General features: G+C 44.7%; 2 protein-coding genes across 2 annotated transcripts in view; both read left to right on the top strand.

The window, feature by feature from the left end:
• Window positions 1–14,128: 14,128 nt before the first annotated feature.
• COPG1 (COPI coat complex subunit gamma 1) lies at window positions 14,129–53,193 on the top strand. The gene is made up of 24 exons (XM_056524828.1): window positions 14,129–14,274; window positions 24,677–24,729; window positions 25,824–25,904; window positions 27,744–27,815; window positions 28,746–28,825; window positions 28,935–29,010; window positions 29,104–29,196; window positions 31,618–31,704; window positions 31,785–31,942; window positions 32,022–32,155; window positions 32,343–32,410; window positions 32,533–32,721; window positions 33,466–33,561; window positions 40,032–40,275; window positions 40,370–40,445; window positions 40,690–40,793; window positions 40,888–41,013; window positions 42,008–42,076; window positions 42,336–42,478; window positions 42,561–42,732; window positions 43,931–44,028; window positions 44,768–44,906; window positions 46,516–46,614; window positions 51,393–53,193. The coding sequence occupies exons 1-24, from the start codon at window positions 14,238–14,240 to the stop codon at window positions 51,521–51,523; spliced, it is 2,625 nt and encodes an 874-aa protein (XP_056380803.1). The 5' UTR covers window positions 14,129–14,237; the 3' UTR covers window positions 51,524–53,193.
• Window positions 53,194–61,556: 8,363 nt separating this feature from the next.
• The window catches only part of HMCES (5-hydroxymethylcytosine binding, ES cell specific), a 20,274-nt gene continuing 9,741 nt past the window's right edge, over window positions 61,557–72,089 (top strand). The window contains exons 1-5 of the mRNA XM_056524829.1: window positions 61,557–61,671; window positions 65,603–65,804; window positions 67,564–67,707; window positions 67,791–67,910; window positions 69,585–69,745. Coding sequence (XP_056380804.1) covers window positions 65,616–65,804; window positions 67,564–67,707; window positions 67,791–67,910; window positions 69,585–69,745 — 614 coding nt within the window. The 5' untranslated portion in view covers window positions 61,557–61,671; window positions 65,603–65,615. The remainder of the gene's footprint in view (window positions 61,672–65,602; window positions 65,805–67,563; window positions 67,708–67,790; window positions 67,911–69,584; window positions 69,746–72,089) is intronic.

Raw genomic sequence — 72,089 nt, forward strand, 5'->3', positions numbered from 1 at the left:
AATCCTCCCCAGCCCCGTGCAGTGCGTCCTCTCCTCTCTCCCCCACCTGCTCTGTGTTTTCCCCCGTGCAAACTTGCAGCCTCTCCATGGTAGATTAAGTCCTGTGGAGACAGAGCAAGGGGAGGGGATGGAGCTGTGTGCAGGGGATGGAGCTGTGTACCGAGCTGCGTTCGTCCTCACTCTCCCCCTGCTTCTTGTGTAATGTAGAGCAGGGGGTGTGAAGTTCAGGTGAGGAGGCCGAGCATGCAGGCGGCGGGAAGGGTGGTTGTATATGTATGTAATGTATGATGGGGGGGTGTATCAGAGGTGGGTGTATGTATGATGTGTGCATATGTATGGTGTGAGTGTATGTGTCTGATGTCTGTGTATATATGATGTGTGTATGATGTCTGTGTATATATGATGTGTGTATGATGTCTGTGTATATATGATGTGTGTATGATGTCTGTGTATATATGATGTGTGTATGATGTCTGTGTATATATGATGTTTGTATGATGTCTGTGTATATATGATGTGTGTATGGTGTCTGTGTATATTTGATGTGTGTATGATGTCTTTGTATATATGATGTGTGTATGATGTCTGTGTATATATGATGTGTGTATGATGTGGGGGGGGCAGCGGTGGGTGTATATATGATGTGTGCATATGTATGGTTTGAGTGTATGTGTGATGTGTGTATGATGTCTGTCTGTGCGTGATGTGCGTATGTGTATATAATGTATGATGGGGGGGCAGGGGCAGGTGTATGTATGTATGATGTGTCTGTATGTATGATGTATGTAATGTATAATATAGGGGGCAGTGGCCGGTGTATGTATATGTGTATGTATGATATGTGTCTGCATGTATGTTTTGTACAGGGGTGGACTGACAAGTGCTGCTGCCAGTTGTGCTAATTTTTTTAATTTATTTTTAGTGGCTTCTGGCCTCCCGCACTAAATTGCACCACTAGAATCCCGCCCCTTCATACTCGCCCGACGACCAAGAGCCCCACGGATGCACGCAAACACGCCCAAACCAAAACTACAACTTCCAGTATGTTGCTACATAACCTAAACTGTAGAACTATAAAGTGTAACATGCTGGGAGATGTAATTTTGGTTCGGGTCAGCTGCAGAGCCATAGGCTGCATCAGGGAATGCTGGGTGTTGTAGTTACTAACTGCAATTCCCTGTATTCCTTGACACAGCCTATGGCTCTGCAGCTGACACAAAGCAAAACTACAACTCCCAGCATGTTACACAATAACCTTAACTGTCCTACTATACAGTGCAACATGCTGCAACACCCACACAACCATAGGCTGTATCAGGGCATGCTGGGTGTTGTAGTTATCTAGTAACTAAATGCAACTTCCAGCATTTTCTGAAACATAAATTAGAGTAAATAAAATGCACCATATAAACTGGAGAAGCAGAACCCCCCCCCCCCCCCCCAGTAACACAGCGCTGTTCAATGTTTTTCAATCAAAAGACTCCATATATAAGTCCCTATGATGACTGAAAAATAGTGATTGAAATATTTTTAAAAGTGCGTATATATGTGAATAAGCCCCTTTCCTAATTAAAGTTCTGATAATAAATGGTTCCGATAAAAACTACAGATCACGGCACACGGATCAGATGGGGGGAGGGCTTGCCTCGGGTGTAAAAGGAGCTAGCTACAGCTCTCCCGCCGCTAATAGCCTGGCATGCTGTGATCACCGTGGCCGCTATTAAACCATTAGATCACCGCTGTCTAAGTTGACAGCAGTGTCTAAAGGGATCTTATTATCCATCCCTGGTGGTCTAGTGGGGTGGATCGTACTATTTTGGTTGAAATTATTTCATCTACCAGGACAAGTGGATTTTCTTGAGGGACAAGTAGATTGTGTTCCGCTTTAGTCCCTTGGACAAGTAGTTTTTTTTAAATTTCCACACCCCTGGTACATCCTGTTACAATATATTCTGACCACAAGAACTTGCTTTACCTTCAGACAGCCAATCGTCTCAATCCCCGGCAGGCCCGTTGGTCTCTGTTCTTCTCTAGATTTGACTTTTACATCCACTTCCGTCCTGCAAAGAAGAATCTTCAAGCTGGCGCTCTTTCCAGGTCTTATGATGTGCAAGACCGAGACTCTTCTCTTCGCTCAGACCCTAAGCGTCTCATCTCCTCCGCAGCACCAGCTAATCTTCAGCACCTGCCTCCTTGAAAGACATACGTGTCACCCCGTTTAAGACTCTGAGTCTTGAAATGGGGCCATTCCTCTCTTCTGACTGGTCATTCTGGAACTCGTAAGTCCTTATAGCTAATTTCCAGACATTATTGGTGGCCTAGTATAAGACAGGATGTCGTTGATTTTGTCCTTTCCTGTTCGGTCTGTGCCCAGGATAAGACCCCTCGTTCTAAACCTGCAGGTCTTCTACAGCCTTTTCCTGTTCCAGAGCTTCCATGGACCGATATTGCCATGGACTTCATTACTGACCTTCTGTCTTCCGGAGGCAATACTGGACCAATATTGCCATGGACTTCATTACTGACCTTCTGCCTTCCGGAGGCAATACTGTCATTTGGGTTGCAGTGGACGATTTTCTAAAATGGCTCATCTTGTGCCGCTGCCTGGACTTCCATCTGCACCGCAGCTTGCTAAACTGTTCCTTTGCCACATCTTCCGTTTGCATGGTTTACCCTCACATATTGTATCCGACCGAGTCCAGTTTGTCTTTAAGTTTTGGCGGGCCCTCTGCTCACGTCTCCAAGTCAAGCTGGACTTTTCCTCAGCCTACCACCCTCAATCCAATGGACAGGTTGAGAGGGTAAATCAGGTCTTAGGAGACTATCTTCGCCATTTCATTTTTGCTCGGCAAGACGACTGGGTCGATTTACTTCCTTGGGCAGAGTTCTCATACAATCATAAGAATTCTGAATATACTGGCACTTCGCTTTTCTTCATAGTTTATGGACTTCATCCTCGTCCTCCTCTTCCTTTCTCTTCTTCTTCCAGAGTTCCTGCGGTTGATGAGCAAGTACGGAACTTTTCCACCATCTGGCAGAAGACACGTTCTTCTCTTTTGCATGCTACGTGTCGAATGAAGTCTCAAGCGGACAAGAAAAGACGTTCCCCTCCCGAGTTCTCTGACAAAGTCTGGTTGTCTGCCAAGTATATCCGCTTCAGAGTACCCAGTTACAAACTGGGCCCTCGCTATCTTGGTCCCTATAAAATCAAGAAACGTTTAAATCCTGTGGCCTATTCTCTCCATCTGCTGTCCTCTCCCCAGATCCCGAATTCCTTCCATGTCTCCCTTCTGAAACCTATCATCCGCAACAGCTTCTCTAAAAAAGACATTTTACCCCCACCATCTCTGGTACCTCTGATGTTTATGTTGTTAAACTGATTTTGGACTCCAAGTTTATCAGAGAAAAACGCTTTTATCTTGTGGATTGGGAAGGATTCGGTACGGAGGAGAGATCTTGGAATCTTGAAGAAAATATCCTGGATTCTGACCTACTTAGTAAATTTCTGAACTGCAAAAGGAGGGGGAGACCAAAGGGGGGGGGGGTACTGTTACTCCTTGCGTTCCGGCCACTTCCCCTGGCCGTGAGCACACTGTCCCCCTCTCCCCTGCTGCCGCGGGGCTGGGATTCGCATCACGAGACAAGCCTGTATGCGAATCCCAGACCGTCACTTACCTTGCTCCTCTGCTGCTTCTTCCTCTGCCTCTCGGCTCCGGCGCGCATCCCCGTCTCCTAGGGCCCGGCACATGCTGGAGATCTGATATTTAAAGGGCCAGTACGCCCATAATTATGTGTAACACCTGACACTATTCTATAAGTCCCTGCACCTCCCACTCTTTTCTGCCTGATCTTCAGTGCCATTTGCCTTAGATTAAGTGTTCCATACAGTCTGTTTGCCTTGCCCGTGTTCTGAACCTTCTGCTATGTTATTTGACTCTGCACCTTTGCCGCCTGGCTTGACCTTCTGCTAAGTCCGACTACGCCTCTGCCTCATCCTACTGTACTTCGCCTCGCCCATCTACCTGTGTGGTCGAGTCGTATCGGGGGTAGCGACCTGGGTGTCGCCTGCTGCAGCAAATCCATCCTGCCTTGCGGCGGGCTATGGTGAAGATCAGCGGCACCTTAGACTCCGCTCCCCGATACGGCCCATGTCATCAGCCACACAGGTCAGTGGATTCACATCCAGCACAGTTACACATCTACAGAGGGACATAAGATGGAAGTGGGGTTGTGTTGTGGCCAACACCTCTACTCCACCTCTTCACCATGTGGGTCAAATACCTTTCTGCCAAGCCGGCCTTTCCAGGTCCACACTGAGCCTGCTGAATGCCGGGCTCTCCAATCCTTCTTGGTGCCAAACTGAGGGGAGGGCCAGCATCTTTTGGCGGGCTGCGCCAGGGCCGGCTAAAGATCCTGACCCCCCCCCCCCCCCCCCCCCCCCCGCAAAAAAAATTTAATTAAATTAAATTAAAAAAAACAATAAAATTGCACTGCATATTCAAGAGCTCTACAGCAATGCAACTCACATTAATCTGCAGCATTAGATAAGCAGCAGTTCCCCTACATTAGCTAGGCAACACATTAGATTGGCAGCATACTTCCCCCACATTAGATAGGCAGCATAGGCAGCATAGTTCCCCCACATTAGATAGGCAGCATAGTTCCCCACATTAGGTAGGCAGCATCGTTTCCCCACATTAGGTAGCATAGTTGCCCCACATTAGGTTGCGCAGTTTCCCCACAGTAGGTAGCATAATTTTCCAACATTAGGTAGCATAGTTTCCCCACATTAGGTAGCATAGTTTCCCCACATTAGGTAGCATAGTTTTCCCACATTAGGTAGCATAGTTTCCCCACATTAGTTAGCGCAGTTTCCCCGCATTAGGTAGCATAGTTTCCTCACATTAGGAAGCATAGTTGTGACGCCAAGCGCTCCGGGTCCCCGCTCCTCCCCGGAGCGCTCACAGCGTTCTACTATTCGCAGCGCCCCGGTCAGACCTGCCGACCGGGTGCGCTGCGATAATGTTCCCAGCCGGGATGCGATTCGCGATGCGGGACGCGCCCGCTCGCGATGCGCATCCCGACCCGCTTACCAGACTCGTTCCCCATTGTCACGATTCGGCTGGCAGGAGGTGGATCCTCTGTGCCAGAGAGGGATTGGCGTGGACCGTGCTAGTGGACCGGTTCTAAGCTGCTACTGGTTTTCACCAGAGCCCGCCGCAAAGCGGGATGGTCTTGCAGCGGCGGTAGCAACCAGGTCGTATCCACTAGCAACAGCTCAACCTCTCTGACTGCTGAAGATAGGCGCGGTACAAGGGAGTAGACAAGAGCAAGGTCGGACGTAGCAGAAGGTCGGGGCAGGCAGCAAGGATCGTAGTCAATATGGCAATAGCAGGAGGTCAAGTACACAGTATGGACAACCACAGTAAACGCTTTCTCAAGGCACTAAGGCAACAAGATCCGGCAAGGGAGTGCAGGGGCAGTGATCAGATATAGCCAGGGAGCAGGTGGAAGCCAATTAAGCTAATTGGGCCAGGCACCAATCATTGGTGCACTGGCCCTTTAAGTCTCAGAGAGCTGGCGCGCGCGCGCCCTAGAGAGCGGAGCCGCGCGCGCCAGCACATGACAGCAGGGGACCGGGACGGGTAAGTGACTTGGGATGCGATTCGCGAGCGGGCGCGTCCCGCTGTGCGAATCGCATCCCCGACGGCCATGTCAGAGCAGCGCTCCCGGTCAGCGGGACTGACCGGGGCGCTGCAGGGAGAGAGACGCCGTGAGCGCTCCGGGGAGGAGCGGGGACCCGGAGCGCTCGGCGCAACAGTACCCCCCCCTTAGGTCTCCCCCTTTCTTTGTGCGGTAACTGCTTCCCATGGGATGAGGACACCGGGAATGATTGAAGGGTTTCCTCAAAGGCAGGCCGTACAACAGGAGTGGGAATGGGGAGGGAGGGCAGAGGGTGAAGCTTGGCACGGGGCAGGATGACACCAGGACGGGGGCCATGAGGAGGCACTGAGGCTTGCCTGACGGGACTGGGAGGGAGGGAGAGGCATTTCTTGTGGCAAGCAGGGCCCCAATTCTTGATCTCCCCGGTGGTCCAGTCAAGGGTGGGAGAATGAAGCCGGAGCCATGGCAGACCGAGGAGGACCTCAGAGGTACAGTTGGGAAGGACGAAGAACTCAATCACTTCGTGATGGGGTCCAATACACATCAGGAGGGGTTCTGTTCGGTAACGCACGGTGCAATCCAATCTGACTCCGTTGACCGCGGAAATGTAGAGCGTCTTGACGAGACGGGTCACCGGGATAAGGAATTTATTCACCAAAGAATCCAGAATAAAATTCCCAGAGGCACCAGAGTCCAAGCAGGCCACGGCTGAGAGGGAGGAGTTGGCTGAAGGAGAAATCCGCACGGGCACCGTGAGACGTGGAGAAGCAGACTTTGAACCAAGAGACGCCACACCCACGAGAGCTGGGTGCGTGCGTGCGTTTCCCAGACGTGGAGGACGAATAGGGCAATCCACCAAGAAATGTTCGGTACTGGCACAGTACAGACAAAGATTTTCTTCCCTACGGCGATTCCTCTCTTCCTGGGTCAGGCGAGACCGATCCACTTGCATGGCCTCCTCGGCGGGAGGCCCAGGCGTAGATTGCAACGGAGACTGTGGGAGAGGTGCCCAGAGATCTAAGTCTTTTTCCTGGCGGAGCTCTTGATGTCTCTCAGAAAAACGCATGTCAATGCGGGTGGCCAAATGGATAAGTTCTTGCAGGTTGGCAGGAATCTCTCGTGCGGCCAGCACATCCTTGATGCGACTGGATAGGCCTTTTTTAAAGGTCGCGCAGAGAGCCTCGTTATTCCATGATAATTCGGAAGCAAGAGTACGAAATTGGATGGCGTACTCGCCCACTGAAGAATTACCCTGGGCCAGGTTCAGCAGGGCAGTCTCGGCAGAAGAAGCTCGGGCTGGCTTCTCGAAGACACTACGGACCTCAGCGAAGAAGGACTGGACTGTGGCTGTGGCAGGATCATTGCGGTCCCAGAGCGGTGTGGCCCAAGACAAGGCCTTTCCTGAAAGAAGGCTCACTACGAACGCCACCTTAGACCGTTCTGTAGGAAACAAGTCCGACAACATCTCCATATGCAGGGAACATTGAGACAAAAATCCACGGCAGAGTCTAGAGTCCCCATCAAATTTGTCCGGCAGGGACAAGCGGAGGCTAGGAGCGGCCACTCGCTGCGGAGGAGGTGCAGGAGCTGGCGGAGGAGATGGTAGCTGCTGTTGCAGATGCTGTAGCTGCGACTGAAGTTGCTGTACCATGGTGGACACTTCCGACAGCTGGTGACTTAGATGGGCGATCTGTCGGGATTGCTGGGCGACCACCGTGGTGAGGTCAGAGACAGCTGGCAGGGGAACCTCAGCGGGATCCATGGCCGGATCTACTGTCACGATTCGGCTGGCAGGAGGTGGATCCTCTGTGCCAGAGAGGGATTGGCGTGGACCGTGCTAGTGGACCGGTTCTAAGCTGCTACTGGTTTTCACCAGAGCCCGCCGCAAAGCGGGATGGTCTTGCAGCGGCGGTAGCAACCAGGTCGTATCCACTAGCAACGGCTCAACCTCTCTGACTGCTGAAGATAGGCGCGGTACAAGGGAGTAGACAAGAGCAAGGTCGGACGTAGCAGAAGGTCGGGGCAGGCAGCAAGGATCGTAGTCAATATGGCAATAGCAGGAGGTCAAGTACACAGTATGGACAACCACAGTAAACGCTTTCTCAAGGCACTAAGGCAACAAGATCCGGCAAGGGAGTGCAGGGGCAGTGATCAGATATAGCCAGGGAGCAGGTGGAAGCCAATTAAGCTAATTGGGCCAGGCACCAATCATTGGTGCACTGGCCCTTTAAGTCTCAGAGAGCTGGCGCGTGCGCACCCTAGAGAGCGGAGCCGCGCGCGCCAGCACATGACAGCAGGGGACCGGGACGGGTAAGTGACTTGGGATGCGATTCGCGAGCGGGCGCGTCCCGCTGTGCGAATCGCATCCCCGACGGCCATGTCAGAGCAGCGCTCCCGGTCAGCGGGACTGACCGGGGCGCTGCAGGGAGAGAGACGCCGTGAGCGCTCCGGGGAGGAGCGGGGACCCGGAGCGCTCGGCGTAACACCCATCTGTGCTGTCCCGGCGCGCGCGGCCCCGCTCCCTAGGGCGCGCGCGCGCCGGGTCTTTGCGATTTAAAGGGCCGGTGCGCCACTGATTGGCGCATGGGTTTTAATCAGTACCTTCACCTGTGCACTTCCCTATTTATACCTCACTTCCCCTGCACTCCCTTGCCGGATCTTGTTGCCATTGTGCCAGTGAAAGCGTTTCCTTGTGTGTTCCTAGCCTGTGTTCCAGACCTCCTGCCGTTGCCCCTGACTACGATCCTTGCTGCCTGCCCTGACCTTCTGCTACGTTTGACCTTGCTCTTGTCTACTCCCTTGTACCGCGCTTATCTCAGCAGTCAGAGAGGTTGAGCCGTTGCCGGTGGATACGACCTGGTTGCTACCACCGCTGCAAGACCATCCCGCTTTGCGGCGGGCTCTGGTGAAAACCAGTAGCAACTTAGAACCGGTCCACCGACACGGTCCACGCCAATCCCTCTCTGGCACAGAGGATCCACCTCCAGCCTGCCGAATCGTGACAATAGTTTTCCCACATTAGGTTGCAGTTTCCCCACATTAGGTAGCAGTTTCCCTACATTAGGAAACAGTTTCCCCACATTAGGTAGCAATAGTCCCCCGGCCCCAACACGGACACACAGAGACACACACATAGACAGACACACACACAGACAGAAAGACACACAAACATAGAGACACACTCACCTGGCTTATGTCCGGCAGTGGCCTGAAGAGTGACACCACTGAAATCTTCCTGTGCCTCGTCAGACCCGGGCCGGCTCGCTGTTTAAAAGTGGCCGCTGCGCTATTGCTCAATGGCTGCTTTAAAACAGTGAGCAGCAGTGGCGCAGCAGCAGGGCCGGCCTAGGTAGCCCAAGAGAAAAATAAAAATAAAATAATCAGCCTCGTGAGAGACCTGGGGCTATTGGCATTACATCCGGGGCTATAGCCCCGTTAGCCCTCCCCTGGCGACGCCCCTGCTTTTGGTGCATCCATTCAGGTCTCTGTGACTTATTTGTCTTTACTTTAGACAGCTGACATACAGTATAAACTTTTTCTTCTGTAAAGACGTCTCAAATGCTTTGTTAGTCTTCCTCCTTAATTGAGATCCTTTTCCTTCATCTTCTTCTGTTAAAAATTGACAAAAATATTAATTGAGGCAGTCATCTAGTCCTTTATCCTCTTCTACAAACCTTCCTTCCTTTGTCTTTTAACTAATTATTCATTGTTTTTATTTGCTTTTTTCATTTATTTACCTAAGAAATGTCTTATCCTCATTTTCCACTGACTGACTTATTTTCTCTTTTGCTTATGCTTTAGAATAACTGGAGTAAGATGAGGATTCTAAATCAAAGTTGGGTTATGTTCAGGATCTCTGGTGGCTATGGCAGATTGCTTCTTTCATTTTTAAGAAGCCCTTTCAAAAATGAAAGAAGCAATCTGATTGGTTGCCATGGGCAACTAGTCAACATTTCCTTTGCACAGGTTTTGATGAAACTCCCTTAGGTCTTTAGGTAAAGTGTCTAAGGAAGCACTTATAAGTGATTGGTTTTAGTGGACCCAACATACTATATATTGTAGTTGACCTGCCAGAATTTTGGTCAAGATATAGCAATCTTGATTTAAAAATTGAGCAAAATAATGATGTTAAGGTTGAAATCAAATCAGTCCTAGAATTATAAAAGTCAGTAAAGTGGAATAAAAAGAGACCGCTATTTTTGCTGTCAGATATTAAGAAAAAATCTATGCTAATTACATCAAAGGTATTCATGTGACTCAGCTTGCACTATGTCAGCTGTGAAAGGGTAAACTTCCAGATTCAGATAAGCATTAGTCTTAGGTGACACAGAGAGACATTGTTCAAAGTACAGACTCCTGTATGCGAGAGAACTAAGACACCACCGGGAATGTCCTAAGCTGCAGCTCCAGGGGGCATTGAATTCTGGAAGCCATGTTTATGTTAGACTACCCCTACGGTAGGTCCATACCCTCCTGATCAGTGAAAATGTGTTTTCTTTAATGTCGATAATTAAAGGTGATAGAGAATCACGTCTAAGGTAACTCATGGAGACGGACTGTAGTAGACGAGAGCATTAAAGGGGATATTACACAATGCTATTTTGTATATTCTGAGAATGACCCCCACACTCTGAATTGGCCAGGTTCCTACTGCACATGTCTATCAATAATAATAATAGCATAGACTGATGGTTTTCATTGACGCTGTTAACTTTCATCAATACTACCAGAGACAGAAAAATGTTTATGTCTGATAAATTTTTTGTCCTATGGAAAAATGTCTCAAATAATTGTTTTGTTTCCAAATGCTGATGATTTCCAATCTGCATTTGGCTGTCAGTTCATATTGGGAGTTTTTCGCAAAACAAAGCTACAGAATGTAGATCACTTCGCTGTAAAATCGTATCATTGTTAAAAAAAAACAGCAGTGGTCCCGTCACTTCTATCGGATCAGTACTGAAAAGCATTATTAGTCTGGCAGAGCAGTCTGTGGGTAAGCGCAGGAGCCCGGTCAGGAGTCCACTATTCTCTAGGAGTGTTGACACAAATGAAGCAATCGGAAATGTGCCATATTTTTAAAGAAGGGACAACTAAAGGCACCAGATTGTGGCACTGAGGCTAGGCTCAGCAATGACATAAATTTATATTCTAGACCAGTGACCTCCAACCGATGATGCCCAACTGTTGTAAAACTACAACTCCCAACATGTCCAGATGTCCCAGCATGTCTAGGCATGCTGGTAGTTGTAGTTGAGAGCCAAAAGTTGGGAAACACTGCCCTACATCATCTAGATCAGTGGTCTCCAAACCGTGGCCCCGCGTCATAGCAGGTCGGGCCCGGCCTCTAACAACGGCTGGGACCCGTGGCTAATAGCGCGCGCCATTGATCGCCGCGTCTAAAGTGAAAGTGAAATCATGCCGGTTAGCTCAGGGAGCTGTTCGGGATCGCCGCGGTGAAATTGCGGCATCCTGAACATTTTAAAAGTCAGCTGGAGGATCCCTACCTGCCACCTCGCTGTCCGATCGCCGAACGACTGCTCAGTGCCTGAGATCCAGGCATGAGCAGTCAAGCGTCAGAATCATTGATCAGTGGTTTCTTATAGCTCCCTATGGGAGCTATAACACTGCAAAAAATAAAAAATAAAAAAAAGTGAATAAAGATCATTTAACACCTCCCCTATTGAAAGTTTGAATCACCCCCCTTTTCCCATAAAAAAAATGTAAAAAAAAATAAACATATGTGGTATCGCCGCGTGCGGAAATGTCCGAACTATAAAAAAATATAATTAATTAAATCGCACGGTCAATGGCGTACGCGCAAAAAAATTCCACATTCCAAAAAAGCCTATTTTCGGTCACTTTTTACATCATAAAAAAATTAACAAAAAAGCGATCAAAAAGTCCGATCCATACAAAAATGGTACCGATTAAAACTTCAGAATACGGCGCACAAAATGAGTCCTCATACTGGCCCGTCCGCGGAAAAATAAAAAAGTTTTAGGGGTTAGAAGATGAGAATTTTTAACATAAAAATTTTCCTACATGTAGTTATGATTTTTTCCGAAGTACGACAATATCCAACCTATATAAGTAGGGTATCAATTTAACCGTATAGACCTACAGAATAAAGAGAAGGTGTAATTTTTTCCAAAAAATGCACTGCGTGGAAACAGAAGCCCCCAAAATTTACAAAGTGAAATTTTTTCTTCAATTTTGTCGCACAATGAAGTTTTTTTTCTGTTTTTCCGTGGATTTTTGGGTAAAATGACTAATGTCACTGCAAAGAAGAATTGGTGGAGCAAAAAATAAGCCATCATATGGAACTATATGTGCAAAATTGTAAGTGTTATGATTTTTAGAAGGTGATGAGGAAAAAATGAAAATGCAAAAACGGGAAAACCCTGCGTCCTTAACCCCTTAAGGACCGGGGTTTTTTCCGTTTTTGCATTTTCGTTTTTTGCTCCTTGCCTTTAAAAAATCATAACTCTTTCAATTTTGCACCTAAAAATCCATATAATGGCTTATTTTTTGCGCCACCAATTCTACTTTGTAATGACGTCAGTCATTTTGCCCAAAAATCTACGGTGAAACAGAAAAAAAAATCATTTTGCGACAAAATTGAAAAAAAAAAAACGCTGTTTTGTAACTTTTGGGGACTTCCGTTTCTACGTAGTACATTTTTCGGTAAAAATGACACCTTATCTTTATTCTGTAGGTCCATACGAGTAAAATGATACCCTACTTATATAGGTTTGATTTTGTCGGACTTCTGGAAAAAATCATAACTACATGCAGGAAAATTTATACGTTTAAAATTGTCATCTTCTGACCCCTATAACTTTTTTATTTTTCCGTGTATGGGGCAGTATGAGGACTCATTGTTTGCGCTGTGATCTGATGCTTTTAACTGTACCATTTTTGTATTGATAGGACTTATTGATATTCATTTTTAAATGATATAAAAAGTGACCAAAAACGCACTATTTTGGACTTTGGAATTTTTTTGCGCACACGCCATTGACCGAGCGGTTTAATTAATGATATATTTTTATAATTCGGACATTTCCGCACGCGGTGATACCATATATGTTTATTTTTATTTACACTGTGTTTTTTTTTTATTGGAAAAGGGGGGTGATTCAAACTTTTAATAGGGGAGGAGTTAAATGATCTTTATTCACTTTTTTTTTGCAGTGTTATAGGTCCCATAGGGACCTATAACACTGCACACACTGATCTTCATCATTGATCACTGGTTTCTCATAAGAAACCAGTGATCAACGATTCTGCCGCATGACCGCTCATGCCTGGATCTAAGGCACTGAGCAGTCATTCGGCGATCGGACAGCGAGGAGGCAGGTAGGGGCCCTCCCGCTGTCCTGTCAGCTGTTCGGGATGCCGCGATTAGCCGCGGCTATCCCGAACAGCCCGACTGAGCTAGCCGGCAACTTTCACTTTCACTTTTAGCCGCGATCGGCGCTGCACGCTATTAGAGGCGGGTCCCGGATTCACTATGACGCCGGGCACGCCGTGATATGACGCGGTGTTACTGTGTAACCCCGCGTTATATCAGGAGAGCAGGACCAAGGACGTACCGGAACGTCCATGGTCCTTAAGGGGTTAAAGGGGTACTCCGGTGAAAACCTTTTTTCTTTTAAATCAACTGGTGCCAGAAAGTTAAACATATTTGTAAATTACTTCTATTAAAAAATCTTAATCCTTCCAGTACTTATTAGCTGCTGAATGCTACAGAGGAAATTCCTTTCTTTTTGGAACACTGATGACATCACGAGCACAGTGCTCTCTACTGACATCTCTGTCCATTTTAGCAACCGTGCATAGCAGATGTATGCTAAGGGCAGCATGGTGGCTCAGTGGTAAGCACTGCTGCCTTGGATTCAAATCCCACTAAGGACAACAATAAATAACTAAAGACTTATTATGATTATAATAACGTCAGCAGAGAGAACTGTGCTCGTGATGTCATCAGAGAGCATTCCAAAAATAAAAGAATTTCCTTTGTAGTATTCAGCAGCTAATAAGTACAGGAAGGATTAAGATTTTTTAATAGAAGTAATGTAAAAATCTGTTTAACTTTCCGGAGCCAGTTGATTGAAAAGAAAAAGGTTTTCACCGGAATACCCCTTTAAGGGGTTAAAAATCTGTTAAGACTAAAGGGGGACTCTCCTCTGTTCAGGATAGAACTAAAATAACAGAATGTGTATATTGGTGTCATAATAATTGCAACTGATTCCTTCTCTATCACAAGTAATTTTCTATTGATCCCAGTATACTAAACCGAAACTACATCAGCAAAAAGGTGCATATATCATGAACTTCCCCTGCAATTCTATGCCAAGCAGAGGCTCACATAACGCATGCGTGACACCACTCGCTTGAAGGCCAGTGTCGTAAAGCGCTGCAAGGGCGCATGCGTGAGCTTCGCTGGCCCGAGAAACCCTGACGTTCTGCCTCGTTCGCACCACGCATGCGCGGACTGTGTTGTCAGGGGTGACGTGTCCCGGTGACAGCCTGGCAGGAAGTGGCGGAGCTGGTATCAGGGAGTCGCAGAGATGCTGAAGAAGTTCGATAAGAAGGACGAAGAGTCCGGTGAGAGTGCGGGAGGTGGGGAGGGGGGATGACGGGGACTGAGGCCGAGGCCTGGCGGCAGGTGTGCGGGTCAGTCATGAATGCTTTAGCGGTAGGTGTGTGGAGCCAGGCCTTGTACAGTATATGAATGCAGCAGGCTCCTCATAGGCCAGTGTTTCCCAACCAGGGTGCCTCCAGCTGTTGCAGAACTACAACTCCCAGCATGGCTGGACAGCCGAAGGCTGTCCAGCCATGCTGGGAGTTGTAGTTCTGCAACAGCTGGAGGCACCCTGGTTGGGAAACACTGTAATTTACTATAGCTCCTGTTAGGGCTTACTGGGCTTCCTTCTGACATAGCGAGCAAAAAGTGCTGTGTGGTAGCTCTTCTAGTACATGCTGGGATTTGTAGTGTTTCTCACATTTGAGTTTATGGCAGCCCAGAAACACTACAAAAAAAAAAAAAAAAAACTCAGATAAATCAATAACCTGTGAGACCTACTTACCTGTCAGGTAATCCATAGTTTTGTCATGTGATTTCCCTCCATTCTGGTGTGTACACTGGTGGTGTCATGTGACTAGAGGGGGCATTTGTTATAGTCACATTGTGTTCGGGATATCCATGAAGACATCTCCTGTGCCTTAAAGGAGTAGTCCAGTCCTGATAAACTTATTCCTCCTATCCTGAGGATAGGTGATACGTTTCAGATCACGTGGGGTCTGACCGCTGGAGCCCCCTGTGATCTCCTGTACTGGGCCACAGCTCGCGGGCCAGAGAGTGCGTGTCAAACATGAAATGAAGCGGCGGCCGACACCCCCCCCCCCTCAATACAGTGCTATGTCAGAGCCGGAGATTGCCGAAGGCAGCGCTCCAGCTCTGCCATAGAGTTGTATTGAGGGGGGGGGGCATGTCAGCCGCCGCTTTATGCGGTGGTCGACATGCCCCATTCCCACGGGCTGCCGGGGCATCGTACAGGAGATTGCGCGGTTTCCCAGTGATCAGACCCCCCTGCGATCTGAAACTTAAGATAGGGGATAAGTTTTTCAAGACTGGCGATCTCCTCCTTTAATAGGCCATGACAGATAAAGGGGTTTTCAATGTTCTGTCATCTAACAATCATCAGACTGCTGGCATCACATCATCTGAACATGACCTGAGTCAGGGGGCATCTCATCATCTTCATCACATGTCCAGTGGGGGTCACACCCACTCTGTCATCCTCTGTTCTCATTACAAGTCAGCACATGATAGTACCTGCCCCAGCATATGATGAACGTCCGGGTTCCCAGTGGTTCCTGTTGATCTATTGTGGGGATCCTTTGGGTTTACAAAGGAGTCTATTGTTTTGTTGCTGCATACATCACTCTTTTTTTTTTCTATCATTAACGACATAATATGGGGCCCACCATGCAGATATGAGTTTTACTGGAATATATTGTGCAAGCAACTGTACTGCTAGGTCATTTTTAGGGTATGTTCACACAGTGTATTTTTCCCAAGTGTATTTGGCAGAATTGCAGGGGTAGCTTTGGATTTTTGCTACATACTTTGACAGATTACATATTTTAAGGGAGCCTGTCATCAAGATTGAGGGCATTAATCCAAGCACAGTGTGTAAAAGGCATCATAGGAAGGCCATGTTCACGTGTTGGATTCCGCATTGGAATTCAAGGGACAGAATGTTTCCGGCACAGAAATTCCATTTTCCGTGTCCGCATAAAGAATGAACACGTTCATTATTTGTGCGGGAATCCACACGGTATGCATAGCCGTCTATAAGAAGGCACATTCCTCTAGGGTCCAAGCGGACCTTACGTATAGCTTGGAAGAAAGAAGAGACAGAGAGGATATGAGAGACTTTTAAATACATAAAGGGAATCAACACGGTAAAGGAGGAGAGCATATTTAAAAGAAGAAAAACTACCACAAGAGGACATCGTTTTATATTAGAGGGGCAAAGGTTTCAAAGTAATATCAGGAAGAGAGTAGTGGATGCATGTAATAGCCTACCTGCAGAAGTGGTCGCTGCAAATACAGTGAAGGAGTTTAACCTCTTAAGGACGTAGGGCGTACATGTACGCCCTACGCCCGGTCCCGGTGTTTAAAACGGGGTCAAGCCGTGACCCCGCATCACAGCGGGTCGGTCCCGGCTGCTAATCATAGCCGGGACCCTGGGCTAACAGCGCGCAGCATCGATCGTTGTGCCGCGCGCTGTTAACCCTTCAGACGCCGCGATCAAAATTGATCGCCGCGTCTGAAAACGAAAGTAAACGCTTCCCGGCAGCTCAGTCGGGCTGATCGGGACATCGCGATAAAATCGCGATGTTCCAATCAGCTGGGACGCAGGCGGAGGTCTCCTTACCTGTCTCCGCGGCGTTCGATCGGGGATTGATTGCTCCAAGCCTGAGCTACAGGCTTGAGCAATCAAGCCCCTATCTGACTGATCCGTGCAAAGCTATGGCTTTGCAGGGATCAGCATACGAGATCAGTGTGTGCAGTGTTATAGGTCCCTATGGGAGCTATAACACTGCAAAAATAAAGTGAAAAAAAAAAGTTAACAAAGGTCATTTAACCCCTTCCCTAATAAAAGTTTGAATCACCCCCCTTTTCCCATAAAAAAAAAAACTGTGTAAATAAAAATAAACAAATGTGGTATCGCCGCATGCCGAAATGTCCGAACTATAAAAATATATCATTAATTAAACTGCACGGTCAATGGCGTACGAGCAAAAAAATTCCAAAGTCCGAAATTGTGTATTTCGGTCCCTTTTTATATCATGAAAAAATGAATAAAAAGTGATCAAAAAGTCCGATCAATACAAAAATGGTACCGATAAAAACTTCAGAACAGGGCGCAAAAATGAGCCCATAGCGGCCCCTACGCGGAAAAATTAAAAGTTATAGGGGTTAGAAGATGAGAATTTTTAACATATAAATTTTCCTGCACATAGTTATGATTTTGTTCCGAAGTACGGCAATATCCAACCTATATAAGTAGGGTATCATTTTAACCGTATAGACCTACAGAATAAAGATAAGGTGCTATTTTTACCGAAAAATTGACTGTGTAGAGATGGAAGCCCCCAAAAGTTACAAAATGAATTTTTTTCTTCAATTTTGTCGCACAATGAATTTTTTTTCCGTTTCGCCATGGATTTTTGGGTAAAATGACTAATGTCGCTGCAAAGTAGAATTGGTGGCGCAAAAAATAAGCCATCATATGGATTTTTAGGTACAAAATTGAAAGCGTTATGATTTTTAGAAGGTGATGAGGAAACAATGAAAATGCAAAAACGGAAAAACCCTGCGTCCTTAGGGTGCATTCACACGGGCGGATCTGCTGTCAAAAGCCCCTAAAGTGCTGCCCTCTTTGTGCCTGCTAATAGCGGCAATCCGCCGCTACCAGCAGACACACTGGGAAGTGCGAGTCGCAGTGTATCCGCACATCGCGGCCGCTCCCCCGGCTCCCTGAGCTACACAGAGAGCGGCAGCGATGTGTGCGAGTATACTGCAGGGTAACTCGCACATCGCAGTGTGTCTTCTGGTAGCGGCAGATTGCCGCTATTAGCAAGCACAAAAAGGGCAGCACTTTAGGGGCCTTTGTCAGCGGATCCGCTGACAAATACACCCGTGTGAATGCGCCCTTAAGGGGTTAAACATGCATGGGATAGGCATAAGGCTATACTTCATATAAGACAGACATATGCATAAGGCTACCCTTCATATAAGATAGAGATAGGTAGAAAGCTATTCTTCATATAAGATAGAGATAGGTATAAGGCTACCCTTCATATAAGATAGAGATAGGTATAAGGCTATCCTTCATATAAGATAGAGATAGGTATAAGGCGATTCTTCATATAAGATAGAGATAGGTATAAAGCTATCCTTCATATAAGATAGAGATAGGCATAAGGCTATCCTCCATATAAGATAGAGATAGGTATAAAGCTATCATTCATATAAGATAGAGATAGGTATAAGGCTATCCTTCATATAAGATAGAGATAGGTATAAGGCTATCCTTCATATAAGATAGAGGTAGGTATAAGGCTACCCTTCATATAAGATAGAGGTAGGTATAAGGCTACCCTTCATATAAGATAGAGGTAGGTATAAGGCTTTCCTTCATATAAGATAGAGGTAGGTATAAGGCTTTCCTTCATATAAGATAGAGGTAGGTATAAGGCTATCCTTCATATAAGATAGAGATAGGTATAAGGCTACCCTTCATATAAGATAGAGGTAGGTATAAGGCTACCCTTCATATAAGATAGAGATAGGTATAAGGCGATTCTTCATATAAGATAGAGATAGGTATAAAGCTATCCTTCATATAAGATAGAGATAGGCATAAGGCTATCCTCCATATAAATAGAGATAGGTATAAAGCTATCATTCATATAAGATAGAGATAGGTGTAAGGCTATCCTTCATATAAGATAGAGGTAGGTATAAGGCTACCCTTCATATAAGATAGAGGTAGGTATAAGGCTACCCTTCATATAAGATAGAGGTAGGTATAAGGCTTTCCTTCATATAAGATAGAGATAGGTATAAGGCTATCCTTCATATAAGATAGAGGTAGGTATAAGGCTACCCTTCATATAAGATAGAGGTAGGCATAAGGCTATCCTTCATATAAGATAGAGGTAGGTATAAGGCTACCCTTCATATAAGATAGAGGTAGGCATAAGGCTACCCTTCATATAAGATAGAGGTAGGTATAAGGCTACCCTTCATATAAGATAGAGGTAGGTATAAGGCTACCCTTCATATAAGATAGAGGTAGGTATAAGGCTTTCCTTCATATAAGATAGAGGTAGGTAGAAGGCGATTCTTCATATAAGATAGAGATAGGTAGAAAGCTATCCTTCATATAAGATAGAGATAGGTATAAGGCTATCCTTCATATAAGATAGAGATAGGTATAAGGCTACCCTTCATATAAGATAGAGATAGGCATAATGCTATCCTTCATATAAGATAGAGATAGGCATAAGGCTATCCTTCATATAAGATAGGACCAGGGACTATTGATAGGATTCAGATTATTGGGCAGACTAGATGGGCCAAATGGTTCTTTTCTGCCGACACATTCTATGTTTCTATGTTAGAGCTCGCAGTTTGTAGAATGTCCACACGGAGATTCTTTGTGCAGACATTCCGTCATGTGAACATAGCCTAAGAGTTCCTACCATGTCCTTGTGCCGTCAACTGAGTGCAAAAAAAATACTTTGCATCCAGCGCACGGGGTCTGCTAATAAATCCCAAATAGTCATCGGGGCAGAGCAGCAACTAGTCTGACGCCTATTCTGTAATCGCGCTCTGCAAGCAAATCGGCATGTCGTAGAAGCCTCTTTGCCTGCAGTTTGCGATTTCTTGGCTAGGCACCGTTAATATTTTCTGTTTGATCCCTCCCCGATTACTATTTAGGATTCATTAGTATACTCTGTACGCCAGTATTTTTAACCCCTTAATGACCAAGCCCATTTTCACCTCAAGGACCAGGCCAATTTTTTTTTTTTGCATTTTCGTTTTTTCCTCCTCGCCTTCTAAAATCCATAACTCCTTTATATTTCCCTCTACAGACCCATATAAGGGCTTGTTTTTTGCGTGACCAATTGTACTTTGTTATGAAACCTCTCATTTTACCATAAAATGTACAGTGAACCCCCCAAAAAAATTTTAGGGAGGAAATTTAAATGAAAACTAAAATTTTGCACATTTTGAAGGGTTTTGTTTTCACACTGTACACTTTACGGTAAAAATGATAGGTGTTCTTTATTCTGTGGGTCAATACAATTAAAATGATACCCATGGCTAGATACTTTTATATTTTTGTACCGCTTAAAAAAATCTAAAACTTTTTGTACAAAATCAGTAATCTAAAATCGCCCTATTTTGACCACCTATAACTTTTTCATTTTTCCGTATATAGGGCGGTATGAGGGCTCATTTTTTTGCACCGTCATCTGTACTTTTTTTTAGATACCACATTTGCATATATAAAACTTTTAGATCATTTTTTTATTAATTTTTTTAAATAAAATGTGACAAAAAAGCAGCATTTTTGGACTTTTTACGTTTACGTCATTCACCGTACGGGATCATTAACATTATATTTTGATAGTTCGGACATTTACACACGCGGCGATACCACGCTTTTTGGGGGTAAAATGGGGAAAAACTGACTATTTTTATTGGGGGAGGGGATTTTTCACTTTTTTTACTTTTTATTTTTAAATTTTTCAACTTTTTTTTTTTTTTTACACTTTTTATGTCCCCATAGGGGACTATCTATAGCAATCGTTTGATTGCTAATACTGTGCAGTGCTATGTATAGGACACAGCACTGCTCAGTATTATCGGTGATCTTCTGCTCTGGTCTGCTCGATCGCAGACCAGAGCAGAAGACCCCGCCGGGAGACGGCCGAAGCTAGGTAAGGGGACCTCCGGCTGTCATGCTGGATGACCGGATCCCTGCGGCAGCGCTGCCATGTCGGCCATTACGGGCGTGTCCCCGTAACCTGCCGTGTATGACGCGGGCACCCTTCCGATGCTCGCGGTCATACACAGGACGTAAATGTACGTCCTGGTGCGGGAAGTCCCGCCTAACCAGGACGTACATTTACGTCCGTGGTCGTTAAGGGGTTAAAGGGGTATTCCAGGCCAAAACTTGTGTGTGTGTATATATATATATATATATATATATATATATATATATATATATATATAATATATCAATATCAACTGGCTCCTGAAAGTTAAACAGATTTGTAAATTACTTCTATTAAAAAATCTTAATCCTTCCAATAGTTATTAGCTTCTGCAGTTGAGTTGTTGTTTTCTGTCTAAGTGCTCTCTGATGACTCACGTCCCGGGAGCTGTGCAGTTACTATGGGTATATTCTCCCATCATGCACAGCTCCCAGGACGTGACATCATCATTGAGCAGTTAGACAGAAAACTTCAGAAGCTAATAACTATTGGAAGGATTAAGATTTTTTTTATAGAAGTAATTTACAAATCTGTTTAACTTTCCGGAGCCAGTTGAGATATATATAAAGGTTTTGCCTGGAATACCCCTTTAATGGCACTTAGACCACTCATTTCACCAAACACAGACATGGTAGGAAACCTCACTATGACGCCTCTCACACACTGGGGGATATTTATCAAAGTTGTCTATGTCCTGCATCAATATAGACCAAACTACAGAGGGTTAGGCTGGTCTATTGTGCGCCTAATTTATCAAAAGGCGCACGGCTCTTGATAAATTCTGCGCATGGACTTCAGGATCTATGCTTTAGACCTTATTTAAACCTGCTCCAGCATGGTCTGACATTTCGGCGTACTTTCAGCCGATGCGACTTGTCACTGAAAAGTCGCTTTTGATAAATTCCGCACCAATGCATTTTCTGTCTAAAATAGACTAGAATGCATCATGTTCTAAAAATCCTCTGAAGCAAAAGTTGCAAAAAAGTTGCACATATTTAGACTGTGACTTTCTGTGTGACAAATTTTTATGGGAAAAACAAGTCTAAATCCTTTGATAAATCTCCCCCCGCTGTGTTTGGTGTTATGTCCTGATGACAGGTTCCCTTTTATTGCACTCATGGGTGCCAGTTAGTCCCAATATGAGTCCTAGTCTAGAATGTTGGAAACTTATTGAAAACGAAAAACAAAAATATTGCGTTGACATGAGTATTCAGACCCTTTACTTAGTTGAAGCACTGCTTACAGCCTTCAGTCTTCTTGATGATGACGCCACACGGTTTACATGCCTGGATTTGGGGGATTTTCTGCCATTCTTCTCTGCAGCTCTGCTCAAGCTCTGTCAGTGGAAGCCATTTTCAGGTTTCTCCAGAGATGTTCTGTTATAGTTATAGTCAGGGCTCTAGCTTGGCCACTGAAGAACATTGAGATGTCCCTAAGCCGCTCCTGTGTTGTCTTGGCTGTATGCATTTTCATGTTGTAATGTATATCTTCAGCCATATTTGAGATCCGAAATACTCTGGGTCGGGTTTTCATTGAAGGAAATCTGTCCTCATTGTCACCTGCACTAACTTGTTGGTACAGGCTGGTAGTGCGGGTGACACTGATGATAATGGTAGGTACATCACCGCTGCTGCTCTTTCAAGCTTGCTCACAATCCGCAGCAGTGATGTTAGCGTACTCCTGGAGTTCCACACGTGCAAATGATGCCACAACTGATGACAAAAGTGCATCAATTGACTTCACTTGTTTTGATTTGGCTAGATGCGTTATCCTGTTTGGCGTCCATGGTCTGTGTTACACCGTCCGACATCCAAATTGAGACATTGAATGTGAACTGTCCCACTCAAATATCGCTGTACTTTGCTCCATTCAGCTTTCCCTCAACTCTGAGCAGTCTCCCTGTCCCAGTCGCTGAAAAACACCACCATATGATGCTGCCACCACCATGCTTTACTGTTGTGATGGTATTGGACAGGTGATGAGCAGTGCCTGGTTTCCTCCAGACATGATGCCTAAATTGAAGCCAAAAAGTTCAGTCTTTGTTTCCTCAGACCAGAGAATCTTGTTTTTCACAGTCTGAGTTTTCTGTAGGTGCTTATTTTCTTTTTTTTGCAAACTCCAGGTGGGGTTTAATGTCTCTTTTACTAAGGAGAAGATTCTTTCTGGCCACTCTGCCATAAGGCTCATATTGGTGAAGTGCTGCAGGGATGGTTGATCTTCTGGAGGTTTCTCCCATCTGCACACTGGATCTTTGGAGCTCAGCCAGAGTAACCATTAGGTTCTTGGTTACCTCTCTTACCAAGGCCCTTCTCACCTGATTTCTTAGTTTTGTGTGTCGACCAGCTGTAGGAAGAGTCCTGGTTGTTCCAAACTTCTTTTAATTAAGAATTACGGAGGCCATGCTGCTCTTGGGAACATTCAGTGCAGCAAAATGTTTTTTTTACCCCTCTTCAGATCTGTGCCTCCACACAATTCTGACTCTGAGCTCTACATGCAGTTCTTTCCTCCTCATGGCTTGTTTTTTGCTGTAACATGCATTATCAGCTGTAAGACCTTATATATGCAGGTTGTGTCTTTCCATATCCTGTCTAATCAACTAAATTTACCACAGGTGACTCCAATCAAGGTGTAGAAACATATTAAAAATATTCAAGTGCAGGGCTTGACAAACCCCGGGCATCAGATCGCCATGGCAACTATTCTCTTACCTCCGCCTTCATTCCTGCGCTGATCCCCTATTCTGCCTGGTGTCAAAGCTCTGGTGTTATAGGAGCAGCGGACGTTAGGTGGCTGGCGCAGCTAATCTGCTCCTTTGGCAAGGGCTGCGGATTTTCTGTGGCAGTAGTGTGACACCAGAGCGGCAAAGAAATCTGTAGCGCTGACCGAAGACATCTGATGCTGAACACCTGAGGCAATACTGGGATAGATTAAAATGTTAAGTTAAAGGAAAAACAAAAGGAGAGAGTACACATAGAAGAGGGGACAGTAATAACTGACACATGGGGGAGATGAGGGGACATTAAAGGAGTAGTCCAGTAGTGAACAAGTGGTGAACAACTTATCCCCTATCCTAAGGATAGGGGATAAGTTGCAGATCGCGGGGGGTCCGACCGCTGGGGCCCCCCCCCCCCCCCCCCCCCGCGATCTCCTGTACGGGGCCCCGACAGCCCGCGCGAAGGGGGCGTGTCGACCCTGCACGAAGCGGCGGCCGACACGCCCCCTCAATACAACTCTATGGCAGAGCCGGAGTGCTGCCTTCGTCAATCTCCGGCTCTGCCATAGAGATGTATTGAGGGGGTGTATCGGCCGCCGCTTCGTGCAGGGGTCGACACCCGCTATCTGGCCGGAGAGTCCGGGCCCTGTACAGAGAGATCGCAGGGGGCTCCAGCGGTCGGACTCCCTGCGATCTCAAACTTATCCCCTATCCGTAGTATAGGGGATAAGTTTTTCACCACTGGACTACCCCTTTAATAACTGATCATATAATGTCACATAACATTACTCTGCATAGTGACATCACATTACGTGATATGTCCTGGCTCTTAACTCGTTTTGCTGTCTCCTAGACTCTTAACAAATTTGTCAAGCTCTGATCAAGAGAAATGGGAGACTCTAGAGCTAAATTTCGTATGTTATAGAAAATGCTCTGAATACTTATGTCCATGAATAAATGTATTTTTTTCTTTCTAATAAATTTGCAAATATTTCTAAAATTTTGCTTTTCACTTTGTTTTGTTTTTTTAACTACCCTACTCAGATCAGTTGAACCCCAGGCATTTTAAGTGTGTGATGTCACTGGAACGTTTTACTTGTTTAAAGACCTAACCTTTTTTATGCACATTCCTCCTTCCTGAACTATACACAGTGTTTTTTGTAGTGTTTTTCCAGTCCAACTGAATGATAACTTTTGTTCCTGTATTTTAAGGTGGGGGCTCCAATCCTTTCCAGCACTTGGAGAAAAGTGCAGTTCTTCAGGAGGTGAGTTTTATATCTTCTTTCACACTAATGACACCAAAAATATTCATAGGAAAATGTATTCACTTTTTGAGTTTGGGAGGAAAGTCTGCCAACCTGATCGATCAACCAGACATTAAGTGATTTCCCAATGTACTTTTCAGTCACTTTTTTCAAGATCTCTGCTTCCTCACAGTGAATACAACTTTTCCACTGCTTCAGTGTCTTCCACTGGAATTGCTGCAGTGATATCCCATATTTCAAGCTCATGATGCAGCAGCCAAGCACTGGCCTCAGTGGTAATGTACTGTAAATGCAGGAGGAAATGGTGAGGCTAGTGAATAGCTGCAGTGTCACATGCACAATGCATGCAGCATTACATGACAGGGTACACACTGAAGGGAGGACACTGTATTTATTTTTATGGAAGTCTCAGCCAGTTTATATTAACAGTCAGTAATCCCTTTTAGGGTATGGTCACACGTAACGGATCCGCAGCGTATTTTACGCTGCGGATCTGCCGTGACCCAACCCATTTTGTGTCTCCAGCTGTTGTCACCCCCTGTTCCTCCACCTCGCTCTGCCCCTGGCCTGCTCACAGCAGCAATCCGGCGAGTGCACTCTGACATTGCGGAGCAGCCGCGAAGTCTGAGTGCAGTGTACTCAGACATCACGGCTGCTCCGAGTGGAGCGAGGTGGGGGAGCGGGGGTGGCAACAGCTGGAGGCACAAAATGGGTCAGGTCACCGGCGGATCTGCAGTATAGAATACGCTGCGGATCTGTTAAGTGTGACCCTACCCTTATTCTTCAGTGTTAATGCTGAAATTGTTAGGCTCCTTTAACACCACATTTTGGGACAACTCCTTTAAGGGTAGGGTGACGTAACGGATCCTCAGCATATTTTACGCTGCGGATCTGCCGGTGACCCGACCCATAATGTGTCTCCAGTTTATTAAAAGATTGCAAACCTTTTTATTATTTAATGAATGCATTTTTTTTTACATAAAGATGAAATCCCCCTGCAAGAGAGATCCTCCTTGGCTTTTATTACTTCGTGGAATGGATCTTTCAGGCATGTTCACATATACACTCATTGCTTATAACATCTTTATTTCTAGGCTCGTTTGTTTAATGAGACTCCAATCAACCCCCGAAAATGTGCTCACATACTGACCAAGATCCTGTATCTTATAAACCAGGTATGCTGTTCATATTACATTGGATGCTAAAGGAGGATTTCACTACCAGTGTAAGCAGTGACACATGTTCAATACGTGATTCTTTTGTTAAGTAATAAATGATTTATACACAGTGGGTGAATTTAATAAAAATTTTTAAAAGGTCAGGTAATAAAAATGGGGGAGTAAATTTAGGTAGAACACTCCTTTTTACTTTTCCTTGACTTTATATTAAAAAATATATATTTTTCATCCTTAAAGGAGTACTTCAGGATAAGAAAACGTATCCCCTATCCTAAGGATAGGGGATGAGTTTCAGATCCCCCCCCCCCCGTGATCTCCTGTACGGGGCTCTCGGCTCTTTGCCGAAATAGCTCATTTCGACCACCACATGATGCGGCGTCCGACACGCCCCCTAAATAAATTTCTATGGCAGAGGCGGAGGCTGCTGATTGCAGCGCTCCGGCTCTCCCATAGAGATGTATTGAGGGGGCGTGTCGGCTGCCGCGTCATGCGGTGGTCGAACACAGCCCCTGGCCGCTGACTGTCGGGGCCCCGTACGGGAGATCGAGGGGGACCCCAGCGGTCGGACCCCCTGCGATCTGAAACTTATCCCCTATCCTTAGGATAGGGGATAAGTTTTCTTATGCCGGAGTACTCCTTTAATAAAGGAGTTGTCTGACTTGGCGACCAGATAGGATTTCATTAAAATAAAATAAAAAGGTATATATTTACCAAGTTAATCATCGCAGTATCATCCCTGCCAGCTTTGTGTACATAGCTCTAAGTTAACAAAGTCTGTCGGTAAAGCTCGGGGCAGCAGTGCACTGAACATGACTGACATTACATGGCAGGGAGTGGAGAGGTCAATGTGGGGAATGTGACGGGAGGGGGGTGATATGGGGGGAGAATGTGGCAGGGGGAGGGGGGAATGTGATATGGGGGAGAATGCGGCAGGGGGGAGAATGTGGGGAACGTGACGGGTGGGGGGTGATATGGGGGGAGAATGTGGCAGGGGAGGGGGGAATGTGTCAGGGGGGAGAATGTGGCAGGGGGAAGGGGGAATATGATGGGGGAGAATGTGGGGAATGTGATGGGAGGGGGATGAGAGGTGATATGGGGGAGAATATGGCAGGGGAGGGGGGGGAATGTGACGGGGGGGGGAATGTGATGGGAGGGGGATGAGATGTGACATGGGGGGAGAATGTGGCAGGGGGGAATGTGACATGGGGGGGTGAGATGTTATATGGGGGAGAATGTGGGAGGGGGGAATGTGACGGGGGGGTGTTGTGGCCGGGGGAGGAGGGAATGTTACCGGGGGAGGGGGGAATGGGGTATGGGGGGGAGAATGTGGCAGGGGGAGGGGGGAATGTGACATGGGGGATGTGGCAGGGGGAGGGGGAATGTGGCAGGGGGAGGGGGAATGTGACAAGGGGGGGGATGTGATATGGGGGGAGAATATGATGGGAGAAGATAGAAATTAAATGGTGAAATGGGCGGTGGGCATAAAATGGGTGCATAGTTGTAAAATGGAGGCGATTAGACGTGAGATGGTGGGATTTCCCCATTTATTTATTATATCACATCGCATATCGAAATCGCAATATTTAGGCCCATAATCGCACATTTTCCACATATTGTGCAGCCCTATTGCCTGGTGTTGAAACCCCATCTATCCGATATTTAAGGCTTTCCTCAGAATAGGCTACCAAACGCAAAGTCCTGGGAAACTCATTTAATAGTGTATTGGCATACCGCAAACAAAATCCCTTATCAAGCACCTGAAAAGATGCATTGAAGCAGCTGTCTCTGTCATCTTCTATACCCTGTAGATAAGTTTTTGTTCCTCTTTCTTTCCAGGGGGAGCACATGGGAGCCACAGAAGCAACAGAAGCTTTCTTTGCCATGACCAAATTGTTCCAGTCAAATGATGTGAGTGATTCCTATAGTCTACATACCTGTTTACATTGAATGCAATGCAAATCTTTTTTTCTGTAGCTGAAATTGGTTGTTTCTATCTCAAACTTATAAGATGATAAAAATAACACTGATCATTTTGTCAGTTACCACTAGGAGATTGAATACACAAACACTCACTGTTTCAGTGGATTCAGCTAAAGACATTTCTTGATGCCCAACTGACACCGTCTCAAGACTTGTTACAAGTTGCGCATTTGTGTTACGTACATTTCACAATGCATTCTCAGTGCATGTTTACTATATGCACTGGGAAAGGTTCTATTTTGGATACCGTTTAGGTGGAATTGCTGGATAAAAAAAACTCTGACTTTGATGATCCACTGTTCTGGGTCTAGTTAAAAATATAAATATTGCATACTATTTTTTTTCACATGCGACTGTATGACAAATTCTATTAAGTGCCATCTGTCATAGGTATATATCTTTAAGTCCCCTGATGCATGCCTTTCATAGACACAGTGTGAGATGAATGTAAGTAAAACATGATCAGCTTCTGGATGTAAACAAGAATATTTGTTTTATTTACTGACAGCAAGCAGATTTTTAGCAAAGGCAGGATTAAAACACAAACAGCAGCCAATCAAATTGCTTATAAATTTTTTAAAAGGTCTTTGAAAATGAAAAAAACTATCTGATTGGTTGCTATGTGCAACTGCACCACTCTTCCTCTACACAGGGTTTGATAAATTGCATGGTTTTCATTATACATGGCAGTCACCACTGAGCTTTATACAAAAGGTCTGCAACCTGGGCAACACCCTGTATCTGGTGGCTCCCATGGTCCTCTGATTTCTCAATAACCCCATAGGACTGACTGTTATAGTATCAATACATATAAACAACTCTTCTGTTTTTAAATGTGATAATGTGTTTCTCTTCCAGCCAACACTGCGCAGGATGTGTTACCTCACTATAAAGGAGATGGCGAGTATCTCTGAGGATGTGATCATTGTCACCAGTAGGTGAGTTCTGGCCTCTATGCTGATGTTTAGTTTAGACCTTTAGTTATAAATACACATGCATTTAAGTTTTATCTATGATGCAGATTATTGGTTCATGTTTTGTTTGCAGTTTAACCAAAGACATGACCGGGAAAGATGACAGCTACAGAGGCCCAGCAGTAAGAGCACTGTGTAAAATCACAGATGTAAGTCCTTTTCCTGCCTTTCAACATATCTTTCTTTTAACAGAACATTAAAAAAACCAGTACCTCAGTATAATGCTGTCTCTTATTATTTAGAGCACCATGCTGCAGGCCATTGAACGCTACATGAAACAGGCAATTGTAGATAAAGTGCCAAGTGTATCCAGCTCTGCTCTTGTTTCTTCTCTGGTAAGTTATGTAACCCTACTAGATATACTGGTGTAGAGCAGAAAATGCAGCCATGTGCCTGATATTTGTGAAGTATATGTTTTGTTTCTTGTCTGCACATCTCATCTTAAAGTGTACCTGTCGTTAGCAAAAACTTTTTATACAATGTAGATAATATCGTTATTTGTATGTTTGTAATATAGATTGGTTAAAAAAAAGTGTATATTTTTGGGTGAAAAAAATGTTGCCCATGCAGCTATTGCCTGTGTGTCTCTGTAAGAAGACCAAGTGTGGGTATTTTACCTTCTGAAAGTTCATTAACATGTTGCAGTTTTCATATACCTCCATAAGTGAAAGATATTTATACTACCATCAACCACATCTTAGTTCATCATGGATTACTTTTCACATTTACACAGGGTTGTCATGACATATTCTGTGGGAATATTGTTTAAATGTCCACTTAATCTTTTTTTCTTTTTCATTTGTTTTTTAAGCTGTCCAGGACCAAGGGTGTACCTGTACGCCCTGGTCCAGTTTACGTGATTTTGACTGTTCTCACGAGCGGAGAACTGGTTAACGGGTTGCTGTGGGCAGCCAGGACCTGCGGCTAATGCCGGGCACCGCCGATGCCCGGCCTTAGCCCTTTAGACGCCGCGATCAAAGTTGATTGCAGTGTCTGAAGTGCGGGGTTAACGGTGACTGTAAGCCTAGTGGAGCTGATCGGGACATTCGCGGTGAAATCGCGGGTCCCGATCAGCTGACTGGATGACGGTAGGGTCCTCACCTGCCTCCTCCTCGTCTGTTTGACGATCTGCTGCTGCAAGCCTGCTCAGCAATCTAGAGCAGCAGAGCGCCGAGAACACTGATCAATGCTATGCTATGGCATAGCATTAATCAGTGTAAGCAATCAGAAGATTGCTTGTTGTAGCCCCTTGTGGGGGCTAAAAAAAGTGTAAAAAAATTTAAATAAAAAAAAGTTAAAAGTTCATTAACCCCTTCCCTATTAAAAGTTTAAATCGCCCCCCCCCCCTTTCCCATTTGTTAAATAAAATAATGTGATAAAACTAATCATATATGTGGTACTGCTGCGTGCGTAAATGTCCAAACTATGGCGTACTCGTAAAAGAAAAAAATACCAAATTCCAAATTTGTGCATTTTTGTCACTTCATATACCATAAAAAACTAATTTAAAGCTATCAAAAAGTCCGATCAAAACAAAAAGGGTAGTGATAAAAACTACAGACCGCGGCGCAAAAAAATGAGCCCTCCTATAGCTCTGTATGCAGAAAAATAAAAAAGTTATAGTGGTCAGAAAATGACAATTTTAAACACTCATTTTGGTGCATGTAGTTATAATTTTTTTTTAAAGTAGAAAAATAAAACAAAACCTACATAAATTGGGTATCCTGGAGACCGTATAGACCTACAGAATAAATATATGGTGTCATTTTTACGAAAAATTGCACTTTGTAAAAACGGACGCCGCCAACATTTACAAAATGGTGTTTTTTTTTTCATTTCACCCCACAAATATAATTTTTTTTAGTTTTGCAGTAGATTTTGTTATTAAATGATTGGTGTCATTACAAAGTATAATTGGTGGCTCAAAAAACAAGTCCTTATATGGGTCTGTAGGTGCAAAATTTAAAGTGTTTAGATTTTTAGAAGGGGAGGAGGAAAACGAAAGTGCAAAAATGAAAATAGCCTTGGTCCTTAAGGTCAGAATAGGCTTAGTCTTTAAGGGGTTAAATGCAAAATTTAGCAACTTTCTAAATGTGTTTTTAAAACTTTCCTACCATTTTGCAGCTGTAGAACCTGTGAACATTGGATAGCACATTGCTTTTGGCTCTGTTAGCGCTCTCCCTCGCTGCTTCCCCCCCCCCCCCCCCCCCGCCAAACCCCTCCCTTCTCTGTGTTAAACATGTCATAAGATTGTACATGTCAGATCAAGAGTGTGGACTGAAGAGGGAGCATCCAGGAAGGGAAGCTCTCACAGGGTCTAGATATGAAATAAATCGCACACACAAGGCACCTTACAGGAGAGGGGAAATTCATGCAGAGAGAAAGCTGAATACCCACAGCAGGCACTGCCATGAGTAGGGGCAGTCACACACTACTCAGCATCAATGTCTGCACAAGGCAGAAGAGCTACCTGTACAAGAGAAAAGAGCAAGGTGCTGCGCCGTTACATGAGAGCTATGGAAGACAACAACATTCGGACACGCAGCCCTCATATCCAGCATGTCTTACTGAGTGAAAAGCTCACACAGAAGAAAAGTCTGAAGCTAGGAGCAGAATGCAAACTAAATATCAGTCTGAAATAAGTGCATTTTTGTTAATATAGCCACTAATCAATCTATATAGCTTTATATCTAGATGTATAAAAATCACATTTTCACATGTCTATAGTTTTTACTTATATGTTTATACTCACTCAGCACTTGCTGAAGACCAGTTTTGATGTAGTGAAGCGCTGGGTCAATGAAGCACAGGAAGCTGCCTCCAGTGATAACATCATGGTGCAGGTGAGCTTGGTATGAATGCATCTTAGATCCCAGGATGTTTGACATTTGAAAGAACAATCTCCTATCCTGCTGCTTTTCAGTATCACGCTCTTGGATTGCTGTATCACGTTCGTAAGAATGATCGTCTCTCTGTCAACAAAATGCTAAGTAAATTTATGCGCCATGGCCTGAAGTCTCCATTCGCCTATTGTATGATGATTCGGGTGGCCAGCAAACTCCTTGAGGAGGAAGATGGAAAGTAAGAGGCTCCATAATTCAGTATTTTGGTGATCCCTGGGTATTAAAAGGATGGATAGTAACTTTATATTTTTTTCCAGCCGGGACAGTCCCCTGTTTGATTTCATTGAGAGCTGCCTGAGAAATAAGCATGAAATGGTTGTTTATGAAGCTGCTTCAGCCATTGTTAACCTTCCTTCCTGCACTGCCAAAGAACTGGCACCCGCAGTGTCTGGTAAGTAAGATTAGTGTACATAGAGTTATAGTATAGGCTGCTTAGAATGCTGTATACTGAGGAGAATGTGAATATTTTCCTTATCTTACTTTGGGTGCTATTTGGTTTTTCTTTTTGTCTTGTACTATGCCCAGTCAGAGATACTAACTTCATTAATTACATTTTTTCCTATTTTTTTTTTTTTCAGTGTTACAGCTGTTCTGTAGTTCTCCAAAAGCCGCCCTGCGCTATGCTGCTGTTAGGACACTTAACAAGGTACCACATTCTTGTTATCTGGTGTTAGTCAGTCCTCTTGAGCACCTACAGTAATAACGGCTTCAGTGCATCTTAATATAGACCTGTAATCACTATATATAGATATATTTGGATTGTTGCAGGTGGCCATGAAACATCCATCAGCTGTAACTGCCTGCAACTTGGACTTAGAGAATCTGGTGACAGACTCCAATCGAAGTATTGCCACTTTGGCAATCACTACATTGCTGAAGACTGGCAGCGAGAGCAGCATTGACCGACTCATGAAACAGATCTCATCATTCATGTCTGAAATCTCAGATGAGTTCAAGGTGCAAATCATATTTTCAATGAATACTGATGCATTAACCTTGACTTATAGGGTGTTGGTTTGCTGCAGCTTTGCTCAGGTTTTGTGGGGCAGCTTTAAAGCCAAATTGTGGATAATAAATGAGAAAATATATAGAACTGGTGCTACATCTACTATTATTTACTATTATTAAGAGCAGAAGAAGCATCTGTTCTGTTTTTTTGTAGTTCCTTATGATCAATAATACATGGTTTTGGCTTCAAAGCTGCACCATAAAACTGCACTGTGTGAGATCAGATAACAAGAGTATTTAGAGATGTGATAAAAATGTGTGGGAATTATTTTCTTTTGTATTCATGGACAACAGCAATTAGATCTATGAAATATATTTCTCTAAAAGGAACTGCACAACAGAGTTTAGTCTAGTAATGCAGTTCTGTGCTAGCTCAGCCCTGTTCACATGAGCATCTATAGTGCTGTGTTGGGTACTGCCCAGGGGCCAAAGAAGTGGCTGCTCCAGCAAGCTCGGTGTCCCCTTCTTTCTGCTGTTTAGTTGGCAACGGCAAATCCTGTCAAGCAATGATGGCCTATCCAAAGATTAGCAGACCATACTAGACCATGAAGGAAAGAATTCCGTTTATAGTTGAGTAATGTTTTTTATAGCTATATATTTACTTTAATTCTTGCAATCCTTCAGGACTGATTTGAGTGTACAGCGCTAATTATTATTATTATTATTATTATATATTTGTGTATTGTTTTCTAGGTGGTGGTTGTACAAGCGATTAACGCTCTGTGTCATAAGTATCCTCGGAAGCATGCAGTCATGATGAACTTCCTATTCACAATGCTCAGGGAAGAGGTAAGATCATGTTGTGTTGCTGCTCAAAGTTCTGCTTCTACATAGCTCCTTACTGTAAAGTAAACTGAGGGTAATTCATTGGACAATATTTCTTTAGCAATATACAGTGGTCCCTGTAATATACGATGGTAATCCGTTCCAAATGGACCATCGTTTGTTGAAACCATCGTATGTTGAGGGATCCGTGCAATGTAAAGTATAGGACAGTGGTCTACAACCTGCGGACCTCCAGATGTTGCAAAACTAAAACACCCAGTTGTAGTTTTGCAACATCTGGAGGTCCGCAGGTTGAAGACCACTGGTATAGGAAGTTATACTCACGTGTGCCCGCCACTCCGGACCATCACCGCTGCCCTGGATGTCTCCTTCCATCGCTGTCGCCGCTTCCCCGGGGTGTCCCCGATGCTCTGACAAGGCCTCTGCTTCCCCGGGATCCACGCTCTCCGTCGCCACCATCACGTCGCTACGCACACCGCTCCTATTGGATAAGGGGACGGCGTGCGCAGCGACGTGATGACGACGATGGAGAGCGACGACGATGCAGGGGAGCCCCGAGGACAGGTAAGTGATCGTCAGCGGACCACACGGAGCACCGTAAACTGCTATCCGGTGGCAGCTGAAAGCAGTCTGCGCTGCCGGATAGCCGTTTATGCGATGGCCCCGACATACAAAAGCATCGTATGTTGATGCTGCCTTCAACATGCGATGGCCTCTGAGAGGCCATCGTATGTTGAAATGATCGTATGTCGGGGCCATCGTAGGTCGGGGGGGGGGGGGGGGGGTCACTGTATAGTAATTTTAAAGGGGTACTCCACTGGAAAACACTTTTCTCTATCGGCTCCATTGGGGGACACAGACCATGGGTGTATGCTGCTGTCTCTAGGAGGTATGACACTATGGCAACAAAAAAAGTCTTTCCCCATTTCCCCCTCAGTTTTTGGCCCACCTTTCAGGGTCTAAGGGGCTGGCCTGTGCTAGGGGCTTTATTTTTATTTCTGGGGCGAGCAGTGGCATATTTGGGATGAATGGCTCAGTTTATTCTTATGCACTTGTGTGTGTGTTTTACTATGCGGCTGACAGCTGCGGTGCTTATACTGTTCGGGCGCATGAAGCGCCGACTTACTTTTGCATTCGGCAGCAGACTGCTGCCGGCGAATATGTGTCTCGCCCGCTTCCCCACGGGCACATATGCGGATGACATGTGCGCTAGGGGCAAGGAGCGGGCGCCATTACTATTTTTCTTCATTGGCATTTCGGCGGCTGGGGCGCTATAGCTCTGCCCACAGGGCCGCCGGAGCTTACTGGAGGCGCAAATCGTCCTCCAATCAGCGCCGTGCGCGTGATTTTAGGTCGCAGGGGCCAATCAGACAGTGCCCCTGCTCCAGGCACGCCCCTCTCTGGCTATTGGCTGGGCTGTTTCTCCCTCTCTATCTACATAGAGCGGAGTTCTCCTCACAGCAGCTGCCACAGGGGACACAGACTCAGGTGAGAGAGTTCTTTTTTCATTATGTCAGTACCCAGAACTGTTCCTCCCTCTAAACAGACAACTGGAGTGTTAGTTTCCTATTTTGTCTGTAAGAGCTGTAATTCCAAAATGCCTGGTTCTGCTGAACCCACTTGCTCTGCCTGCTCTACTGCTACCCCAGACCCCCTGGTACCCCCGGATGCTCTTTCAGTTCCGGTGGATTCGGCCGCCCCTCCAGCCTGGGTTTCTTCCCTATCCCAGTATATGGCTTACTTGACTCAAGTCTCCCGTTCAGTGGAGGTTCCCGGGAATGAAGACGGTTCAAGTGCGTTACCCATTCGTCAAGGACCTTGTCTCTAAGGTGGTTTCCCCTCCCTCGGTGGATCCACCAATTTCCCGCCTCTCTAAGGCTACTACACTGCCGCTAGGATTCGACGGACAAGAAGGTGGAGTCCTTAGCGAAGTTTGCCTCTGAAGCAGCAGGCTCTTCTCTGCTTCCCACCTTCGCCTTGGCATGGGTGTCCAAGGCCCTATCGGTGTGGTGCTCAAAACTCCGTCAGGGTATCCTGGCGGGATCCCCCCCAGAGGATCTGTCTGCTTTGGTCCTCCAATGCTCTAAAGCTGGGGACTTTCTGTGCACAGCTTCCATGCAGTCAGCCCATTGTGCTGCCTTTGCTGTGGGTTACCTAGCGGCCCTCCACCGTTCCATGTGGCTTAAGGCTTGGGATGCGGATGCCGCCTCCAAAAGGTCTCTCACGAGCTTCCTTTTACTGGTGCCCTCCTTTTTGGCAAGCGCCTTGACGAGATTATCTATGAGGCGACGGGGGGTAAGAGTTCCTTGTTGCCTCCAAAATAAGGCTCGCTCTACTTCCCAGAGGAAGTCCTCTTCCTTACAGTCCTTTCAGACTTTTGGCCCCAATAAGGGGTCTGGGCAGGCGCCTTAGCAGGACAAGAAGGCTCCCTCGTTCCGGGCGTGCCCGTCGTGGAAGTCGGACACCAACCGTTCCGGCCGTTTTGCGGCAAAATTGGGCAACCGCAAACCCACTTCCGCATGAAGTGAAGCCCCCACCCGCAGATTTTTCTCAGGTGGGAGGTCATCTCTTACTTTTTCGAGACATCTGGACCACACACATTCAGGACTCTTGTGTCAGGGACGTGGTGTCCAACGGATACCGAATCGAATTTGCCTCCCTCCCGAGGGATCGTTTTTTTCAGTCCCGGGCCCCCCGGCAACCTTCTCTGGCGAAGCAGTTTTGGGAGGCTCTTTAGTCCCTGCTTCTCCAGGGAGTTATTGTCCCCGTTCCTCCAGGGTAACGTTTTCGGGGTTTCTATTCCAATCTTTTTGTGGTCCCCAAGAAGGGCGGTTCTGTGCGGCCAATCCTGGACCTCAAGCGTCTCAACCGTCATCTCATCCGCCACTTCCGAATGGAATCTCTCCGTTTGGTAGTGGCATCCATGGAACAAGGGGAGTTTCTTTCTTCGGTGGATATCAAAGATGCCTACCTCCATGTTCCAATATTTCCCGGCCATCAACGGTACCTCTGCTTTGCGGTTCCGGAGGGGCATTTTCAATTCGTAGCCCTCCCCTTTGGTCTGGCCACTGCTCCTCGGGTCTTTACCAAGATCCTTGCGCCAGTGATAGCCCTGTTGCGGTCGAGAGGAGTCTCAGTGATCCCTTACCTGGACAACCTTCTCATCAAGGCTCCCGCCAGAGTCCAGACTCTGGACAATGTGGATCTCACTCTCCAGACCCTGGATCGCTTCGGGTGGATGGTCAACCGGGAAAAGTCTGTCCTCTCTCCCACCCAGTCTCTGATCTTCTTGAGACTTCAATTCAACACGGCCTCTGCCCGGATTTGCCTTCCACCGGACAAACGTCTGACTCTCCTGTCAGGAGTCCGCTTCCTTCGGGCCCAGGTCCCAGTTTCCATCCGCATTTGCATGGAAGTCTTGGGTCGGATGGTAGCGGCCATGGAGGCCGTACCCTTTGCCCAGTTTCATTACTGCCCCCTTCAACTGGCGATTCTCTCTCGATGGGACAGCTCTCCTCTGTCTCTCGATCGCAAGATTGCTCTCCTTCGTCGGATCCGTCAGTCTCTGCTCTGGTGGCTTCGCTCCCCCCTTCTTCAGGGGCAATCATTTCTTCCTCTCCACTGGCAGGTAGTTACAACGGATGCCTGTCTGTCGGGCCACAGACAGACTGGCATCCGTTGTAACTACCTGCCAGTGGAGAGGAAGAAATTATCACCCCTGAAGAAGGGGGGGAGCGAAGCCACCAGAGCAGAGACTGACGGATCCGACGAAGGGTGTGTTCAGGGACTGGACGGTTCAAGGCCTGTGGTCTCCCCGGGAAGCCCTTCTTCCGATAAACATCTTGGAACTGAGGGCGATTCTTCTTTGTCTTCTTCATTGTGAGTCCCTGCTTCAGACCCACCCTGTCTGCGTCCAGTTGGACAGCGCCACGGCCGTAGCGTACATAAATCGGCAAGGCGGCACTCGCAGCTCGGCAGCCATGGCCGAGGTGACAAAGATTCTCATCTTGGCGGAAAACAAGGTTCCGGACATTTTGGCGATTCACATTCCGGGTGTGCTCAACTGGGAAGTGGACTTCTTCAGCCAGTCCTCAGCCGACCCCGGCGAATGGTCCCTACATCCAGAGGTCTCCGCGCAGATCTGCGACCTCTGGGGCATTCCAGACGTGGACCTCTTCGTGTCTCTGCACAATCAGAAGGTCCTTCCATTTGTGTCAAAGTCCCGGGACCCCCTGGCTCTAGCCGTGGACGCCCTAGTGATTCCTTGGGCGGGGTTTGCCCTGCCCTATCTGTTTCCTCCCCTTCCGCTTCTTCCCAGGGTTCTGAGGAAGCTCAAAGCGGAGGACAATCCCGCCATACTGGTAGCTCCAGATTGGCCCCGAAGGTCGTGGTACGCCGACCTGGTCAGGCTCCTGGACGACGCTCCGCTGCGCCTTCCACTTCGTCCGGACCTGTTGTCTCAGGGTCCTATTTGCCACCCCAATTTACAGTCGCTGCATTTGACGGCGTGGCGGTTGAGACCGCGGTTTTGAGACCCTGCGGTTTCTCTTCCCAAGTCATTTGCACCATCATCGGGGCTCGTAAGCCCTCCTCAGCGAAAATTTACCACCGTACCTGGCGGTCTTTTTTTTGTTGGTGTGAAGCTCAGGTCTTGTCTCCTGTTACTTTTTCTGTCCCCCGTCTTCTCTCCTTCTTGCAGTCGGGATTGGAACTGGGGTTGTCTCTCAGTTCCCTTAAGGGTCAGGTTTCGGCCCTTTCTATTCTTTTCCAGCATCCTCTGGCTTCTAATTCTCATGTCAGGACCTTCCTTCAAGGAGTGGCGCATGCTGCCCCTCCTTATCAGTCACCTTCTCCTCCTTGGGACTTGAATCTGGTTCTGGGTGTCCTCCAAGGTGAACCCTTTGAACCCCTTAGGGATGTGTCCCTGCGCCTCCTTTCTTGGAAAGTGGCGTTTCTTGTTGCTATCACCTCCATTCGGAGAGTGTCTGAATTGGCAGCTCTCTCCTGCCGTTCTCCATTTCTGGTGATTCACCAGGACAAGGTTGTCTTCCGGCCAGATCCTTCCTTTTTTCCTAAGGTTGTTTCAGCCTTTCATCTCAATGAGGACATTGTCCTTCCGTTCTTTTGTCCTGCTCCTTCTCATCCTAAGGAGCGTTTACTTCACAAGCTGGATGTGGTTCGGGCTGTTAGGTCCTACCTCTCTATCACTTCTTCGTTTCGTCAGTGTGATTCCTTTTTCGTCCTTACGGAAGGTCGTCGTAAAGGACAACCTGCTTCCAAGGCCACCATTTCTCTGTGGATCCGGTTTGCCATTTCGGAAGCCTATCGCTGTAGGGGGAAGATTCCTCCCTTCAGGGTTGTGGCTCATTCTACCCGTTCTGTTGGGGCATCCTGGGCTCTCCAGAACAAAGCCTCGGCCTCGCAGATTTGCAAAGCGGCTACTTGGTCGTCTTTGCACACTTTCTCGAGGTTCTACCGGGTTCATACCTTCGCATCGGCTAATGCTAGTCTGGGCCGTAAAGTGCTGCAGGCGGCAGTGGAACAGCCGTTTGCCTGGCTATCTGCCCACCCAAGGGACGGCTTTGGTACGTCCCATGGTCTGTGTCCCCCAATGGAGCCGATAGTAAAAAGGAGATTTTTTAATGCTTACTGTAAAACCTCTTTCTCGAAGGATCCATTGGGGGACACAGCTCCCGCCCTTTTGAGTTTCTTTTTGGTTCTCTGTCCGAGGGTGTGTTCAGTTATACTTTTTCTTCTGGTTCTCGGACAGTTCGTGGTTTTTCCTTGACCTGTCGGTCCTCTCCTATTGCTCTGGTACTAAAACTGATTAGCTCAGGGCCTGGAGGCGGGTATATCCTGCTGGGAGGAGCCGACTTTTTTGTTGCCATAGTGTCATACCTCCTAGAGACAGCAGCATACACCCATGGTCTGTGTCCCCCAATGGATCCTTTGAGATTTTATGGTAAGCATTAAAAAATCTCCTTTTTTTAACTCAGCTAGTGCCAGAAAGTTAAACAGATTTGTAAAATACTTCTATTAAAAAATCTTAATCTTCCCAGTACTTATCAGCTGCTGTATGCTCCAGAGGAAGTTCTTTTCTTTTTGAATTTCCTTTCAGTCTGACCACAGAACTTTCTGCTGACATCTCTGTTCATTTTAGGAACTGTCCAGAATACAAGCAAATCCTTATAGCAAACCTATCCTGCTCTGGACAGTTCCTGACATGAAAAGAGGTGTCATCAGAGAGCACTGTGGTCAGATAGAAAGGAAATTCAAAAAGAAAAGAACTTCCTCTGGAGCATACAGCAGCTGATAAATACTGGAAGGATTAAGATTTTTTAATAGAAGTAATTTACAATTCTGTTTAACTTTCTGGTACCAGTTGATAAAAATTAAAAAAATTCCAGCGGAGTACCCCTTTAACGCTATTTTGTCACCGCTGCATGCTTAATTCTAAATTTCTTTGAACATAGGGTGGCTTTGAGTACAAGAGAGCCATAGTCGATTGTATTATCAGTATCATTGAAGAGAATCCAGAAAGCAAAGAGACTGGACTGTCCCATCTGTGCGAGTTCATAGAGGACTGTGAGTTCACAGTTCTGGCAACCCGTATCCTCCACCTCCTGGGACAGGAAGGACCTAGAACCTCAAGTCCATCTAAGTACATCCGCTTCATTTATAACCGAGTTATATTAGAGAATGAAGAGGTTCGAGCAGGTGAGTGTTGCACAGGATCTTGTGTTTTTGTTGAAATCCTAACTTTTAATTCCTATTTCACTGTTGATACCTATACTCTAATTTTGCTCCATAGGTGCTGTCAGTGCTTTGGCCAAATTTGGTGCCCAAAATGAAGACATGTTACCTAGCGTTTTAGTATTATTGAGAAGGTACTTGAATGTGTTTGTCGTGCATTGCAATACCTTTTTTTTCCAAGCAAATTTTCCTAGAAACAGTGCCACTCTAGTCTTCTCTGAAACTACAGCTCTGCCTTATTCACTTCTAGACACAGCCTATGGACAATAGCTTTGTTTTTAGATATAACATTATGGCACTTTTCAGTATTAATATATTAGGAGATTCATCTTGGAATCCTCTGTTCTAGCTTCACTGATAACGTGTGCTTGATTCTAGGTGTGTAATGGATGATGATAATGAAGTGAGAGACCGAGCTACATTCTATCTGAACATTTTGGAGCAAAGACAAAAAGCTCTGAATTCTTCTTACATTCTTAATGGTGTGTGGAATCATTGACCTTGTGTCATTTTATTCATAGTTACTTTCTGCTTTAGAAGTGATTGTGACATTTTCTAATTCTGCCATCATTACAGGGTTAACAGTGTCTATTCCGGGATTGGAGCGGGCATTACATCAATACACGCTGGATCCTACGGAAAAGCCATTTGACCTCAAGTCTGTACCATTGGCCACAACACCCATCACAGAACAGAGAGCAGGTCTGTTATCTGATCATCGGACAATCCATAACACTTTTTGATGTGAAACTGCTGTTTATGAACCCGTCTGGTCATTATTCCCACCCTCCTAACTGGGTAGTGTAGTTTTGTGAGGGACCAAGCAGTCCATTCTGTCATTAAAAGCTTCAAAGTATTGTCTGAGATAAAAAAAAAAGTGGTTTGCTTCTGTAGTACGCTAGAGGACCTTTCACTTGGCATGCAGTAACAGACACAGACCATACATAGATACATTGTATAAGTAGGAATGACACATCATCATTTAAAGGGGTATGCCCATCTCATTTGTGAAATGTTTAGGATATACCATAAATGTCTGACATTCAGGTCCAAACTCTGGGATCTGATTCCATCCTAAGTTTGAGGGACCCCTCTACTACCTGTCCGTGGCAGCTGGAGATCGTCGGGAAGCCTAAAACAGCTAGACAGGCTCTTTTAAGCATTTTGCATAACGTCACAGTTCCTCCACTTACCACCTCTGGGTGTAGCCCGGAAGTGGCCCATGTGCGGTGACGCTCAGGGAACAGACAGTAGTGCTGGAGATATCGCTGCATTTGCGAGGTCTGTTGGCATGTAGGGCATGAATGCATAGGGGCAGGGAAATTAATATTTATAAAGTGGGTGTTTTTCAGGAACAAGCCATACCAGTGCACCTGAGGGCTAAAGAACGCACTGAGTGCACCAAACCACCTAGTTTGCATAATTGGGCATATCTAAGGATCAGATGCATGAAAAAACAGTAAAGACAAGTGTACTCAACGTCACCGGCACTATTTGCTTGTACCAGTAGTGTGGGTGACGCTGATGTTAGTTTCCCTTTAAAAGAGTCCATTGGCTCTTCTCTGCTCACCTCTGTCTGCTACAAACAGGTTTTAGGTGGTGGGTAAGTAACAAGTTACTTTTGTGTCACTTCTGCAGTGATTTATGTGAACGTACTAGATTTGTGCACTGACTAATACTGTGTCTTGTTTACTAGAAAATGTGCCAGCTGCAGCAGTAAAACAACCAGAAAAAGTAGTATCCAGTAGGCAGGACATATTTCAAGGTAAGATGAACATATAACTGATTACTACCAGACAACCAGTCATGCTGCCAATATCTAGTTGACACCAGCTCTATTGTAAAGAGTTATGTATCTGTGTCAGACATAGTCAGAAGATCTTTGTTTCTAAATATCTAAATATTTGCATATGATTATTTTATTGATGTTAACCAGAAACTCCATGTACAAATTGTAACTATGGATGCATTATATTATGTATGCTGTACATATATGGAAATATTGTTTTTTTACTCTTCTTCAGAACAACTTGCTGCTGTTCCAGAATTTATAAACCTTGGTCCTTTATTCAAGTCTTCTCCTGAACCCATTGCCCTTACTGAATCAGAAACAGAATATGTGGTGCGGTGCACGAAGCATACATTTGCTAATCACATAGTGTTCCAGGTAAGACTTGCTGAGTTGCTGCTACTTTATGCACAGTATTAAGCCCGATATCAGCGTTTACTGACATCTGTGTCTTTCATAGTTTGATTGCACCAATACACTAAATGATCAGATCCTGGAGAATGTCACTGTACAGATGGAGCCAATAGAGGGATATGAAGTCATCTGCTGTGTACCCGTTAAGGCCCTGTCCTACAACCAGCCTGGAACCTGCTATACTTTGGTCTCTATACCCGAAGAAGATCTTTCTGCATGTAAGGATTGTTTACAGTTGTGAGGGAATTGTTATTGATAATTTTTATACGTGATATTCCTTCTGCTTTGACATTTCCTGCCTGATGGTTACTGGCAGAGTCATTAACCCCTTAAGGACAATGGATGTAAATGTACATCCTGGTGCGCTGGTACTTAACGCACCAGGATGTATGTATACGTTCCTATACATGATGCGAGCACAGGAGCTACCCTGCCTTTGTGCTATCAGCAGCCAGGGACACGCTGGTAATGGCGGACATCAGCGATCTTGCTGATGTTCGCCATTAACTGCTCAGATGCCATGATCAATACTGATCACGGCATCTGCAGCAATGCGGGCGTTCCAATGAATAATCTGATCACCTGCAGCATGACCACTAGGATCAGATCTAGCCTTCTAGCAGACCAGAAAAGTAGATCGCTGATATAACTGATCAGTGCTATGCCTGTGCAATCTCCTGAACGGTTCCTGGCTTTCTGAGAGGAGCATGTGCTGGGGTCGGCACTTGTTCTATATAATTCTATGGGCGCGCCGGAGATTCCAGAGTACAGCACTCCGGTCTCTTCGGGGCTCCCATAGAGAAATATAATTTAAATTATCCTGTTTGGTGAACAGTGTAAAATAGCTGCTTTTTGGTCACATTACATTCCAAAGAAAATTTATAAAAAGTGATTTAAAAAGTCACATATATGCAAAAGTGGTGCATAGATCATGGCACAAAAAATTAGCCCTCCTACTGCCCTGTGTACAGAAAATGAGAAAGTTTTATAGGGAGTCAGAATAGGGCAATTTTCAACATACTAATATTGTAATAAAAAAGTTTGCATTTTTTAAAAATCAGTACAGCAATAGAAAAGCACGTAAACATGGGTATCATTCTAATCATATTGACCCACAGAATAAACATGTCAGTTTTACCGCAAAGTGTACAGCGTGAAAATGAAACCCTCCAAACTTTGCAAAATTTAGGTTTTCTTTTCAATTTCCCCACACAAATATTTTTTAGATTTTGCCATACATTTTATGGTAAAATGAGTGATGTTATTACAAAGTACAAACACTTTTTAATAGGAGACATATATCTTTGTACCATATAGAGAATATCTAATAAATATTACTTGTTTTTGTGATCTTGACCATCTATTGTAAAAATGCGCCAAATTTGTATTTATTTTGATTTGCTCCTTTCTGTGTAGATTCGTGTACATTCAGCTGCATGTTGAAGTTTACTGTTAAGGATTGTGATCCTAACACTGGTGAATCTGAGGAGGAGGGCTATGACGATGAATATGTGGTAAGTAAATGTTTGAAAATTGTGGAGGCTCAGAGCTTGTTTTTACGGAAGATTAACATCTCAAAAAATTGTCCATAACAAAAGGCACTTATTACAGTGGTCCCTCAACATACGATGGTAATTCGTTCCAAACGACCCATCGTTTGTCGAATCCATCATATGTTGAGGGATCCGTGCAATGTAAAGTATAGGAAGCTGTACTCACCTGTCCCTGTCGCTCCGGACCAGGTCCTCACCGCTCCTGATGCTGTCCCAGGGGCTCCCGATGCTGTCCCGCTACTCCGGCGTCTTCTTCGGGATCCTCCGGCTTCTTCCGCATCTTCTGCAGGGTCCGGGCCTCGCTTTCTGGTGACGTTATTACGCTGCTGCTGCGCGGCGTGCGTAGTGACGTAATAACGACGCCGGAAAGCGAGGCCCGGACCCTGGAGAAGATGCGGAAGACACCGGAGGATCGCGAAGTGGACCTGGAGCAGCGGGAATAGGTAAGCGAACCTGCCAGGGATGCATAAACTGCTATCCGACAGCAGCTTAAGCAGTTAATGCGATGGCCCCGACATATAAAAGCATCGTATGTCGATGCTGACATAGACATGCGAAGGCCTCTGAGAGGCCATCGTATGTCGATTTTATCATATGTCGGGGCCATCGCATGTCGGGGGGTTACTGTATTGGTAACTTATTGATGGGACTAAGTTTTTACACTGAACTGTGGTTTAAAATATTTGTTCTTTTTCTGCAGCTGGAAGACATTGAGGTGACAGTGGTGGATCACATACAGAAAGTTCTGAAGCCAAACTTTGGTGCAGCTTGGGAGGAAGTGGGAGATGAATTTGAAAAAGAAGAGACTTTCAACTTGTCCACAATCAAAACTTTGGAAGGTAAAACATCTTTTGATCTGTTTTTGTTTTTTATTTGTATCAGTTAGAGCCCCATTCACATTATGTTTGGGCTGTACTTCTTTATATCAGCAATAAGGTATGCCGACATGTACTGTTGCATACTTGCGACCAAATACAAAGCTCCAAACTGTTACACAGACCAATAAAACAATTACAGCAATAAATACACACTGAATAAGGTATGGGGGGTAAGGTAAACAGTGCACACCACGACAATAGGGTTAATCATCTAAGTAGTAACAATATCAGTATTTAGAGTACCGCAGCAACCTATAAACAGACAATGTGTGCATCCAGCGGTACCGGCAGCAATGTGCTCCCGGCAGCCATAGTACTCGCTGTTCACCGGGCCGCAGTGGCGACATCCCAGTCAGCGCTCCCGCAGTGGTGAGAGACGCAGCAGCCGATGGGTGTCCTGGCTGTCTGAGTGCGGCGCTTCCCGACTCTTAAATAAAGCGTCTGAGTTGAGAATAACCCACACTGTCAAGCATCCACGCCACTTGTGGAACCTGAATGAAAATTTCCGTGGGCTCGCTCAAGAAAGATGCTAAGCTCCGGCGTTGCTAGGCAGCGCCGGGTGTATTCAGCGGTGCTGTCAGTAAACAAGAGATATGATTATAAACTGGTATTTAACCGTTTGGAGGTCAAATGGGCTACGGAGTGGAGTATCAGGGGTCATAAACCAAAATCATGTTAGAATCTCTGTGGGGACAGATAGAACAAGTGAGTAATTAAAGGGGTATTCCAGGAAAAAAACTTTATTTTATATATCAACTGGCTCCAGAAAGTTACAAATTTGTAAATTACTTCTATTAAAAAATCTTAATCCTTTCAGTACTTATGAGCTTCTGAAGTTAAGGTTGTTCTTTTCTGTCTAAGTGCTCTCTGATGACACGTGTCTCGGGAAACTCCCAGTTTAGAAGAGGTTTGCTATGGGGATTTGCTTCTAAACTGGGCGTTTCCGGAGACACGTGTCATCAGAGAGGACTTAGACAGAAAAGAACAACCTTAACTTCAGAAGTACTGAAAGGATTAAGATTTTTTAATAGAAGTAATTTACAAATCTGTTTAACTTTCTGGAGCCAGTTGATATATAAAATAAAGTTTTTTTTCCTGGATAACCCCTTTAATGTTGGGAAAGTATAAAGCATAGTGCCAGAAATCATGCCCGAATGTTGAAGATTTATAAATGCATAGGGAAAATTAATGGGTGTAAGTGGATTAGTGTTTCAGGGGCAGACCACACGACATCTCCCTGTTAGGGATTAATAGGGCTAGTACTTTCTATACACCTTTCGGCCAGATGTCATACCCCTGCACCCCGTTATATAAAATCCCAGTTGTCTAGACTTTGCCTTTTGGCATCACATTAACACAGTCTAGACACTTATAGGGTCGTATCAACTCTTACCCCTATATTCTTGTGCCCCTGGCATTGTCCTTGTGTGTGTTTTTGATGTGGGTGTTTTGGGGATTTTAGCATCTGATTAAAGGTTATATTTTAAATGTGTACCCCCTGTGAATTGCTTTATGATATGAATAGGGCCTTATCCTGAAATGTAATATGTTTGATCCTTTTTATCTACAGATGCAGTTGGAAATGTAATAAAATTCCTTGGAATGCAGCCATGTGAGAGGTCGGATAAAGTACCAGAAAACAAAAATGCACACACTTTGTATCTCGCAGGTATGTTTTTTTCTGAATTAGATCCAATTGGCTAGGTGTTTATATGCAACAGAGAATGTTGCATATATATATATATTATATTATATCTCAGAGAATGAATATCGCAGTTTATATCTAGAGTTGTGTATTTTGAGTTTGCATTAAAACAGCAAGAGATGCCCGGGTTTTAGCTGTGAAGTCTGTAGAATTGTAAATGTGCTCTGGAGTTAATGAAAGACTAACTTAGGATCAGTTCACTTTAAAGGGGTACTCCGGTGGAAAACTTTTTTTTATTTTTTATGAACTGGTGCCAGAAAGTTAAACAGATTTGTAAATTAGAAAGAACTCCGTCCGGCACCAAGGTATGGGGTAAAAAAGGCTTGTCTTTATTTATTCCACTGCAGGATACATACAGATAAAGATGTCTAAACATCTTTATCTGTATGTATCCTGCAGTGGAATAAATAAAGACAAGCCTTTTTTACCCCATACCTTGGTGCCGGACGGAGTTCTTTCTAGCACAAGGAGTTGCCGGAGGCGGTGCCGGCAGTCCGCAGCACAGGTGTGAGAGGTGTCCGGCGCTGGTGAGAGCGGTATCCATATTCCTTTAGATTTGTAAATTACTTCTATTAAAAAAATCTTAATCCTTTCAGTACTTATTAGCTGCTGAAAACACAGAGAAAATGATTTTCTTTTTGGAACATAGAGCTCTCTGCTGACATCACGAGCACAGTGCTCTCTGCTGACATCTCTGTCCATTTTAGGAACTGTCCAGAGCAGCAAATGTTTGCTATTGGGATCTTCTCCTACTCTGGACAGTTCTTAAAATGGACAGAGATGTCAGCAGAGAGCACTGTGCTCATGATGTCAGCAGAGAGCTCCGTGTTCCAAAAAGAAAATAATTTTCCTCTGTAGTATTCAGCAGCTAATAAGTACTGAAAGGATTAAGATTTTTAATAGAACTAATTTACAAATCTGTTTAACTTTATGGCACCAGTTGATTAAAAAAAAAAAAAAAAAAAAAATTCCATTGGAGTACCCCTTTAACCCCTTCCCGACCCATGACATACATGTAAGTCATGACCGGGAAGGTTTTCCCGACCTATGACGTGCATGTACGTCATGCAGATACTGGCCGTTACACGCGGCATCCCGCCGCACCCGGTAAGATGGATAACCTAGGGGGGTTTCGTCCCCCCCCCCCCCCCCTCACAGCAATCGCTCCTATCAGCTAGTCAAATCTGGCAGCATTTCACACATAAAAATCCTGAGCAGTGCAGTGTGCATGTCCCGATCACAGGGATCGGGACACACTGCTTTGCTAGGAGACCCCAGTGTCCCTTACCTGTCCCCCTTCCCCCGGTGTCCGTTACCCGCCCCGAGCTGCCGGCGCTGTGCCAGCCGGCATGCTTTAGTTGCACTTTCACTTTTTTTTATTTATAAATTTTTTTTTTTTTTTGTAAAGGAGCTGTTTAGTTGTACAACTGCATGTTTTGTGCACTAGACACTAGGAGGGAGCTTCTTGAACAGATGTACAAATAAAATATATGTGTGTATATATAATATAAAATGTGTGTGTGTGTGTGTGTGTGTGTGTGTGTATATATATATATAATGTTTAACAAATGATGCCAGCATAAAGTAGACATGTTTTGGATGCGAATTAATAACTAAATTTATTTGGCATTACTATTTCTCTTACAAGTAGAGAGTTTCAAACATCAAAAAGATTTTCACAAAAATCGCTTCATGTATCAACAAAAATTTACCACTAATATTCAGTGGTCCCTCAACGTACGATGGTAATTCGTTCCTAATGAACCATCGTTTGTTGAAACCATCGTATACTCACCTGTCCTGGCTGCTCCAGACTGTCACCGATGCCCTGGATGTCGCCATCCATCGCTGTCGCCGCGTCCCCGTGGTGTCCCTGCCGCTCCAGACAGTCTCCGCTGCCTGGGATCATCGTTCCTTATGGCCGTCATCACGTCGCTAGGCACGGCGCTCCTATTGGATGAGGGAATGGCGTGTGCAGCGACCTGATGATGACGGCGGAGAGCGACGGCGATGCAGGGGATCCCGAAGAGGACGGTCCGGAGCGCCGGGGACCTATAAGTGATAGTCACCGGAGCACACGGAGCACCTTAAACACCTATCCGGTGGCAGCTGAAGCAGTCTGCGCTGCCGGATAGCCGTTTATGCGATGGCCCCGACATACAAAAGCATCGTATGTTGATGCCGCCTTCAACATGCGATGCCCTCTAAGAGGCCATCGTATGTTGAAATTGTCGTAGGTCGGGGGGGTGACTGTAAAGTACAATGTGTCTCGAAAAAACTATCTCTGATTCACTTTGCCAGGTAAAAACAGTTCAAAGTTATTACCACTTAAAGAGACACATGTCAGATTTGAAAAAACAGACTGGGTCATGAAGGCCAAAACTAGCTGGGTCATGAAGGGGTTAAGTAATATACTGCACATACAGTTAGTCCACCAGTAGCATAGTGATTGCAGCTCTGAACTATCTTTTAAGATGTAACTCAGGATCAGTACCAGATTAGTAAAAGAAGAAAAAGCTATTTTGAAGTGACTCTAACATGTAAACTGATTAAGGCTCTTATCATACTATGTTTTTGTGGTGTCTCGTGGGGGTATGCATTGGAGGTGTCTCGAGGGGGTATGCATTGGAGGTGTCTCGTGGGGGTATGCATTGGAGGTGTCTCGTGGGGGTATGCATTGGAGGTGTCTCGTGGGGGTATGCATTGGAGGTGTCTCGTGGGGGTATGCATTGGAGGTGTCTCGTGGGGGTATGCATTGGAGGTGTCTCGTGGGGGTATGCATTGGAGGTGTCTCGTGGGGGTATGCATTGGAGGTGTCTTGTGGGGGTATGCATCGGAGGTGTCTCGTGGGGGTATGCATCGGAGGTGTCTCGTGGGGGTATGCATCGGAGGTGTCTCGTGGGGGTATGCATCGGAGGTGTCTCGTGGGGGTATGCATTGGAGGTGTCTTTTGGGGGTATGCATTGGAGGTGTCTCGTGGGGGTATGCATTGGAGGTGTCTTTTGGGGGTATGCATTGGAGGTGTCTTTTGGGGGTATGCATTGGAGGTGTCTTTTGGGGGTATGCATTGGAGGTGTCTTTTGGGGGTATGCATTGGAGGTGTCTTTTGGGGGTATGCATTGGAGGTGTCTTTTGGGGGTATGCATCGGAGGTGTCTCGTGGGGGTATGCATCGGAGGTGTCTCGTGGGGGTATGCATCGGAGGTGTCTTTTGGGGGTATGCATCGGAGGTGTCTTTTGGGGGTATGCATCGGAGGTGTCTTTTGGGGGTATGCATCGGAGGTGTCTTTTGGGGGTATGCATCGGAGGTGTCTCGTGGGGGTATGCATCGGAGGTGTCTTTTGGGGGTATGCATCGGAGGTGTCTTTTGGGGGTATGCATCGGAGGTGTCTTTTGGGGGTATGCATTGGAGGTGTCTTTTGGGGGTATGCATTGGAGGTGTCTTTTGGGGGTATGCATTGGAGGTGTCTTTTGGGGGTATGCATTGGAGGTGTCTTTTGGGGGTATGCATTGGAGGTGTCTTTTGGGGGTATGCATTGGAGGTGTCTTTTGGGGGTATGCATCGGAGGTGTCTTGTGGGGGTATGCATCGGAGGTGTCTTGTGGGGGTATGCATCGGAGGTGTCTTGTGGGGGTATGCATCGGAGGTGTCTTGTGGGGGTATGCATCGGAGGTGTCTTTTGGGGGTATGCATCGGAGGTGTCTTTTGGGGGTATGCATCGGAGGTGTCTTTTGGGGGTATGCATTGGAGGTGTCTTTTGGGGGTATGCATTGGAGGTGTCTTTTGGGGGTATGCATTGGAGGTGTCTTTTGGGGGTATGCATTGGAGGTGTCTTTTGGGGGTATGCATTGGAGGTGTCTTTTGGGGGTATGCATCGGAGGTGTCTTTTGGGGGTATGCATCGGAGGTGTCTTTTGGGGGTATGCATCGGAGGTGTCTTGTGGGGGTATGCATCGGAGGTGTCTTGTGGGGGTATGCATCGGAGGTGTCTTGTGGGGGTATGCATCGGAGGTGTCTTGTGGGGGTATGCATCGGAGGTGTCTTGTGGGGGTATGCATCGGAGGTGTCTCGTGGGGGTATGCATCGGAGGTGTCTCGTGGGGGTATGCATCGGAGGTGTCTTTTGGGGGTATGCATCGGAGGTGTCTTTTGGGGGTATGCATTGGACGTGTCTTTTGGGGGTATGCATTGGAGGTGTCTTTTGGGGGTATGCATTGGAGGTGTCTTTTGGGGGTATGCATCGGAGGTGTCTTTTGGGGGTATGCATCGGAGGTGTCTTTTGGGGGTATGCATCGGAGGTGTCTTTTGGGGGTATGCATCGGAGGTGTCTTTTGGGGGTATGCATCGGAGGTGTCTTTTGGGGGTATGCATCGGAGGTGTCTTTTGGGGGTATGCATCGGAGGTGTCTCGTGGGGGTATGCATCGGAGGTGTCTCGTGGGGGTATGCATCGGAGGTGTCTCGTGGGGGTATGCATCGGAGGTGTCTCGTGGGGGTATGCATCGGAGGTGTCTCGTGGGGGTATGCATCGGAGGTGTCTCGTGGGGGTATGCATCGGAGGTGTCTCGTGGGGGTATGCATTGGAGGACTGTCTGTGTGGTATATGTATTTTTACAGGATTCTGCTGTATGACATAGTGCAGAGTTCTGTGTTGTTTCATGTAGCAGAAAAACACAGACCCTTCTGTAAACTACCTGAACGGATACCAAAATTACACTTACTATAATTCCTTCTCCTTCTTGTGCAGGTGTATTTCGAGGTGGCCATGACATCTTGGTACGTGCAAAGCTGGTTTTGACAGACACCGTGACTATGCAGGTTACAGCCCGGAGCAAGGAGGAGTATCCAGTTGATGCCATCATGGCTTCAGTGGGCTAAGAACGACAGCACCTTTATACTGCAGAAAGAAAGGGAGTTACATTGTACAGTACATTAACCCTTTACAGCCCGAGGGTGCCTTGAACATATGGGAACACTAAAGCCTAGTAAAATTCAATCCTCTCGGTTTTACACTGCTTAGACATCCGTTGGGGCGTTGCAGTCTACTAGTGATTTAACAGAAATAAAATAAATAAATAAAAAAAGAAGAAACCCTATCTTTTATAGGTGGTCAGGTAAAAAGAAATTACTGTCTTTGGGAATCCTGTAATTATCGGATCTGCTTTTGTAATGAGAGAAAACCTGATGACCTTTTCCTTGCTGATAAATTATTTTAAATAATTAAATTATTTGAAATTTGATTTCCTTCTATATTGCCCTGCTCAGTTGGGATATTATGTCTATTCACCCCACCTTTCCTATTTGTGAAGAACTCATATGTAATGTTTCAATAAATGAAGCCCTAGTGTTACTTTATGCCTCTTTCACAATTTGGCTAACTCTAGGCGTCTATTGGATAATAGTGGCCAAACTTTGGCTGCAAAATTAGCACAAAAGTAATTTAGAGGGGTATCAGTGAGGTTCCTATAAACATGAGCTCTGAAGGTAACACAGCAATTCCCCTATATACTATTATTTGTAAGGGATAGTTAATCCCTGCTACTATATGTAGATATACTATTAATAAAGAACATCCTGGAAAATATACATCACATTCATATATTGAAGGTGTTATTCCACCTGCTATTATGATAGGAATAATATTGCCTAAAAAAGCTTAAACCTTTGTGTACCCCAGTGATCCTTGAGCCCAGATCTGCATTAGTTTCAGGAAAGGGGCTTAAACCAAAACCTACATTCTTTTAATACTGGTGAGATATACCCATAGATTATCCGTAACTTTACTTCCTTAAAGGGGTATTCCAGGAAAAAACTTTGTTTATATATCAACTGGCTCCAGAAACTTAAACAGATTTGTAAATTACTTCTATTAAAAAATCTTAATCCTTCCAATAATTATCAGCTGATTAAGTTGACTTGTTCTTTTCTGTCTGGCCATAGTGCTCTCTGCTGACATCTCTGCTTGTCTCGGGAACTGCACAGAGCAGAATAGGTTTACTATGGGGATTTGCTTCTACTTTGGACAGTTGCCAAGACAGGTGTCATCAGAGAGCATTTAGACAGAAAAGAACAACTCAACTTCAGCAGCTAAAAAGTACTGAAAGGATTAAGATTTTTTAATAGAAGTAATTTACAAATCTGTTTAACTTTCTCGAGCCAGTTGATATATAAAAAAAAGTTAAGATTTCAGGGAGTGGTTAGATTTAGTCAGGATATAGTTTTCTCTGCAAAGGTAAAATACATTTCTACACCATTTTAAAAGCACTCTTTCCATGACAAATTGTGAAGTTTTTTTATATAGCCAAATAGAAGTGTCATTACTGTCCTGCACAAGCCAGTCACTTATGGAAGATGATGCACTACCTTGTCAACTGTGTGTTTGGAGGAATCTAATCTGGTACAATTCATTCTCGGAACTTTGTAAAATGTCCAGTGCTCTGGAGGATATCTGCTCATGTATACTGTATACTCAAACTTTTGCTTTTTTTGTATTAAAAATAAGGCTATTGTGAAACACCACAATAAAACTATATACCAAATTCTACTGTCTATGTTAATGCAAAATGTAGTAGTCTTATGTATTCTTTCCCCTGAAAAAAATGACACCTGTGGGTTCAATAACATTTTACATCACTGTATATCAACAAAGGTTTTCATAGTGATGTAACACAGTGTTTCTATCAGAGACTTTTATGGCATAGCTATCAGGGTATGTGCACTTTTGAGCAACAATCCTATTTCTGCTCCATGCTAAAATGAAGTGGAATTGGTGCTTATTCAATGAAGATTTTGAAGCGCTTCTTACAGGAGTCCTTAAAGGGGTACTCCGCTGCTAGAAATCTTATCCCCTATCCAAAGGATAAGGGATAAGTTATCTGATAGCAGGGGACCCAGATCCACCCGGCCATTCTGCCGATATCTTCGTTTTTTTCCCCTATATGCTAATGAAGTGCTAACTGGCACAGGGTGGGGTAAATGGCACTCTGACGTCACCACCACTGGCCGCAGCACCGCCCAGCTCATCAATAGGGTTAGGTAATATTGATGAGCTGGGTGGCACTGCGGCTGGCGGCGGTGACGTCAGAGTGCCAGTTACCCCGCCTGTGCCAGTTAGCACTTCATTAGCATATAAGGAAGAACAAAGATATCGGCCGGATCCGGGCACAGTAAGCATCAAACTGATCAGCGTCCCCCGCACATCAGCCAGTACCGCTGGTTAGTGCGGGGGGAGAAAGCTGACAGTTTTCCTTTTTAAAGCCAGCATAACCTTTTTCCCTGTAATAAAGATGGAGATTATTTTGCACTTTACCCGCGCTGGACATTCCTACTTTTCCTCGCTCAGTTTGGTGCTTGCTATAGCACGGTCCGTGCTGCGGGTAGGACTCACGGTGAGCTGGAGAATTGCGGTTGTAGCACTTCTTTGTAAAGTAAGAACTGATCAGCACAATATTTATCACATACCCTGCGATATGTAATAAATTTGGTGCAGGTACACAGTTTCCAACACATGAACTAATTGAGTAAAAAAGAGGCTCACCTACTCCACTTTTTATAAATACCCCCACTGGATCCACGCTTTTGCAGTTGCTCATTTTACAAAGTGGTACAAAAAATCGCCTTGTAAAATCCGCAGTGGCTAATCCGCAACTGCAGATTTGACAGCTTCAGGGCTCATTCACATGGATGGATCCGCAGCGTAAAATACGTTGCAGATCCGCCTACGATGGACCCTACAGTGTTGCCTCCTTCTGTGCCTGCTCATAGCGGCAATTGCTGCTATGAGCAGACATGCTGCGATGTGTGAGTTCCCACACGCATGCGCAGTACTCTCGCACGCATCATGGCCACTCCTCCTGCTCCCTGAGCTAGGCCGAGAGCAGCCGCGATGTGTGAGAGTATACTGCGCATGTGTGCGACGACTTGCACATGGCAGCGTGTCTATGAGCAGGCACAGATAGAGGCAAAACTTTAGGGGCCATTGTCGGCAGATCCGCAGAGTATATTACTAATATACGCTGCGGATGCGTCCGTGTGAATGAGCCCATAAAACTACAACTGCAGATTTACAGCGTCATATCCACAGTGAATCCTGTGTGTTTGAATACAACTGACACAGAGAGAAGTTAAAAAGGAAAAATTGACACCTTTCTCTATATTTTGTTCCCCTTTTAAAATTATGAAAAAGCTACCTTCCATACATTGCTTTTTTTGTCATAATATATTTTTTAAGCAAAGTGTCCGCAGCAGTTGAGTCTGTAGCAACGCCACCTCCTCCCCATTTTTTTCCCACACAGGCCTGATAAACCCTTCCTTCTCCCAGTTTCCTGTCATCTCTAGTTGGGCATCACTCAAATTATATAAATATATATATATATATATATATATAATTACAAACATGTGTCTGGTATTGCAGCTTCGCTTCATTTAAGTGAATGTGACTAAATGGAGGTACTACACACGACCTGTGTGGACAAGAGTAGTGCTGTTTAAAAAACAAAACAAACCTTAAAGGGGTACTCCACTGCTCCGCTGGAAAACATTTTTTTTTTTTTTTTTTTTTTTAATCAACTGGTGCCAAACAGATTTGTAAATTATATAACCCGGACCTTCTAGGTGAGTATATAGAAATAAATGATCATGGATCGTGCTTCAATAATAATGATCAACAATTTATTAAAAATAATATAATGTGAATAAAATTAGATACTTCTCACAGGGCCCTTGTGAGAAGAACATACATAGTAAAAGCAACCTAACAGTAAAAATTATGCATGAAATTATTGTAACGGTATCACTGGCATCAATTGGCTTCTATTGTGTAGCCAAAACAGCAACTGCACAAGACAAGCGAGTTGAGCGAAATTTCTTAATAAATGATTTTACTCTTGTGGATGTTCAAGGTGGATGTGTCCTTTTTGTATACAATATCAGACAGTTTGTAACAATTTCAAATTATGTTACCGGTCTTTGTAGTAGTAACCCGGGTAGTAGATGTTGTTCCCACAGTGCCTGGATGTCTTTAGTGCACTGGGTCCTCTGTGCAGCGATTCCAGACGTAGGCAGCTTGATCTAGTGAGGTCCGGATAAAGGCGGTGGCAGTCGCTTACGGCTGATGGCGCTGGCAGGCGCCGATGGTCACAAGGTGCCAGGGGACTGCTAGCGCTGGCATGCGCTGGAGATGGTATAGTCCTCACCGCTAGCTGGATGGCACTCGAGACCATACGCTGGATACAAGGAGCTCGCCTCGTGTTGCCGGCGTGTGACGTCAGCTCTAGTTGGAGCCGGGATCACTGCACCAGAGTGGATTTGTATTGCTGGACCGGGCAAACAGCGGAGTAAAAGCGCTGGTAGTGGTACAGTTCATAAGAGGTAACCGGCCTTGATAGATGGACACAGTTCACAGATGTGATATGCCAGTTATCATGCATAAACGACTAGACGCGTTTGACTGCAGAGGAAAGGGTTATACTATACAACCCTGAAACGCGTCTAGTCGTTTATGCATGATAACTGGCATATCACATCTGTGAACTGTGTCCATCTATCAAGGCCGGTTACCTCTTATGAACTGTACCACTACCAGCGCTTTTACTCCGCTGTTTGCCCGGTCCAGCAATACAAATCCACTCTGGTGCAGTGATCCCGGCTCCAACTACAGCTGACGTCACACGCCGGCAACACGAGGCGAGCTCCTTGTATCCAGCGTACGGTCTCAAGCGCCATCCAGCTAGCAGTGAGGACTATACCATCTCCAGCGCATGCCAGCACTAGCAGTCCCCTGGCACCTTGTGACCATCGGCGCCTGCCAGCGCCATCAGCCGTAAGCGACTGCCACCGCCTTTATCCGGACCTCACTAGATCAAGCTGCCTACGTCTGGAATCGCTGCACAGAGGACCCAGTGCACTAAAGACATCCAGGCACTGTGGGAACAACATCTACTACCCGGGTTACTACTTCAAAGACCGGTAACATAATTTGAAATTGTTTCAAACTGTCTGATATTGTATACAAAAAGGACACATTCACCTTGAACATCCACAAGAGAAAATCATTTATTAAGAAATTTCGCTCAACTCGCTTGTCTTGTGCAGTTGCTGTTTTGGCTACACAATAGAAGCCAATTGATGCCAGTGATACCGTTACAATAATTTCATGCATCATTTTTACTGTTAGGTTGCTTTTACTATGTATGTTCTTCTCACAAGGGCCCTGTGAGAAGTATCTAATTTTATTCACATTATATTATTTTTAATAAAATGTTGATCATTATTATTGAAGCACGATCCATGATCATTTATTTCTATATACTCACCTAGAAGGTCCGGGCTACATTTTGTCTTTTGGTTTTCCTTTCTAGAAATGAAGGTATAGTTGCTTGCCCAGTTTGACCTCGGTGTGTATTAATTGTGAGCTGAACACACCCATATATTTTCTCTTTTTAGATTTGTAAATTACTTCTATTAAAAAAAATCTTAATCCTTCCAGTACTTATAAGCTGCTGTAAACTACAGAGGAAGTTCTTTTTGAATTTCCTTTCCGTTTGACCACAAGTGCTCTCTGCTGACACCTCTGTCCATTTTAGGAACTGTCCAGAGCACGAGCAAATCCCCATAGCAAACCTATCCTGCTCTGGACAGTTCCTGACATGCACAGAGGTGTCAGCAGAGAGCACTTGTGGTCAGACAGAAAGGAAATTAAAAAAGAAAAGAACTTCCTCTGTAGTATAAAGCAGCTTATAAGTACTGGAAGGATTAAGAATTTTTAATAGAAGTAATTTACAAATCTGTTTAACTTTCTGGCACCAGTTGATTTAAAAGAAAATGTTTTCCAGTGGAGAACCCCTTTAACCCGATAACGACCATGGACGAGTATAGACGTCCAGGTTGGCGGGCGTTCCCGCACCTGGACGTCTATACTCGTCCATTATTCTCGTGGGTGCTGCCCAGTGCACCCAAGAGATCGCGGCAGGGACTCGGCTGTATCACACAGCCGGGACCCTGCTGCACTGCCAGGACCGAAGTAAACTTCGGTCCCGGCAGTTTTAACCTTTACAGCCGCGGTCGGAAGTGACCGAGGGCTGTAAGAGTTATGACAGAGGGAGGGAGCTCCCTCTGTCTCCTCTGCAGCACCCCGCATTGCGATCGCGGGGTGCTGTGTGTCCGCGGCTGGCCGGGGCCTGCCGCACTGCCGGGAGTGAAGTTCACTTCACTCCCGGCAGTTTAACCCTTACAGCCGCGGTCAGAAGTGACCGCGCGCTGTAAGGAGTTCTGACAGAGGGAGGGGGCTCCCTCTGTCTCTCTTGCAGCACCCCGCAGCGCGATCGCGGGGTGCTGTGTGTGGCCGCACTGCCGGGAGTGAAGTTCACTTCACTCCCGACAGTTTAACCCCTACAGCCGCGGTCAGAAGTGACCGCGTGCTGTAAGGAGTTCTGACAGAGGGAGGGGGCTCCCTCTGTCTCTCCTGCAGCACCCCGCATCGCGATCGCGGGGTGCTGCTGCATACCTGGGCTGCCGGGGGTCCTACAAAGACCCCCAGGTCTGCCCTGGGTATTGCCTGCCAGTGAAATATGCTGCCTGCTAGTGAAAACTGGCAGGCAGCATATAACTGCAATGCTTTGGAATACTAAGTATTCCAAAGCATTAAAAAGTGTAAAAATAAATAAATAAATAAAATAAAAGTGTAAAAATAAATAAAAATGTAATAAAAGTGTAAAAAAAAAAATATATATTAAAAATACATTTATTAAATGAATCTAATAAAAAAAAAAAAGCATAATGTGTAGGATCGCATTGGCGGACATCCGCAGCATGTAATATGCTGCGGATGTCCGCCACGTGATCATAAACATTATGCAGCAGTCACGGTAATGAGCTCGCTGCTGCGGCTGGGTAGCTTTGTGCGTCCACTCATAGCGGCGGATTTTCCGCCAGCAGTCATGAGCGGACACACTGAGCTACCCAGCCGCAGCAGTAATGGATATATTCGCCATGAGCGGGTGCTTATTCCCACAACATGGCGGATATATCCATCAGGAGCTTTAACTGTCACAGACAGACGCGTTATACTGCTAGCCGACCAGCCAATAACTTGTAGGGGTGCGGTATATAAATGGGGTCACTTGTGGGGGTGGGGGTACTGTTCTGCCCTGAAAGCCAAATGGCGCTCCTCTCCTTCTGAGTCCTACCACGCGGCCAAGGAACCATATATGGCCAAAGCGGGGGTATTTCCGAACATGGGACAAGCAGCTAAATAAAATATAGGGTGCATTTCTTTCAATATCAGAAGTGATGTACAAAAAATATGCCCCCCAAATGATGCATTTGTGAAAAATTGCAATTTTCGAATTTTTAACACTGACTTTGTAATAATTCCTGCCAAAAAACTATGGTGTTAAAATACTCACTGTACCCCCTAGCGAATACCTTGAGGGGTCTAGTTTTTAAAATGGGGTCATTTGGGGGGGTGTTCCTATGTTCTACTACCTTTTAATTTCTGCAAACCTTGCATAGCACATAAAAAAAATTTACTTTTCAAATTTTCAAAATTTTCAAAATTTCAAGTTAAATTGTTAGGGTTCTAACTATTTTAAAATGTTAATTAAAAACTAAAAAATGACGTCAAAATAAAGTAGACATCTGAAAGTATAAGTTTCATAAACTATTTGGTCAGTATGTATAAATATATGTAACCAATTAGTGTTAAAATAGCAAAAAATCTTAATTTTTTGTAAAAATTTCATGATTTTTTGCATTGTAAAAAAAAACTACAAATGATATCGGCTTACTTTTACTATGTACATGAAGGACGACTTGTGACAAAAAAACTATGTCAGAATTATCGTGATTGGCAAAACGTTACCAGAGTTATTCTCTAATAAAGACAGACATCCCCGATTTGAAAAAACAGGCCTGGTCTTTCAGGGGCGTACAGGTTTATTTGCATTGGTCCTTAAGGGGTTAAAATGACCGGACAACCCCTTTAAATGGACAGTGTCAGATTCAAAAACATTTTATATGTTGTACATCTTGGCAAAACATGAACCTTTCTTATATACATCATAAGAACCTTTTTTTTTTTTTTTTTTTATAGAAATCATGGCTTATCCAAAAGACCACTAGGGGTCCTCATACCGTCCAGAACATAATCCCGTCCATCCGCAGCACCATCTTTGTCCCAGCTCAAGCACAGGCTTGGACAATAGGATCTCTGCTGTAGCAGAGTTTCCGATCGGAATATTCCTGCAGAATTGGTTATTGGATACCATCAGCGATCCCAACAGATATTGATAAACAAAATTGGACATCATGTTTTCCTCTCTAGTTATGGCCAATGCTAAGGTCGGATTTTTATTTCTTTTTGCAGTGTTCCCCAAACTGTGACTATCCAGCTGTTGCACGACTACTGTTCCCATCATGTCTGGACAGGCATGCTGAGAGTTGTAGTTCTGCAGCTCAGGTTGGGGAATACTGCTCTAGAACATACTTTGTGGGACTACTACTCCGAACAAATGTCTCCATTATCCCCTTTAGGACCAAGGATGTAGCGGTACATCCTGAGTCCTTTCCCTTTCTGTAACACGGAGCCACGACGTGGCCCCGCGTCATAGCGGGTCGGGCCCGGCCTCTAACAAAGGCCGGGACCCATGGTGCCACGCGCTATTAATGCTTTAGAACGCTGCGTCTAAAGTGAAACCACGCCGGTTAGCTCAGGGAGCTGCGGCGTCCCGGACAGCTGCAGGACACGAGGAGGGTCTCCTACCTTGCTTCCTCGCTGTCCGACCGCCGAATGACTGCTCAGTGCCTGAGATCCAGGCATGAGCAGTCAAGCGGCAGAATCATCGATCACTGGTTTCCTATGAGAAACCAGTGATCAATGTAAAAGATCAGTGTGTGCAGTGTTATAGGTCCCTATGGGACCTATAACACTGCAAAAAAAAAAAAAGTGGAAAAATCACCCCCCTTTTTCCATAAAAAAAAACAAAAAAAAAACTGTGTAAATTAAAATAAACATATGTGGTATCGCCGCATGCGGAAATGTCCGAATTATAAAAATATATTGTTAATTAAACCGCACGGTCAATGGCGTACGCGCCAAAAAATAGGGTATTTTTGGTCACTTTTTATATCAACAAGTCCGATCAATACAAAAAGGGTACCGCTAAAAACTTAAGATCACGGCGCAAAAAATGAGCCCTCATACCGCCCCATACGTGGAAAAATAAAGTTATAGGGGTCAGAAGAGGACAATTTTCAGAAGTACGACAAAATCAAACCTGTATAAGTAGAGTATCATTTTAATCGTATGGACCTACAGAATAAAGAGAAGGTGTAATTTTTACCGAAAAATGTACTACGTAGAACCAGAAGCCCCAAAAAGTTACAAAATGGCATTTTTTTTCCAATTTTGTCTCACAATGATTTTTTTCGCCGTAGATTTTTGGGTAAAATGACTGATGTCATTACAAAGTAGAATTGGTGGCGCAAAAAATAAGCAATCGTATGGATATTTAGGTGCAAAATTGAAAGGGTTATGATTTTTTAAAGGTAAGGGGGGGGGGGAATGAAAGGGCAAAACTGGAAAAAACCCTGGTCCTTAAGGGGTTAAAAACAACCACCTAGATCAGTGTTTTCCAAACAGTGTGTCACCAGCTGTTGCAAAACTATGCAAAACTACAACTCCCAGCATGCCCGGAAAGCCTTTGGCTGTCCGGGCATGCTGGGAGTTGTAGTTTTGCAACAGCTGGAGACACACTGTTTGTAAGACTGAAGTAGATGATGTGGAACTACATACACAAACCTCGTATCCCGATAGTCTCACATACAGCTCTATGTCTATCACCTAGCTGTCATTCACTAGCAAGCCCCGCCCTCTAGCGGCCCAGTCCTGGTCAGGCGCCTAGTAATCACGTGACGAGTTAGTCACGTGACCACTTATGTAAGCGGCCGCTGTTTCGAGCTCTACGTTTCCCGCCTGCTGGAACATGGCGGCCGTGTGATTGGTCGATTATAAGTTGATTACAGAGCAGGTCAGTGCATTCACCTCACCGTATAATGTTATGCAGTCTTTATGTATCCTCTTTACCTTACAGAAACTGGCCTGCTACCGTAGAAGGTGGGAAACTACAATTCCCAGCATGCCCTGACTGGAAGTTGAATTTTCCGAACAGCATAAAAGCTACTGGTTTCAGACCACGTATAAAGCTTTTTTTAAATTTTTTGTGGAACCACAACTCCCAGCATTTTATATATATATATATATATATATATATATATATATATATATATATATATATATAATATTTTTTTTTTCACTCCAGGCTGCCTACTGTAAATTTACGTTTGTTGTATACAGTCAGTAGAACTTTCTGGTACTTGTAGTTCCATCACTATTTAATAGCAGTTGGGAGTCCTGTTGTTATTGGGTTCCAAGGGGTTTGAGTTTCAAGCGATGTTCTTCAGCTGTTTCAGAACTACAATTCCCAGCATGCCCTGACAGCTGATATGTAGTTTTACTGGCAAACACTGCTTTAAAGTTAACCCCTTAAGGACCAAGCGTTTTTCTGTTTTTGCACTTTCCTTTTTTCCTCCTTTTTAGCTTTTTAAAAATCCTAACTCTAAGTTTTGCACCAAAAAATCCATATGATGGCTTATTTTTTGTGCCACCAATTCTACTTTGTAATGATATCAGTCAGTTTACCCCAAAAAAATCAATGTGTGACAAAATTGAAGAAAAAACACCACTTTGTAAATTTTGGGGGCTTCCGTTTCTACGCAGTACATTCATTGGTAAAAATGACATCTTATCTTTATTCTGTAGGTCCATACGATTAAAATGATACCCTAATTATATAGGTTTGATTTTGTTGTACTTTTGGAAAAAATCATAACTTCATTAAGGAAAATGAATACATTTAAAATTGTCATTTTCTCACCCCTATAACTTTATTTTTCTGCGTATGGGGCGGTATGAGAGCTAATTTTTTGCGCCGTGATCTGAAGTTTTCATTGGTACCATTTTTGTTTTGATCGGACTTTGATCGCTTTTTATACCTTTTTTTTTTTTTATGGTATGAAAAATGACCAAAAATATGCAATTTTGGACTTTGGAATTTTTTTGCACGTACGCCATTGACCGTGCGGCTTAATTTACGATATATTTTTATAGTTCGGACATTTACGCACACGGCGATACCACGTATGTTTATTTTTATTATGTTTATATATGGGTTTTTTTATATGGCATTTGGGAAAAGGGGGTGATTTAAACTTTTAATAAGGAAGGGGTTAATGTGTGTTTTTTTAATTTTTTATTTATTTATATTTTTTTTACACTTAGTCCCCTTAGGGAACTTTTAGGAGGAATTATTTGAATCCTCATACAGATCAATGTGGTTTCATAGAATCCCATTGATCTGTGTGCTGCCAGGCTTTATCATTCTGAGCACTGGTGCTGCCGTAGCAGGAGAGGTAAGTCCTCAGGCTACCTCCACAGTGGATTTGAATAGGAAATAAGCTGTCTAGGGACGGAGTACCCCTATAAGCACACGGGAGGTAAAATCTGCACCATTTCTGTGGTTTAGCAGTCTGTTGCCCATAGCAACCAATCACAGTTTAAATGACAGCTGTGCTCTGGTTGCCATGGGTAACAAGGCAAGCTTTACTTTTAGATGCTTTATGTAGATCACTCGCAGTCTTTTGGATAAATGTTCTTAGTTATTAGGCCGGGAATTCGCGGGTTCAGGTATCCCATTCCCCAGGACCCTGGAATCCCTAAATGTCTCATTTTTTACCTTACACTTATAAGGTGCCAGTTTCGCCTCCGCCTGGGGTCTGTGGCTCTTGTGGTGTTTCACATAGATCCTGGGAGGGTTTCTCTATTAGTTTTCTATAAGTGAAAGTAACAGCTTCCTGTGCGGCGCTGGTAAAGTATTGTTTGTATCGGTTTAAAAATAACTTTCATCTGAATCGGCAGCGGACGCACATAGTGAAGAGGTAAGACTCTGCCCTATTACACCATTTTAGACTCCGCAGGTAATTCATTTTTGCTATAGACCAGTGTTTTCCAAACAGTGCGCCTCCAGCTGTTGCAAAACTACAACTCCTAGCATGCCCGGACAGCCGAAGGCTGTCCGGGCATGCTGGGAGTTGTAGTTTTGCAACAGTGGGAGGCACGCTGTCTGAAAAACACTGATCTGGAGACTGAAACTCTGACATAATGCTTAAACGCGGGGTTTTTCCATTTTTGCATTTTCATTTTTTCCTCATCACCTTCTAAAAATCATAACGCTTTCAATTTTGCACATAAAATTTCTATATTATGGCTTATTTTTTGCGCCACCAATTCTACTTTGCAGTGACATTAGTCATTTTACAAAAAAATCCACAGCGAAATGGAGAAAAAAACGCATTGCGCGACAAAATTGAAGAAATGCCATTTTGTAAATTTTGGGGGCTTCCGTTTCTACACAGTACATTTTTTGGTAAAAATAATACCTTATCTTTATTCTGTAGGTCCATACAAGTAAAATGATTCCCTACTTATATAGGTTTGATTTTTGTCGTACTTCTGAAAAAAATCATAACTACATGCAGGAAAATTTATACATTAACAATTCTCATCTTCTGACCCCTATAACTTTTTTTTTTTCCCCATACGGGCCGGTTTGAGGGCTCATTTTTTGCGTGTTCTGAAGTTTTTATCGGTACCATTTTTGTATTGATCAGACTTTTTGATCGCTTTTTATTCATTTTTTCTTGATATAAAGTGACCAAAAATACACTAATTTGGACTTTCCAATCTTTTTGCGTGTACGCCGTTGACCGTGCGGTTTAATTAACGATATATTTTTATAATTTGGACATTTCTGCACATGGCGATACCACATGTTTATTTTTATTTAGTTTTTTTTTTTTTTATGGGAAAAGGGGTGTGATTCAAACTTTTATTAGGGAAGGGGTTAAATTCCTTTTTTTTTTTTTTTTTTTTTTTTTTTTTGCAGTGTTATAGCTCCCATAGGTGATCTTTTACACTGTTCACTGCAAAGCCATAGCTTTGCATTGATCAGTGTTATGGGCGGTCGATTGCTCAAGCCTGTATCTCAGGCTTGGAGCAATCAATCGCCGATCGGACGCGACTGAGCAAGGTAAGGGGACCTCCACTCGCGTGCTAGCTGATCGGGACATCGCGATTTTGTATCGCGATGGTCCCGATTAGCCTGACTGAGCTGCCGGGAAGCTTTCACTTTCATTTTAGACGCGACGATCCACTTTGATCGTCGCGTCTAAAGGGTTAATAGCACGCTGCACAATGATCGGTGCCACACGCTATTAGCCCAGGGTCCCGGCTATCATTAGGACAGACCCGGTATGACACGGGGTCATGGCGTGACCCCGTTTTATTTACCGGGTGTAGAGCGTACAGGTGCGCCCTACATCCTTAATAGGTTAAAGGAAAAATTTGGTAAAAATAAACTTGCCCCTTATCCACAGGATAGGAGATAATTAGCTGATCGCAGGGGACGATCACTGGGACGGGAACCGGCGCTTAGTGAGGAGCGCGTGCTGCAGGTGGCACGGGCACCATTAATTTCTGTGGGAGTGCTGAAAAGACCAGAGTACAGCACTCGGGCATCATCGGCGCTCTGATAGAAATGAATGGGTGTGCTGTCTACCAGTAGACGCTGCGCACTCCTCACTGCGAGAGCCAGGATCCTTTAAGACTTGTGGAATTGTCTAGACAACTACAACTCCCAGCATGCACGTGTGAACACAGCCTTAGAGAATGTTCAGGTTTTTAATTGCATTTAATCAGTACAAATTCAGAAATAAATCCCTTACAACTTCAGGCTGGGAATAGTAGTTTTCCAATTGCTGTAGAGCTATAGGTTGTTGACCATTAAAGAGGATCCAGCCGAACCTTCTATGGATTTTACAAGCCCTGTCTCTTGTATGTTTCAGAACCAAATACAAGATGTGTGGACGCACCGCCTGCACTCTGGCTCCACATGATGTCAGTAAATCTTGTCAATATAAAGATAAAGACGGCCAAGTAAGATGTCCTCAATGGAGAGATGGCGACTCGGATAAATACCAGCCTTCCTACAACAAAAGCCCCCAGTCCAACAGCCCCGTCCTTCTATCCTTGAAGCATTTTCAGAAGGTAATTACATAAATGTACAGGTATAAGAATGTCAGAATAGAAATTGGTGGGATGTTTAATGGTAAGACATTGCTAAAATGTGACTAGTGTATCCCATCAATGCCTGACCTCCAAGGCCCCTGTCAATACATAGAATGAAGGACCATGACTCCTTAACCCCTTAAGGACTCAGCCCATTTTGGCCTTAAGGACTCAGACAATTTAATTTTTACGTTTTCATTTTTTCCTCCTCGCCTTCTAAAAATCATAACTCTTTTATATTTTCATCCACAGACTAGTATGAGGGCTTGTTTTTTGCGCGACCAGTTGTCCTTTGTAATGACATCACTCATTATATCATAAAATGTATGGCGCAACCAAAAAACACTATTTTTGTGGGGAAATTAAAACGAAAAACGCAATTTTGCTGATTTTGGAAGGTTTCGTTTTCACGCCGTACAATTTATGGTAAAAATGACGTGTGTTCTTTATTCTGAGGGTCAATACGATTAAAATGATACCCATTATTACATACTTTTATATTATTGTTGCGCTTAAAAAAAATCACAAACTTTTTAACCAAATTAGTACGTTTATGATCCCTTTATTTTGATGACCTCTAACATTTTTATTTTTCCGTATAAGCGGCGGTATGGGGGCTCATTTTTTGCACCATGATCTGTACTTTTTTTTGATACCATATTTGCATATAAAAAACTTTTAATTAATTTTTTATAATTTTTTTAAATAAAATGTATTAAAAAAAGTAGGAATTTTGGACTTTTTTTTTTTGTTCACGCCGTTCACCGTACGGGATCATTAACATTTTATTTTAATAGTTCGGACATTTACGCACGCGGCGATACCAAATATATCTATAAGAAAAAAAAATTTACGCTTTTTGGGGGTAAAGCAGAAAAAAAACGGACGTTTTACTTTTTTATTGGGGGAGGGGATTTTTCACTTTTTTTTACTTTTACATTTTTTTTCATTTTTTTTTACACTTGAATAGTCCCCATAGGGGACTATTCATAGCAATACCATGATTGCTAATACTGATTACTGATCTGTTCTATGTATTGGACATAGAACAGATCAGTATTATCGGTCATCTTCTGCTCTGGTCTGCTCGATCACAGACCAGAGCAGGAGACGCCAGGAGCCGGACGGAGGAAGGAGAGGGGACCTCCGTGTGGCGTTATGAATGATCGGATCCCCGCAGCAGCGCTGTGGGCGATCCGATCATTCATTCAAATCGCGCACTGCCGCAGATGGCGGGATCTGTATTGATCCCGGCACCTGAGGGGTTAATGGCGGACGCCCACGAGATCGCGGGCGTCGGCCATTGCCGGCGGGTCCCTGGCTGCAATCAGCAGCCGGGATCAGCCGCGCATGACACGGGCATCGCTCCGATGCCCGCGGTTATGCACAGGACGTAAATGTACGTCCTGGTGCGTTAAGTACCACCTCACCAGGACGTACATTTACGTCCTGCGTCCTTAAGGGGTTAAAGGGGTATTCCAGGAAAAACTTTTTTTTTTGGCTCCAAAAAGTTAAACAGATTTGTAAATTACTTTTCTATTAAAAAATCTTAATCCTTCCAATAATTATCAGCTGCTGAAGTTGAGTTGTTCTTTTCTGTCTGGCAACAGTGCTCTCTGCTGTAAGGAATGGTGACCAGTACAGGTATTTGTCCTCAAGTCTCCATGCAGTGACAGCAAACAGTAAGTGCAGCTGCAATATAAGCAATAAATATTAATAATTTTTTATTTGTAAACAGGATGCTGACTCTTCGGAGCGGGTCCTTGCTGCTATGCGCTGGGGTCTTATTCCCTCTTGGTTCACCGAAACAAACCCTTCAAAAATGCAATATAACACCAGCAACTGTCGCAGTGACACCATGACTGAGAAAACGCTGTACAAGGCAAGTGTGAAACACTGTTAGCGGCTGAACACTGATTTTGGGTGGTGTAAGTAGTGAAAAGATCACCTTGTTTCTTCCTGCAGGGACCATTTTATAAAGGCAGGAGATGTGTGGTTCTGGCGGATGGATTTTATGAGTGGAGAAGACAGGACGGGGAGAAGCAGCCCTACTTTATATACTTTCCGCAGATCAAAGCAGAAGAGGTGCAACAATACTCAAAAGCAAATTCTACATTTTGTATACTTATGTATAGTTATACATTTTGCCAATATACTTTTTTGTATCCATTCCTTGCTGTTTTTATATCTCTGCTTGCTTGCAATTAGAGATGAGCGAACTTACAGTAAATTCGATTCGTCACAAACTTCTCGGCTCGGCAGTTGATGACTTATTCTGCATAAATAAGTTCAGCTTTCAGGTGCTCCTGTGGGCTGGAAAAGGTGGATACAGTCCTAGGGAAGAGTCTCCTAGGAATTTATCCACCTTTTCCAGCCCACGGGAGCACCTGAAAGCTGAACTAATTTATGCAGGATAAGTCATCAACTGCCGAGCCGAGAAGTTCGTGACGCATCGAATTTACCGTAAGTTCGCTCATCTCTACTTGCAATCATTTGGATCCTTCTTTGTTTATTTCTAGTGTAAAATCTCTCCTGGTCATGTGATGGACACATAGGTGTGTATTTCATTGCTAGACACAGCTCTGATACCAGTGTAGTTCCATCAATTGTTTACAGCAGTTCTCCCCAAGCAGGGTGCCTCCAGCTGTTGCAAAACTACAACTCCCAGCATGCCCGGACAGCCTTTGGCTGTCCGGGCATGCTGGGAGTTGTAGTTTTGCAACAGCTGGAGGCACCCTGCTTGGGAAGCACTGGTTTACAGAGATATCAGAAAAGCCGCAACGGAACTGCAACATGTGAACACAGCCCAAATCCTAGTTCACACTTGCCGCATCCTCCTATTCTACTCTGTTCACATGTCAGAAGTTCATTAGTGGAACTTCTGATGAATTGGATTCTGGGGGAAAATTGAACATGTTCAATCTTCTAGCGGAATTAGCAATAGAAGTGCCATTTGTCAATGGGATAGTACCTATTGTAGTGGACATAAGCGCCAGTCCTGGACCATTTGAAATCCTTGTTAAATTTCCTCAGTGTGAATGGACCCTTAGGGTAACTGTGTCCATCACATGATCAGGACAGATTATTTTTTAGCTGGAAGTGAAAAATTTAAGTTGATGTCGCCATATACACAAATAACACAATTCAAGCCAGGTAGGAGGTAGATATTGTTGTATTCGGGGATCCAGAACAACACTGCACTTGATATAAATCAATTGATTGATTATGAGGGTCTGGATGTCCTTGAGGGTCCCAAGCCTTAGGCATTGGTATAATTTGGTAGATGAAATTATGAAATTTTAAATATCGTGTAAGGGCAATAAGAAACAAGAATTAAGGTTAAATAAGATCTGGGATGGGTGGAAGAGAGAGTAGAGAGAGAAATAACTAAATATAAATCCCCTTGGGTGTCGGACGTTTCTAAGGGGAGGGGAGGGTAGGGTGGGAAAGTGGGATGAATATTGCAATTTATAAAAAAAATAATAATAATAATTGGGGACTTTTTGTGTGTATATGTGAACAATGGAAGAATAATGATTTAATAAAATAAAAAAATAAAAAATCTCTCAGTAGTGCAGCCTCAGGCTTTGGGCCAGTAAATTCAAGCAATCAATCTCGGCCTGGAAAAATCTTTTTTTGTAGAAAACTGTTCAGTCTATGCTAAGTCACCTTTTACAAGTGTCTTCTGGATGATCTAATGTTAACAACCACAGAGATGTGGAGGAAAAGTAGTGTATGACAGATTTTATTTCTCTCCAGTGTGAAGCCAGTAAGGACGGTTCTGATGGAGATGGTCGGAGGCTGCTCACCATGGCTGGGCTGTTTGACTGTTGGGAACCTCCTGGTGGAGGAGACCCTCTTTATTCCTACACTGTCATCACAGTGGATGCCTCCAAGAGTATGAACTGGATTCATGACCGGTAAGTAAAGGGGAATATTCACAAAATAGTATCTTTGACCTGTCCTATATTATTGGTTTCCATATCTACTTATTGATTTCAATGATGATGTGGCAGTACACCAGAAGAGATTTTTTCTATTTTGGCTAAAGACACATCCATTATTTACATTGGGGAGGCTTAAGGGCTTTGTCCCTTTTTTTATTTTTGCTCAGATTTCCTCAGAAAAAGACAGACCCCCCCCAACGATCACAGCTTCTGATATGTCAGAAGTTATGTGAGTGTTTAGGTGTTTTAATCCTAAAGCTGGCCAAACATTACAGATTGCTGGTGGCCAAAAGCTTTGCCAGCCAGCAGCTATCTTGGTCACCACATACTAGGGATCGACCGATTATCGGTTTGGCCGATATTCACGATTTTGGACATGATCGGTAATTACCTTACCGATAATGCCCCGCCCCCGCCTTCCCGGCCAGAGACCACCGCCGCTGCCCCATTGACTCCCCCATCCCCGGTTTTATAATTACCTGTTCCCGGCGTCGGCGCTACCTCTGGCTCCTGCGTGCTGCGCAGCGCAATGACGTCCTCAATGCGACATCACCGTCAGTGCGCAGAGTGACAGCTCAGGACGCCGCCGGAGCCAGAAGTAGCACTGACACCGGGCCCCGGGAACAGCTAATTATAAAACCGTGGATGGGGGATGCAATGGGGCAGCGGTGGTGGTTGGACTAGGGAGGACCCCAGGACAGGCAGTGGGAGAGAAACGGGCGGTGGTCTCTGGCCCCGCAAAAGCCGCTGCAGTTGATTGATTTAAAGCGCTCGCTTTAAATCATTGATCTGCGGGGGGAAATAGCCAATAACTTATACCGGAATAACGGTATAAATTTTCGGTTATCGGCCTGAAAGGTCGCAGATTATCGGTATCGACCCTAAAAAATCGATATCGGTCAATCCCTACCACATACACATGAATATTAAGGTTGGCTTCCATATTATCTGAATGAAAAGAGGGGAGAAAACCATGGGGCAGATTTATCAAAACCTGTGTTGAGCAAAAGTTGTTCAGTTGCTCATAGCAACCAATCTGATCGCTTCTTTGATTTTTTTTAAAAGGCCTCTGAACAATGAAAGAAACTGTGTATTTGGTTGCTAAGGGGCAAATGCACCACTCTTCCTCTACACAGGTTTTGATAAATCTTCTCCCATGTCCAGAAGCCTCTAGCAAGCCAGTGGCCTATCTCCCTGAGAACAAAAGGATCGAGCCTGTTCAAACACTTTCTTCCTTAATATCTGTCAATGGGGCAGAGTCGGGAGGCCTCCATGCACATTGGATGGTCTACTGCAGTGGTCTTCAAACTGTGGCCCTCCAGATGTTGCAAAATTACAATTCCCAGTATGCCCGGACAGACGAAGGCTGTCCGGGCATGCTGGGAGTTGTAGTTTTCAAACATCTGGAGGGCCACAGTTTGAAGACCGCAGGTCTACTGTGTGGCAAGTTGTTGTCCATGCCCCTATATGTTCATCTTTAGGTTGTAGTATGTCTCATAGTGCATGTGCTGGGCCAGTGAAAGTGGTGAACTCTGGTCTATATCCGTTTCTCTCTGCTTGTGGTAATATAGAAGCTTTTCTTGTTGACTCAGAGCCAGTGAAGTGGAAAGCGTCTCTTCCTGCGCACACCGGGTCATCCATCTGTGCGATCATTGCTGTTTCCTTTTTCTATACTGAGATTATTTTAATTTCATATTTAGTATTTATTTGTGTTGTACATGACCTTTAAGGGAAGCCATTGTGGGGTGTGTCTTCTGTAATAAGTAGAAACCAATGAGTTTCCTTTTAAAGTATACCTGTCATCAACAATAACTGATTATATAATGTAGATAATACCATTATATGTATATTTGTAATATACATTGGTTAAAAATTGTGTATATTTTTGGTTGAAAAAAATGCTGTCCCTGCAGCTATTGCCTGTGTGTCCCTATGAGAAGACAAAATACAGGAAGGGAGGGCAGGACAAGCAGGGCTCTGTGCAGGCTCCTGGCTTGTCAATCATCCTGATGTGTGAGCCCATAGCATGTCACAGAGCCTCAGTGTACAGGGCCCCCGCTTGTCCTCAGTGTACAGGGCCCCCGCTTGTCCTCAGTGTACAGGGCCCCCGCTTGTCCTCAGTGTACAGGGCCCCCGCTTGTCCTCAGTGTACAGGGCCCCCGCTTGTCCTCAGTGTACAGGGCCCCCGCTTGTCCTCAGTGTACAGGGCCCCCGCTTGTCCTCAGTGTACAGGGCCCCCGCTTGTCCTCAGTGTACAGAGCCCCCGCTTGTCCTCAGTGTACAGGGCCCCCGCTTGTCCTCAGTGTACAGGGCCCCC

This window comes from Hyla sarda, chromosome 6, assembly GCF_029499605.1.
Source record: "Hyla sarda isolate aHylSar1 chromosome 6, aHylSar1.hap1, whole genome shotgun sequence".
Classification (NCBI taxonomy): domain Eukaryota; kingdom Metazoa; phylum Chordata; class Amphibia; order Anura; family Hylidae; genus Hyla; species Hyla sarda.

Bases quoted from the DNA above. Each gene is read 5' to 3' on its own strand.
- COPG1 (XM_056524828.1), top strand. From the start codon at position 14,238: ATGCTGAAGAAGTTCGATAAGAAGGACGAAGAGTCCG. The intron at 42,077-42,335 runs GTAAGATGAACA...ACTCTTCTTCAG, and splicing joins TAGGCAGGACATATTTCAAG to AACAACTTGCTGCTGTTCCA. The intron at 42,479-42,560 runs GTAAGACTTGCT...TGTCTTTCATAG, and splicing joins CTAATCACATAGTGTTCCAG to TTTGATTGCACCAATACACT.